Source organism: Bubalus bubalis, chromosome 9, assembly GCF_019923935.1.
Source record: "Bubalus bubalis isolate 160015118507 breed Murrah chromosome 9, NDDB_SH_1, whole genome shotgun sequence".
Taxonomy (NCBI): Eukaryota; Metazoa; Chordata; class Mammalia; order Artiodactyla; family Bovidae; genus Bubalus; species Bubalus bubalis.
Window position 1 is genome coordinate 84009685 of NC_059165.1, and position 63755 is coordinate 84073439.

The 63755-nt window shown below is 40.6% G+C and overlaps 1 protein-coding gene across 1 annotated transcript; it reads left to right on the forward strand.

Annotated features, from left to right (window-relative positions):
* The first annotated feature begins 7468 nt into the window (after positions 1–7468).
* LMNB1 (lamin B1) lies at positions 7469–60736 on the forward strand. Its single transcript, XM_006073358.4, has 11 exons — positions 7469–8189; positions 31451–31607; positions 32253–32378; positions 36926–37096; positions 38507–38632; positions 44062–44282; positions 45323–45548; positions 47283–47387; positions 51562–51681; positions 57144–57251; positions 59926–60736. The coding sequence occupies exons 1-11, from the start codon at positions 7831–7833 to the stop codon at positions 59965–59967; spliced, it is 1761 nt and encodes a 586-aa protein (XP_006073420.3). The 5' UTR covers positions 7469–7830; the 3' UTR covers positions 59968–60736.
* Positions 60737–63755: the final 3019 nt, after the last annotated feature.

Consider the following 63755-nt stretch of genomic DNA (forward strand, 5'->3'; position numbering starts at 1 on the left):
CTGTATTTATGCATGTACCTATGCTCCTGTCATTCCAGAAAGTTCCTTCATGTCCCTTTCTAATCACTTCTCACCACAGTACACAACCAGTGTTCTGACTCCTTTCACATAGATTACACTTAATTTGTTTTTGAATTTTATATAAATGAACCACATAAACTATTGCTTGTGAGATTCATCACCTTGTTACATGTATCTGTAGCTTATTCCTCTTTATTGCTCAACAGTAATTTACCATGATTTATTTGCCTATTCTGTTGACTGGCATTTGGATTGTCTCCAGTTTGGGCTAGTGTGGATAAAGCTACTATGAACTTATTGTGTAAGTCATTCCGTAGACATGTGCTTTCCTTTGTTTTGGAAATAGAATTGTTGGAATGCAGCATAGGAGCATTTTTAACTTTATAAGGAGCAAACAGTTTTCTGAAGTGGTGGTACTATTTACACTCCCATCAGCAATCTATGAACGTTTCACTTCCTACTTTTCACAATATACATGTAAATCAGAGAGGCTGCTATTTACTTTTGAATGTCACTTCCTTTCAGTGACTTTAATAGAATATTTTTGGTATTGTTAAAACTCAAGCATGTGGGGATCCAAATTCTGGATACTTCTTGCCCAGTTTCTAATATACATGCTAAACACAGACAAATACAAATGTTTCATACAATCAAAAATATAGAATCATCTCACTTTATGGAACAGATTTACTCCTGAAAAATTGTGTGTCAAGATAATTTTTTTATAAATCAAATCTCTTACTAAATAAGATTTTCTCTACTTCAATGTCTAGTTAAATCTTTTTTTCACACTGTCCTCTAATTCTCTAATTTCTTCATTCTCTATGTTTTAGTAGAGATTTAACACTTGTCAATGATGTCATTCTTTGAGGCCTTTGTCACTCACGATTTAGTTGCCTAACCTATTTATTTGCATGTATACATTTCATTTCCACAAACACAAGATGATACCTTTATGGAGGGAATGAACCATGTATCATACTTTAAAACATTTCTTTGAAAGCATGTGGTGCTGTGCTTTGCACAAAGGAGTTACTCAAAATTTCCCGCTTAGTTGATTATCTATTTTTGTTTTACATAACTGTTCTTTTACAACTCAGCTTAAGTAATGTAATTGTTTTAATTTTTCCGTAATTTCCTCAATTTCCCATTTTTCCTGACAATGTAAGCTATGCCTGAAGTTAAGATTGTTGACCAACATCTGCTTCCCTTACCATATGCAGTGTGGTTTGAAATAAAAAACACAACATAAGGAGGTTAGGATTCCATCTAGGGTTTCCCCCTAATTCTCCCTGGAGGTGTGGGTTGCCATTTACTGGTCTCTACTAAGTCCCCGATATACTTTGCAGTCCCTGGAGGCCGACATTCTTCCCAGCCCAGCTCAAAGATCATCTGGCTCCAAGTGTTTTCCTCCTCCCAACACAGAGGGCTGTTTGGTCCTTAATGAACCTACATTACCTTGTTCATGCCTCAGTTTTAGCACGGGGCACTGTGGGGTGGGATTTATTTGCACAAATGCTTGCCTGTCCACCACTGGACTGCTGCTGCTGCTGCTAAGTCGCTTCAGTTGTGTCCAACTCTGTGTGACCCGGTAGATGGCAGCCCATCAGGCTCCATCGTCCCTGGGATTCTCCAGGCAAGAACACTGGAGTGGGTTGCCATTTCTTTCTCCAATGCATGAAAGTGAAAAGTGAAAGTGAAGTTGCTCAGTCGTGTCCGATTCTTAGCGACCCCATGGACTGCATGCAGCCCACCAGGCTCCTCCGTCCATGGGATTTTCAAGGCAAGAGTACTGGAATGGGGTACCATTGCCTTCTCCCCACTGGACTGCAGAGCTCCAGCAGGGATCATGCTTGGACTTTAGTCATCCCTGCTCTGCACATAGTTAAAGTCCTCCACAAATGTCTGATAAATAAATGCATGGATTAATGAATGAGCAAATGAGCATAACTCTTTAGGTATCCTGAACCTTTGTTTCTACTTAAATATATATATATATTTATATATATATTATATATATATATTTAATGTGCAAATCTCTGGAGAATTTTAGGCTAGCTTCCCTGGCTGTTCTGCACTCGCTTTCTTGCTTCTCCCACCCCTTTGGCCATTTTTTTTTTTGAGGCTGCTCACTAGAGTGGTTTTAAGGAAGGCTGCTCTTGGCTTCTGTTCTGTTGCCTTGAGATAGAAGCAAACAGGAGACTTTGTTGTGAGGCACAAACCATCTCCATTCTTGGATATCCTCCACCTCTATCCTGAACTCAGCTCAGGGATGGGACAAGGGACCATGACTCTCACAGTGTATCTGGGTTCAAATTCTCCTTCCTTTCCTAGCCAGGAGGCATTTATTGGGGTTGAGATGGTAAGGATGAGAAATGGGGTGGAGGTCCAGCCATATTACACTTTTTTTCAAATCTTTTCTTATACCAATGTCAAAGCTACTGAATGTAGAAGCTAAGAATGGTGTAATTATCTTTAATTCTGGTTTATTGTGCCATTCTGGGAAGAACAGCACCCCAAAATTGTGGTAATGAGGAAGAAGAAAAGAACACCCTGATACCTGGTTGAAGCTTCATTCTTCTCTTTTCCCATTTCAGCTATGCAGATACAGTGTCTTCCTTTTTCCTCTGCTTTCCTGAACTCAGCTGTGGGGTCTGGAAACAGTGCCCCAACTTTTCTAGACTGACCTGAAAGACTAAGTTTTATGGGGAAATCTCAGGCAAAACGAAAGAGGCAGACTGGTGGGGAAAATCTAGGCAAGGAAAGTCTCAGCTCAATAGACTAAGAACTAAATGAGTAAATTAAAGTATAATTGGGAAGGATAAACCATACATCAAGATAAAGGGACTAAAGACTGATCATGAAAAACTGAGTGGGGTCAGTTCCAATCAGAGCAGAAACAGCTGAATTACTTGTAAATCCTACACTTGGACTCTAGTCTTTTGCTATTTTTACCATTTAAAGGCAAAGATGCAGAATATAGGGTGAAGGGGGATACTTTTGTAAGAGTTAAAAAAAAAAAAAAAAAGCTGTTAAAAGCCAGGTACTAGTTTAACAAATGCTTTAAAGATAACTTTTAAAAATAATCAAAAAAACAACAACGCTGTATCATGAACATATTTTGGCATAAAATAAAACTAAAATACAAAACTGCAAATTGGTTTTTCTTTTTGACTAAATCACAAGCTCTTGGATGGAAGCAGAGTTAAAATAATCCTGTCACTTCTACTTTGCCCTGTGTCCAGATCTTAACAAGCAATTTGGAAGACAATTTTCAGCAGTATATAAACTTCAAGGGGCTATGCTAAGAGAACAATTCTACTGAAGGTGAGAAATACCCTCTAAAACTCTTAGGCTGTGGAGATACAGGGTAACCATTGGTAAACCTGCTAGACTCTGCACTCCCACTGCAAGGGGCACAAGTTCAAATCCTGCTCTGGGAACTAAGATCCACAGGTGATGTGGCCAAAAAAAAAAACAAACAACACACAAAAAAGAAACAAAACAACAACTACAAAACTCTTAGGTGGTTTTAAAAACACAAATATTATTATCAGAGTTGGAAGGGATTCTGTAACATTCTGTAACAATCTTTTGAAACATGATTTATTATGTTTCTATGATAACTGGAAAAGTATTAACTTTGCAATTATATACATTTTTTGCAATTTCTTTTCTATATTAAATAGAAACAATCTAGTTTAATGTAAGATCATATATTAATTTTTTTCACCATTCAAATATTCAGAAAACATACATCAGTTAAAAAGAGAGACACCTCTTAGCAATACTTTCATTTTGTATTGAATCCCTAGCTACCCCATGTGTTTACACTGTATACTCAGCTATCTGCCAGCTGTCACCACCCTCTCCTGGGACAAAATTGGATTACTGCTAGCTTTCAGTCTCTCCTTTTCTTCTCCCTTCCTTCCCACCCTCATCCTAGTCTGGGTCCCTTCTGCCCAGCTATGATAGGTATCCTGTATTTATCTGTCCCAGATCCACATAACATACAAAAAAAGGAAGGCAAAGGTCTAATTCTCTGTATGTGGTGAGGTAGCTGTGTGCTGTGGGAGGGGTTTTACAGAGATAAAGGATGCCCTGAGAAGTTGAAGTTTGGTGGCAATGTATATGGCTAACCACTAAAGACGCTTACTCCTTGGAAGAAACGTTATGACCAACCTAGATAGCATATTGAAAAGCAGAGACATTACTTTGCCAACAAAAGTCTGTCTAGTCAAGGCTATGGTTTTTTCAGTGGGCATGTATGGATGTGAGAGTTGGACTGTGAAGAAGGCTAAGCGCCGAAGAATTGATGCTTTTGAACTGTGGTGTTGGAGAACACTCTTGAGAGTCCCTTGGACTGCAAGGAGATCCAACCAGTCCATTCTGAAGGAGATCAGCCTTGGGATTTCTTTGGAAGGAATGATGCTAAGGCTGCAACTCCAGTACTTTGGCCACCTCATGCGAAGAGTTGACTCATTGGAAAAGACTCTGATGCTGGGAGGGATTGAGGGCAGGAGGAGAAGGGGACGACAGAGGATGAGATGGCTGGATGGCATCACTGACTCGATGGACGTGAGTCTGAGTGAACTCCGGGAGTTGGTGATGGACAGGGAGGCCTGGCGTGCTGCGATTCATGGGGTCGCAAAGAGTCGGACACCACTGAGCGACTGATCTGAGTCAGAACATGTGCACTGACAAGTAAAGGTTCACAGAAAAAAAATCAGGCAGAATATTTGAAATCATGGCTGTTCTTGTCACCATATAGTATATACTTCTCATTTACTGGGAAAAACATTGGAGGTAATGGGATTGCAGGAAATGCTTAAAAGAAGAGGGCTAGACACACTTAGTATGAAAAATCAGGGAAGAAACAACTCTTACTCCAAGTATGGAGTAGGCATGGGAAAAGCCAAGAGAATAAGTAAGGAATGTGCACATTTGGTAAAGTGCCTGATCAAATGTTTGCACAATTAACTAATTCTAAAGCTAAAATTTCATTGTTTTCATTGCTTTTGATTGGAGACACAGGATAACTATTAGTAAGGATTATTATTTAGCCATCCCATATTATGTCTAAACACTACACATATTACTTAATGTTACTTTAATTATTGCAAACCCCTGCTAGGTAGGAATCATCTACATTTTCCTATGAGGAAACCAAGGAATAATTTCCATACAGTTAACACTGCTATCAACAGCAAAACCTTAACTGTCTGACTCCAGGGTATGTGCTATTTCAGCTAATAGGACATAATCTGTTTCCTAAACCAATGAGACTGAGGAATTCCCAAATTTTCAAGAGACATCTTAAAAACATTGAGAGCAGTAAAGACCATGACTTAAATCCCATTCAATCTTGAAACTTCAAAAATGGGAAGAAAATAATTTTTTAAAATTTCCATTTTTTTTAACGGCTGAGGTGTTAAAGGAAGGTATGGAGTGAAAGCCAAGTCATCAGTGGGAAAGGGCCCCAAGGAGAATGGATTTACATTGCAATCCAGATTCTGCCATCTTGGGCTCAGTATTCACCTCTGTAGGCCTCATTTCTTATAAATAACCTAGACTTTCAAGATCCTTTTATTAAAATTATTTTAATACTCATTTATAAACTCCTAACACCAACTTTAAACTAGAACCTTTTCAATTTTTTTAATTATCAAGGAGGTTAAGTAAGGAAGTATTTTAGATAACAGGGCAGGAAACAGAACCACTAATAAGGAGAGTGTCTCACTCAGAGTGCCAGGAAATTGACAGATGATACTCAGCCTGGTGCCCTTGACTAATTCTTATGTACATGACTTGATTAATACTTGAAGAACATTCTAGTCTTCATTCCTGCCATTATTAAGGTAACTAACCAGTAATTTGGGGGGCTTCCCAGGTGGCAGGCACAGTGGTAAAGAATCCACCTGCTAATGCAGGAGACAAGAGTTTGATCCCTGGGTGGGAAAGATCCCCTGGAGTAGAAAATGGGAAACTGCTCCAGTATTCTTGCCTGGAAAATTCCACGGACAGAGGAGCCTGGCGGGCTGCAGTCCATGGGGTCGCAAAGAGTCTGACACGATTGAGCGACTTCGCACAACCTGTAATTACTCTTCAGATACGTCTCTAAAGGGTTATGAGATGGCCTTCTAGGTTATAGCGGAACCGCCTGGGTTCAAATACTATCTGCCAGGAGATTGTAGGGAAATTGCAGTATTAAGTGGAGACGTTTTCAAGTGGAAAGAATCTAGTTTCTGTACCACACAATGTCTGGACCGATAATCCACGAGAAGCCCAGGGCAGGGGACATAGTAAATTTCAATAAACGTTAAACATGAAAGTTTAAAACTCTCAAAGGGATTAATGGACGTTCTGTTAGAACTGTGGTCAACAGTTTAGGGGCTCCCCTTTTAAGGCAAAAAGTCATTTCTACTTATATTTTCACAAGTTTAGATTTCGATGCATTGGATTTTACTGAAGCGTGAGCACGAACAGCTTGTGTTAAATACTTCAGATCAGATCAGATCAGATCAGTCGCTCAGTCGTGTCCGACACTTTGCGACCCCATGAATCGCAGGACGCCAGGCCTTCCTGTCCATCACCAACTCCCGGAGTTCACTCAGACTCACTCAGTTAAATACTTAGTAACGTGTTAATCATATCACATGTGAGGTTTTGATTTTATAAGGCCCTAAGTTAAGAAATAAAACGGAACAAGGACCGCCTGTCAGCACTGATTCTTCGGTTTTTATCTTGTCTTCAAGACGCACGTGTGTCAATTTAATGGGAAGGTGTTCTGATACGTTTTCCACTGAGAAAAGCACAGGTTTGCACTTGGAACCCGCACGCGAGTCATCAGCGCCCATGACGTAACTCCACCGCGGTCCGGCCTCAAGACCGTTTTCCGAACCTTCTTCGCGCGGCGGGATAAGGTTACAAAGCCCGCGGTCATCCCAGCCTCCGCGAGTTCTGTGTGTGGCTATTAGAAACGTTTACTTTTGAATTTCCCTGAACTGCCGGGTGTGGGTGGTGGCACGGACCCGCCCCGGAAACCTCTGGGCCCCTTCCCGCCATCCGCTGGCCCTGCCCCGCCAGGGGGTCCCCGCGGGGTGGTGGGAAGGCCCAGCCAACGCTGGGCCCAGGGCCGCGGCGTGAGCAGTCCCTGTTGCCCCTCCCTGCCGCCCTCGGCCCTTTCCCCAGCCACGCCCAGCCAGGCGCGCGGAGCCGACGGTTGCCTGAGGGCCCGATTTTGAATTTACAGGCCCGGCCCCCGAGCTGCGGGCTCCTCGTTGGCCAGCGACGGTCACGTGGCGATGCCGGAGCGCGCCGGCCATCTTGGGGAGGGAGCGCGGCGCCGCCGCCCGCGCCACCTCCGCCCCCCGCGGCTCGCAGCCAGCCCGCCCCTCCGCCCTCCTCCCCCCGCCCGCGGCTCTGCGCCGCCGGAGAGGAAACAAAGTGCTGCGGGCGGGAGACTCGGCGGTGGCGGCGGCGCGCGGACTCGGCTCGGCCCTTTCGGGCACCCTCGCCTCGTATTTCCCGACCGTTTGTGTGTGTGTGCGCGCGTGTGTGTCTGTGCCTGTTTTTTTTTTTTACAAAGGGCGTTTTATGTTTGATTGATTCGCGGTCTTCCCCCTTTGCCCTTTGTGTTGTAACCCGTCTCCCGCCACCCCCGAGTCCTCCGTCTTTCCTCCCCACGGCGGCCTCTCCGCGAGCGCGGGTCGCCGGTTCGTGCCTTCTTTCCCGCTTCGCCTTCTGCAGCCCCCTCCGTGTCCCGGCGCTGCCCGCGGCCTCCGCGCTCCGCTCTCCCCGCCGATCGCCATGGCGACAGCGACCCCCGTGCCGCCGCGGAGCGGCAGTCGCGCCGGCGGCCCCGCCACGCCGCTGAGCCCCACGCGGCTGTCGCGACTCCAAGAGAAGGAGGAGCTGCGCGAGCTCAACGATCGACTGGCCGTGTACATCGACAAGGTGCGCAGCCTGGAGACGGAGAACAGCGCGCTGCAGCTGCAGGTGACGGAGCGTGAGGAGGTGCGCGGCCGCGAGCTCACCGGCCTCAAGGCGCTCTACGAGACCGAGCTGGCCGACGCGCGACGCGCGCTCGACGACACGGCCCGCGAGCGCGCGAAGCTGCAGATCGAGCTGGGCAAGTTCAAGGCCGAGCACGACCAGCTGCTCCTCAAGTGAGTGCTTGCCTGGCGGCCGCTGTACCTCACACACGGACCGGGGGCTGCCGCTCGGGCGGGAGGCGAGGGACGGAGTGCCCACGCCCTTCGGAACGGGCAGGGTCTCGGTCTCCAAGAAGAAAGAATCTAGTGTTTTTCATTCTGGGCAAAAGCGCAGAGCCCTCAAGCAGTAGTGATAGTGGGACGGGGATGCACATTTCCCGATCTTGGATTCCTAGTAGGACCTGGCGAAGTGCGTGCGTGGGCCCGCCAACGACGAGCGCCCGGCTTAGGGATTCGGACCGTAAGATCCATAAGGCTTTTCCGCCCCGGGACTCGGCGGGCGCCAGGTGCGGAGAGGTGGCGTCAGGGCGCGCGCTTAAATGCGCGCCCCGGTTTCCGGCCAGGCCGGAGACAAAGCGTCTGGTGGGTTTGCGGTGCAGGAATGGCTGTCTGGGGAGATCCCGCTGCCCGCTTGGAGAATGAATGAGCTCTGCGCGGCCGAGAGAGAGGAAGGGGAGGGACCTGCCTCCGGCGTCCCGGTCTCCCGGGGGTGGGACCCGCTTTGGCGCGCTTAGTCTTGGCCCTGTGACATTTTGCGCTCGTTCTGCGCCTGCCTTGCGCACGGAGGGAGGGGAGGAGTCTGAACCGCGCGCCACTCTCTGCTCCTGGCAAGTTGGGTTTTTCAAGCTGGTTAGCTTTGGGGAAAGATGTCCTTTCTGTGGAGACAGAAGCGGGTCCTTGGATGCTTTGCACAGAACTTTGCAAGCTGGGTTTTTGTCTGTGTGGCTACTGCTCTCCGATCGCCGGACCACCTACCCGCCCCCCGGCAACAGTCCTCTCGCCTAACTTTTGCATCGCCAAGAACTAGTCACTTGATTTTTCGAATGTAAGATAGACCTAGCACAGTCCCCTCAACTGTCGTGTTGACAGGCCAGAGCAGGTGAAAGGGGTATTGTATAAATGTGGAGAGTTGTGGTGAAGGAGTTTGTAGTTGTTGCTGTTTAATCGCTAACTCGTGTCGGACTCTTCTGCGAGCCGGTGGACTGTAGCCCGTCGGGCTCCTCTGTCCATGGGATTTCCCAGGGGCAAGAATACTGGAGTGGGTTGCTGTTTCCTTCTCCAGGGGATCTTCTCAATCCAGGGATCGAACGAAGGAAAGCTTGTAATTAATTCTCGTAAGAGAGTGTGAATTATCAGTCCAGGGCACAGAGATAAACTTTGCCGATCCTACCTTGCCTTTGTGAGGCAAAAAATAATGGCATAATTATCACCAGTAGGCAGTTAGTGTTGATGTCACGCTTTAGAGTATTGCTGTTTGCCACCAGAATTCCGGTGGTGTCCATCCCCTCTTGCCAATTGAAATTTATGAAGATACCTGGTTCTGACTTTTACTTTGTGTTCCCCTGAGTGTCTTTCTGTCTCCATCCGTGTAAATATCCCTATCTGGGTCCCTGTGGTTTTGTATATGTGAATTTCAACCTCCCCTATGTTAGATATTTGAAAAACGGTTCAGAAAGAGTATGTACACTTGGTAAAACTAAAATCCTATATAGATTGGCTTATAGTGATAAATGATGTCTCCTGACTCTTTCCAGGAGACATATCACATTTAGCTCTTTTTGTTTTTATTTCTTTGAGTATTTAGTTCCACAAAATAAAATAATAAGCTGGGACTTCTGAGCAGTCCAGGGGTTAAGATCCTGCTGAATATGGCAGAATGCAGGGGGCACACATGGGTTCCATCCTTGGTGCGAGATGGTCTGGTAACTATTATCCCCGCTTGCCTCTTGGCCAAAAACAAACAAACAAACAAACAACTTGTATTTCTGTTTCCTGGATTTTTCAACCTTTGGAGTCAGCTTTTGAAATGGGTCAGTACTGTCACTGCTGTCCCTCTCTTCCTCTAAATTTGTTGTTACTGAATTTCTTATCTTGGATGCTATTGCTTATGTGATTCACCAGTATCATATGTACCACTAAGAAAAAAGAAATTTCAGGGCCAAATATGTAGGATATATCCTGTTGTACCCATCCTGGTTTCAGGGATGTTAACTGTGACACAGATCAAGTATCTGTTATGTGCCAGTCACTGTTTTATGTGGAGGATACAGGGATTAAAAAAAAAAAAGTTACTGCTCTTATGTTAATATAGGGGAGATACTCAGCAAGTAAGTAAGAATCGTGTTTCATATAATCTGAAACATTTTTGGTGCTTTTATTATCTTTCCAGAAGGCATCCACTTGGAAGGTTTTTTTACATAGTAACAAGACTGCCACCTGGCTGACTGTAGTGGTAGAAGGCTCTGCATGGATTGTAAAATGCATGCTGGTTTCAGCAAGATGAGAAAGTGAAGAATATGTGTATTATTATTAGAATCAATGAAATCAGTGTATGTGATATAATGCTAGGGTAACAGATACTCAGTTCAGTTCAGTTCAGTCGCTCAATCGTGTCCAACTCTTTGCGACCCCATGAATCGCAGCACGCCAGGCCTCCCTGTCCATCACCAACTCCCAGAGTTCACTCAAACTCACGTCCATCAAGTCGGTGATGCCATCCAGCCATCTCATCCTCTGTCATCCCCTTCTCCTCCTGCCCCCAATCCCTTCCAGCATCAGAGTCTTTTCCAATGAGTCAACTCTTCGCATGAGGTGGCCAAACAGATACTGCTGCTGCTGCTGCTAAGTCGCTTTAGTCGTGTCCGACTCTGTGCGACCCCATAGACAGCAGCCTGGGATTCTCCAGGCAAGAACACTGGAGTGGGTTGCCATTTCTTTCTCCAATGCAAGAAAGTGAAAAGTGAAAGTGAAGTCGCTCAGTCGTGTCCGACTCCTAGCGACCTCATGGACTGCAGCCCACCAGGCCCCTCTGTCCATGGGATTTTCCAAGCAAGAGTGCTGGAGTAGGGTGCCATTGCCTTCTCCGCTGAGGACTTGACAACTGAAAACAATATTTTAGATGTCTACTGGGATTTGGTAGAAAAATTGCTTGATATATATCTAATGTATATTTATATATGTAGAGCCTGTGCATATATTTCTGTTGTCAGAGTCAGATATATTTTCTTTTTTAGTAAGTATCAACTCCTCAAAACATGCCACATTTTACGTTGATATTTCAATCCTTTCTTTTGTTCTTAAATAGCCTTCCATCTTTCTTGCTGATTAAAGAGAAATTTTCGTTTAGCGTATCTTCAGATGTTTTGAAGATACCTAGTTATGATATCTGGAGAAGGCAATGGCACCCCACTCTAGTACTCTTGCCTGGAAAATCCCATGGATGGAGGAGCCTGGTAGGCTGCAGTCCATGGGGTTGCTAAGAGTCAGACACGACTGAGCGACTTGACTTTCACTTTTCACTTTCATGCATTGGAGAAGGAAATGGCAACCCACTCCAGTATTCTTGCCTGGAAAATCCCAGGGATGGGGGAGCCTGGTGTGCTGCCGTCTGTGGGGTCTCACAGAGTCGGACACAACTGAAGCGACTTAGCAGCAGCAGCAGCAGCAGTTATAATATCTATTATGCGAGGCTACTTTCTTTCCTTAAGTTCCCTGCTCCTAAGACATGGTGTGCAACTAACAGACTAATATACCTGATTTAGATCCAGTTTCCTCCTGTGTCACATATTTTTGGTTCCTTGGTTCCTTCGTTCATTTTGTTGGGAGAAGCTTTAAGTTACTTATTCAGAAAAGATGGCAAGAGTTAAACTTTCCAAGTCTTGTATGTCCGAAAATAACTAATTTTTGTCTCATGCGTGATTGATAGTTGGGCTAGCTATAAAATTGCACTTCAGAATTTTTCCTCACAGCTTGGAAGGTGTCGTATTGACCCACTGTCTTCTAGCACCCAGTTGTTACTGTCTATCTAATGCCAGTCACAGTATTATTATTATTATTTTTTTTTGGTAATTGCTTTTGATTTTCTTTTCCTCTCTGAAAGCTTTGGGATTTTCTTTTATTCTGGTTTTCTGGGATTGCATGGTGATAGGTCTTAGATATGGATATCCTCTTATGCATTGTAGTTGTTATGCATCTTTTCTATTTCAAGGCTTGATCTTTATTTAGCTCTGGGACCTTTATTGCATATTTTTTTTGAGTTCTATTTTCTTAGTTCTCTCTTGTTAAAATGTTGAAGTCTTGGGTATCTTGTTTTCTCATAATCATTTTTTTGTTCTGGAGATCACTTTGCTTTTCTCCAGCTCGGTAGTGACATTTTACAGGCAGAGTCATACTTTTAATTCCAAGAAATCTTTATACAGATATTTCTCTTTATTCAACTTGTATCTGTTTAAGGATGCATTATTTTCTTTAATCTGTCTGAGGGTAATATTTAGTTTTCTTTTTAAAATTCTCTTCTGCTCATTGGATTATATGTTTTTTTCCCTGGTTACTTGTTCTTTTGTTTCGGTTTGTTTTTTTTTTTCCCTACTAATTTTTGTCAATTACTGATCCTTGGTAGTCTACATTTTCAAGTGAAGGACTAGGTAATGCTTGAAAATAAATGTTGGATTGTTTAGGTAGCTCCTTCCTACTTTTCTGAGTGAAAGAGCAAACTAGGACTTCTTTATATATGAATGGAATGTACTCTTGGCCCACTTGTTGGAAAGCCCGCATTTATGTTAAGGGGTGCCCAAGAGGGTGAGGTGCAAAGCTGTTTCATGGGTTAATCCATCATTTTAATTCTGCTTCACTTTCTCTTGTAGCCTTTGTGTGCATGATCTGTGCTAGGTACATTTATCTACATTTCATCTACTAGAAATTTGTTGAAATGTTTGCTAATGAGCCCTTTTCTGTTCACTTTGATCCTGTGGGTTTATTTGTTGTTAACTGCTTTTTTGGTCAAGAGTATAGTGGGGAGATCAATGCATGGAAGTCTTGGAAATCATTTAATTTTGAGCAATGTAATTGAAGTATAATTTGTAGGATGACAAAGAAGTAATGTTTTACTATCTGGGTCCATTGAGCTCTTTTATTTATGAATAATTTTCTCTAACTTATTTGGAGTCAAAGTCTTTGTAATTAGTCTTATCATTTGGGTGTATTTAGGTTAGGAAAACAAGTCTTAAGAGAATTATACATTCAAAAATTACTTAGTTCCTTTTTGATTTTTAGCATTCTTTGTTTTAATCTCACCTCTCCATGTGTGGGTCCCCAACCAGGGATGAACCCATGTGCCCTGCAGTGGAAACATGGAGTCTTGACCACTGGACTGCCAAGGAAGTCCAAAGACAGAAGAATTCTTGGAGACGCTTGTCCTGTTAGAAAGAATTTGACAACAGTTTCTGTGCAGGTGGTCTCTTGCATGGAAACTGATCTCAGATCTAAGATACAGCTACTGTGATTCACTCCAAGAATCCCTTGGACTGCAAAGAGATCCAACCAGTCCATCTTAAAGGAAATCAGTCCTGAATATTCATTGGAAGGAGTGATTGGCCATCTGATGTGAAGAACTGATTCATTGGAAAAGACCCTGATGCTGGGAAAGATTGAAGGCGGGAGGAGAAGGGAACGACAAGAGGATAAGATGGTTGGATGGCATCACTGACACGATGGACATGAGTTTGATTAGGCTCCGGGAGTTGGTGATGGACAGGGGAGCCTGGCATGCTGCAGTCCATGGGGTTGCAAAGAGTCAGACACGACTGAGCTACCGAACTGAACTTAAAGCCTAATTATTTAGTATGTTTCATTGGAAGGTTTTTGGGGAACACTTGCAAAAAATGATGCATACCATCAATCAACACTTTAAACAAAAAGTAAAAAATGGATTTAATTGAGAATTTCAGTATTAGCTAATTATGCAGAAAAACTAAATATAAGAGATAATAATGTTGAATGATTGTTTAGTAACTAATTACATGGATACATACCTTTTTTTCCTTCAGTGGTATAAGTCCACAGTCTTTCATGTAAAACTCACATGGCCACATGTGTTTGGAATTAAAAGCAATTCCAAATGTAAGAAGGTAATAGGCATGTACTGTATATGACACCCCCAGTGGGGTCTGGGGTAGCACTCTATGAAATAGATATTTCTGCAAGGAAAGATATTAATAGTCACAGTAAGTGGAGAAAAATGTCTAAAAATAGCCTCATATCCATTCAGGTCAAATTTTGTCACCAAATGAATTAATGAAAACGTAAGTAAGCGTTAGAGCTCTGGACTTATGTATAGGAAAGGAATGATTTATGTTTTTTAATTGACTGCTTAGTAACTTCACTTGGCTTATCAGGTTCTAGAAGTTGTACTCTGTTCGTCAAACACAAATTTGATTGATTTATTCATAGTAGATATTCAAACTTGATGCAAAATTAACTCTATAGTGATCTTCTCTTTTTTGAGAATTATGAATAATTAGGAAAGTGGAAATGCGAGCTCAGTTCAGTCGCTCAGTCATATCCGAGTCTTTGCGACCCCATGAATCGCAGCACGCCAGGCCTCCCTGTCCATCACCAACTCCTGGAGTTTACCCAGACTCATGTCCATTGAGTCGGTGATGCCACCTAACCATCTCATCCTCTGTCATCCCCTTTTCCTGCCTTCAGTCTTTCCCAACATCAGGGTCTTTTCAAATGAGTCAGCTCGTCACATCATGTGGCCAAAATATTGGAGTTTCAGCTTCAACATCAGTCCTTCCAATGAACACCGAGGACTGATTTCCTTTAGGATGGACTGGTTGGATCTCCTTGCAGTCCAAGGGACTCTCAAGAGTTTTCCAACACCACAGTTCAAAAGCATCAATTCTTCTGCGCTCAGCTTTCTCACTAGAATGTAACTAATACAATGGATGCTGTAGGATTGTTTGAGATGCTGAGCAAGTCAACTTACATTTCTTCATTTAAAAAAAAAATTTTTAAAGGATATCCCAGGAAACTTAGTTTAGTATATTATAGATATTAGGCTTCAAAGCCAGCGTTTTTTCATATTAATCTTTGAGGTACTGGACAAATGTTTTGTTAAAGTGGAATTTCATATCTTTTCAAAAGTTGGTGCTAAGATTTTTAAATATAATTTTGTGAAAAGAATGTCTTTTCTCCAAACAGAATAAAGTTTAATGTTGGTTGTATTTTTTCATGCTGCATATGCATCTGAAGATATGTAGGCTTTCTACTTCCATCCCCAAGCAAATTTTGAGTGGGATAGGTTTCAGGTTGAGGGGATCAAGCCTACATAGTATATTCCTTCAGGAAAATGACATTCCTCTGACTTTTGCTTTGTCAGTACATTAGTAAGGAAACTTCTGTTGGAAATTTTGGATTTGTGTGTTTTCATTAAAAATTGTGTACAGGTGCTGATGTGCTACTAACAAGTATGTTTGGGACACTTGTCAATCATGTGTCTCATGGTAGCCTGAGATATAGTAGTACTTCTTACTTTTTGTGATTTGGGACAGGTAACTTCAGTTCTTTGAACCTTCATTTCCTCATCTGAATAATTGGGATAAGATGTAAGTAGTCGTTTTCTGAATCTCAGGAAGAATGAAGAAACTCAGACCTTTTTCTAGTATTTCACTTACTTGTCTTTTTTTTTTTTTTTAAGAGGCGCCGGGCAGGCGCGGACGAGGGGCGCGGAGGAACGCGGACTAGGCGAGCTTGAGGCCTGGCCGGCACGCGCCGGAGTCTTCGCAGCCGCTGCGCGCTCACTCTGACCACTTACTTGTCTTATATTAATGGGTGGGTTTTTAGCAGGATTGGCAATTTGAAGAAATTAGGAAGCATACTGAAATGCAATGTAAATCACATAAGCTGTTTATTTTTCTCTTACTTTCCTCAGGGGAAAAGGAACTTACTGTATATTGGACTTACTGTATATATTCATTCTGTTGACTTTATACATATTTTGGTCACAGAGAATAAAATTTAGGTGCATAGACTAACCAATCCTGCAGGTTGTTTTAATATTCATATTTTCTAGTTTTCAAATCTAAAATAATAAATGCTAATCTGCTCCAGGGACTTTTCTTTGTATGTAGTATAGCTAATTGAAAAAAAAACTCCAAAAACCTTGATCTCATGTATTACTTGGTCTTCTGTTTATGTCCTGATTCTGCCCTGGTAGAAACAAGTTGCCAGTAACTCCCTAGCCTTAATATGAGAGGTATATAACATCATGGTAAATATCACTTTAATTTTCAAGGGAAGAATGGGAAGGATTGCTGCCTAGAATTGGTATTAAAGTCTAGGCGACAGGTTCTAAGTAATGAACCCATCATGATGCTTCCTTCCCATGCTTTCAAAGGATGTTTGGTAAAGCAAGATAACTTTTGGAGTTGTTTATTTAAACTAGGAGGATGGACTAGGCATTCTTTTGGTGTACCCAGATTCAAGGAAGTAAACACACGGAATGAAAGATGAAGCTCTATAAAAACGTGCTCCGTGTTTTTCCCCTCCATACACTCCATATGCTTGTTCTTTTCATTTGTCCAGATGACGTCATCGCAGGTATTTTTGAATTAGGTATCATCACTGAAGATGTATTTCTTGCACGCACAGTGAGAATGAGCCCTAAGTATCAATTGTGTGACAGGACCCCCTTTAACTGAAGTTGCCAGTTATTTCTGGGGTCCAGTGTTTTCTAATCGGAGTTTTTAACTCTCTACCTCCCCCAGTATATCTTTCTGATAAAACGGTTTGTGCTTTGGCAGTTCTTGGGGAATTTATATATATATATATATATATAGCTACACAAAAATTATATGTACTCTATGGAAAATAAATTTTCCTGTTTATATCCATATAATTAACAAAAATGGGCTCATGATAAATATTGATGCGTAACCTTCTTTCATGCTACACTGCTTTGTGAACTTATTTACATGTCAGTACATGTGCTGTATCATCATTTTAAAGATACATCAACAGCCTTTAGGGTAGGATTAGTTTACTGTGACCAAAGATGTAGGTTTTGCAGTGGCTATATCTACCTAATTTCTGAGAGGTCATAGAGGGCCATGATTATCTTCTCACTTGCTGACAGTGTAAGATTTTTTTTCCTCCTGGTTAACTTAAAAATGGTTAAATGTTAACTAATTTATTGGTTAAATGTTAACCACTGCATAAAGTAATTACAACTTTGCCAATTTTTGATTCCGCTGACAGTATATGGGTGTACTTTTCGTGTTTCAGAGAATTTAGTTTCTGGGGGTTTCTTTTAGTTCTTGATCATTTTTATTGTTATGGTCATGTTCCAAGCATAAAGGAGTAAAGATTCACATTTGGGTCACAGTCTTAGGTTTTTGCTGATGTCTTTGCTGTAGACCTGAATGAAAGTGAGACTATCCCTAGCTAGTATGTTTACTTGGTCCTTTTAAAATAAAATTTTCCCTTTACTGCATTTGCATTTATTGCATTTATAGAATTACAGCATTTTTACTGCTAGGAGGAGACTTGGATCATCAGGTCTATCCAGCCCACTTGGTGGGTTCAGAAATTGAGACCTAGAGAGATTAGAATACATGTGTAAGATGCAGGACAAAAAGAACTAATGTTTATTTTGTGCTTCTTGTGTTTGCCAGATACTGTGCTAGATGCTTTACAGATACTGTCTTTTAAGCCTTATGATAACCTTGTTCAAAGGATGAGGAAACTGGTGAAGTAACTGAGGCAGCTGTTTGAAATTCTAAGGCGATATGCTAATACATATCCAGGCTTCCCTGGTGGCTCAGTTGTAAAGAATGTGCCTTCGAATGTAGGAGACACAGGTTGGATCCCTGGGTTGGGAAGATCCCCCGGAGGAGGAAATGGCAACCCACTCTAGTATTCTTGCCTGAGAAATCCCATGGACAGAGGAACTTGGTGGGCCACAGTCCATGGGGTCACAAAAGATTTGGACACGACTTAGCGACTGAGCACATAAGCACATGCTAATACGATGTAATCAGTGCTGTGATAGCAGTATCCTCCTCATGCTGTGGGGAATGGGGCTGCCAGGGCAGAGAAGGAGCTTGTAAAGCTGCTGCTGAGGAGAATTGGGGGAGGCAGGGAAATCTGAGCTGAATGTTGAGACGGAAGTAGAATTGACTTCTAAATGGAAAACTTTAGAAGGGCAAACTCGAGCTGTATCAAATCAGATCAGATCAGATCAGTTGCTCAGTCGTGTCCGACTCTTTGCGACCCCATGAATCACAGCACACCAGGCCTCCCTGTCCATCACCAACTCCCGGAGTTCACTCAGACTCACATCCATCGAGTCAGTGATGCCATCCAGCCATCTCATCCTCTGTCGTCCCCTTCTCCTCCTTGCCCCCAATCCCTCCCAGCATCAGAGTCTTTTCCAATGAGTCAACTCTTTCGCATGAGGTGGCCAAAGTACTGGAGTTTCAGCTTTAGCATCATTCCTTCCAAAGAAATCCCAGGGCTGATCTCCTTCAGAATGGACTGGTTGGATCTCCTTGCAGTCCAAGGGACTCTCAAGAGTCTTCTCCAACACCACAGTTCAAAAGCATCAATTCTTCGGCGCTCAGCCTTCTTCAGAGTCCAACTCTCACATCCATACATGTCCACAGTAAAAACCATAGCCTTGACTAGATGAACCTTTGTTGGCAAAGTAATGTCTCTGCTTTTGAACATGCTATCTAGGTTGGTCATACCTTTCCTTCCAAGGAGTAAGTGTCTTTTAATTTCATGGCTGCAGTCACCATCTGTAGTGATTTTGGAGCCCAGAAAAGTAAAAACGAGGTGAGGGAGGGTTTGATTTTAGGTAATGAAGAGCCTCAAGAATTTCAGGCAGAAGACTGACATCATCAGTCTGCCTTTTGTGTGGAGGAAAAAAAGAGTAGAGGTAGAAATACTAGTATGAGCATGTGGGGTTATGGCTCCTGAACTGAGGTAGGAAGTGGGAAAGGGCAGAGGTGGATTGAAGAGGTACTAAGTGTGCGAGGTTAGGGAAATTGGAATCTTGGGTGATGGCTTCCATGCATGGGAGCACCTGGGGAGATGGAGTTGCTCTTACCAGAGACTGGCAGGAAAGGACCAGATGTGAAGCATCCTACTCAGAATTAATGAGAAGTTAATGGTGTTAGTCAGTTAGTTGTTGCTAGATTGCTAGGTGGAGATGCCAGCAATTTGGAGGACTTCTCTGGAGCTCTGAGGTGAGACTTGATTGGAGATACAGTTTTTGGAGCCTGATATTGAGGGGTAAAGAGAGAGAAGGACAAAGTCAGAGATGGAAAACGTCTACATGTGAGGATGAGGTAGAGGATGGAAAACCTACAGCTAAGATAATAAGTAATAGCAAGAGAATTAGGCCCAGACTTGCTTGAGTCATGGAACAAGGAGATTTACAAAGGAATGTTAGTGCAGTGCTGGTTTGATAAGGCCTAAAAAGTATCCATTGACTTTCGTTCATGGGAGCATATTGTTGACTGTGAGGAACATCTAATGCTAGTCAAAGGCCACTGACCATTATTAAAGAAGAAATGGGAATAAACATGTAGGTCACAAAGGGTGCTTGATGTGAAAGGAAGAAGACGTTCTTAAAGGTCGATTTAAAGTAGATTTTTACTTGATGTTTATGTAGCGAAACATTAGATAGGGTACCAAAACACTTATCCCTCTAAGATTCTGCACTAAAAAATGTGATTGTTTCACTGCCTTTGTCTAAGACACTTTTAAGTAGCTTCCAGGACTGGCTTCTAGAGTAAAGATTAAACTCCTCAGTATCACCTAATAGATTGACATATAATTTAGCATCCAAACAGGGATACTTCTTTCTGTGTGTGAAAGAGAGAGCTATTGATAATTATGCTGGGACAACTGGTGCCCGTGGAAATTGCCCTAGACAGACTTGGACATAATGGTCATTCTACCTAAATGTTCTTCCCTTCATGAGCTGGCTCCTGAGTGACTGTCTGGCTTCAGCTTATACCGTACTTGGCTTTGCTCCCTCCCCTCCAAACATGAAGTTTTTTATTCAGTCCCATCTATGGAAGATGAAGAATTGAGTTTTCTTTCTGTTCTTCATAATACAAATTTTTCTTCCTCTTTTCCTCCTAATAGTCATGCATTATATTTTAGTTGAGATGAGCTTTAGGTCAGCTTTTGGTATATAAAGTATTAATGAATCACCATTCATTGCAGCATTGCTGCAAATGCTCCTGGAGCACCAATTTGCTCGTATGTGCCTGGTAAATAGAGAAATGGTATAATTATAATTGGAGGTTGTATTGATTTATATGTGGCTTTTCCTAGTAAAGGAGAGTCAGAATATCAAGAGTAGAGTTCAGAGGAAAAGAAAGCTCTGACTTCAATTCCATTTTAACAAAGTTAAGGATCCTGCACCCAGGATTCCCTCCCCTAGAGAGGCACTCTACTTTTGTTCTTATAGCCTTGGTTGTATTCAGTCTATTTCTGTCTCTAATGTCTCAGTTCCTGCAGATCAGCAAGGCCTCTCTGATGTTGTGCGTCTCTGAGATCTCTTGAGGCAGCTCTAGCCGCACTAAACTGACTGTTTGCATTGCCCAAGCCATCTATCTCCTGGTGTACTAAATATGTTACTGCTGGTGCATTGGTTACATGGCTGTGTAACTTTTGAATGATTGGTTCCAACCTTATTTTCCCCATTCTCTTATTTTTAATGTGCAAGAGTTTTCAGAAACACATACTGTGTTACAGCAGAGAGGCCTATATTCTGTGAACATAATCCTCAACAGAACTCAGTAGTGTTCTATAGTTTTCCTTTCCTGTACCGCTTTTCCTTTTGATTACCTATGAAAATAGTATTTTCCCCACTTACTTGTTGCTGTTCAGTCACTAAGTTATGTCAGACTCTTTGTGAACCCATGAACTGCAGCACGCCAGGCTTCTGTGTCCATCCATCACTATCTCCCTGAGTTTGCTCAAACTCATGTCCCTTGAGTCAGTGAAACCATTCAGCCATCTCATCCTCTGTTGCCCCTTCTCTTGCCCTTGATTTTTCATAGTATCAGGGTCTTTCCCAGTGAGTCAGCCTTTTCACGTCAGGTGGCCAAAGTATTGGAGCCTCAGCTTCAGCACCAGCCTTTCCAATGAATATTCAGGGTTGATTTCCTTTAGGATTGACTGGTTTGATCTCCTTGCTGTCCAAGGGTCTCTCAGGAGTCTTCTCCAGCACCACAGTTCAAAAGCATCTGTTCTTTGGCACTCAGCCTTCTTTATGGTTCATCTCTCACATCCATACATGACTACTGGGAAAACATAGCTTCGACTATATGGACCTTTGTGGGCAAAGTGATGTCTTTGCTTTTTGAAACACTGTCTAGGTTTGACATAGCTATTCTTTCAAGAAACAAACGCCTTTTAATTTCGTGGCTGCAGTCACCGTCTGCAGTGATTTTGGAGCTCAAGAAAATGAAATCTGACACTGTTTCTGCATTTTCCCAGTCTATTTGCTTTGAAGTGATAGGACCAGATGCCATGATCTTAGTTTTTTGAATGTTTGAGTTTTAAGCCAGCTTTTTCACTGTCCTCTTTCACCTTCATCAAGAGGCTCTTTAGTTTCTCTTCTCTTTCTGCCATATGGGTGGTGTCATCTGCATATCTGAGGTTGTTGCTATTTCTCCCAGCAATCTTGATTCCAGCTTGTGATTCCTCTAGCCTGGCATTTTGCATGATGTACTCTGTATATAAGTTAAATAAGCAGGGTGACAATATACAGCCTTGACGTACTCCTTTCCCAATTTGGAACCAGTCCATTGTTCCATGTCTGGTTCTAACTGTTGCTTCTTGTCCTGCATACCAGTTTCTTAGGAGGCAGGTAAGGTGGTTTGGTATTCTTATATCTTTAAGAATATTCCACAGATTGTTGTGATCCACACAATCAAAGACTTTAGCATAGTCAATGAAGCAGAAGTAGATTTTTTTTTTGGAATTCCCTTGCTTTCCGCCCCCCTGCCCCCAACTTACTTAGTTTTAATTATAAAGAAAGATGATATCAGTTGTTAAGACATCGAGTCAGTAGGAATCAGGAGGCTTTCTATTAGTTTTATCTTATTATAGAAATATAATTTGGCATCTGTGCTTTTTTCTTGTCTAGTTGCATTGCATAAGCATTGATACTTTGGGTGTAGAATTCTAAGTTGTAAAGAATATTGCCTCAGGATTTTGAAAGCATGCCCTACAGTTTTCTAGCTTTTGTTGTTACTAAGAAGTACTAATGACTGAAAAGTTAAAGAGTTTGTAGGACATATCCTTTTGTTTTGGAGTACTTGTGGAAGGTGATGACCATCACAGCCACTGTCTGCCTTGGGGAGCTGGACATCTTGAATCTGAGGCTGCTGGTCTTGAAGGGTCTCCTGTGGAGGTGGGGGCCTGCTGTGGTTCACTCTGGAGTCATAAAATCTGATGGTGAACATATCAGGAGTATCCATCTGCACAAACTCTCCTTGAGGTGGACATCTTGCCTGGGTCGCCATCACCAAGGCTTGGCCCCACTCAGCAGCCTGTAAGCTCTGACTCCTCAGGCCTAGCAAACAACCAGTGGGGCATACAGCCCCACCCATCAGCAGTCAGTTGCCCAAAGGCTTCCTAAGCCCACAGCTGTCTCTGGACATTTTAATATTGTTAAGCTGGCAATTCTCCCCAAACTGACCCACAGATTCAATGCAATCTCTCTCAGAATCACATTTGTCTCTTTTGTAGAAATTGTCATGCTAAGCCTAAAATGTAAATGGAAATCCATGGTATCCAGAATAGCCAAAACAGTCTCAAAATTGGAGGAACGTGTTCCTGATTTCAAAATCACTATAGTAATGTATGTGGTGTTGACCGTGCTTGTCAGCAGAGAAATTGCCACAAATACTAGGAAGGTAGCCCTGTGATACTTCCTTCTTTTATATTATGGATGTATGGCAACCCACTCCAGTGTTCTTGCCTGGAGAATCCCAGGGATGGGGGAGTCTGGTGGCCTCCCATCTATGGGGTCGCACAGAGTCAGACACGACTGAAGTGACTTAGCAGCAGCAGCAGCAGCAGCAGCGAGAGTATATACTTTGCATCCAGAATCCTAGCTGCAAGAGATTCTGGCAAATGTAGTTTACAACTAGGAGGGTGGAATGGACATTGGGTGAGTCAGTTTACAGTGAGATTTTTTCTCAAAGGTCTGATGACTGTTATATGTCCTTTATATTCAGAAGCAGGGCTCTAAAAGTGGGAAGCTGTATGCATGAATGGAGCTTCTTGACTAAGCATCATTGTGTAACAGTGGAATCATTTAGTTGGAAACACCAGTGTCAGTGTCTTCAAGTCTTCTGTCTTGGGTTTTGTCTGTACAGTGTACTTTAAGTTGAGGGAGATTGAGAGGCAGCATCAGCATCTGTAAAAAGTCCACTGGAATTCTGCCTTTTCCGTATGATAGTGCTGCCTTTGGCTGTTCAGGTGGCGCCAGGTCTGAGGTTCTGTTTTTCTCCTTAGAGAGTAAACTTTTCCTTTTTTATCCTGGTGAATGAGGAGCCATTGGCCCAGGAACATAGAGTATTGTCTGCTTAGCCTCTCAAATAGATTTTCATCTAGTCCTACTTCAGGTTACTGGGGTATCAACAGTATCTGCAGTATAAATTAGGTTATTTCTCACATAGCCCTGTGTCTGGCTTGAGATTGGGCCTCTAGGGTTGGCTAAGCTCATTTCCGCTCATCTGATTTTAGCTTCTAAAATGTTGTTCTTTCCTTGTCAGTTTGTTACTCAGTTGTGTTTCTGGATGGGGTAATAGTGGAGCCATGTTTAATGTGCCATTTTTACTTGGAAGTTACATTATGTACTCTATCAGCACTGTGTACTTTTTTCTGTTTCTTAGGGATGTTGCTGATAGGTTTGATTTGTTAAGACAATTTTATGTGATTCATTGGTTCTCCTACTGGACTGGAATCTCTTTGTGCACAGGGCTGGGGTCTGATTTTGCTTCTTCTTGTATCAGCACATTTCCTAGGACTCTCTAGGCTTCCCCATAATAATTATTGACTTAGTAATAACCATTTTCAGAGAAGGCAATGGCACCCCACTCTAGTACTCTTGCCTGGAAAATCCCATGGATGGAGGAGCCTGGTAGGCTGTAGTCCATGGGGTCGCTAAGAGTCAGACACGACTGAGCGACTTTACTTTCACTTTTCACTTGCATGCATTGGAGAAGGAAATGGCAACCCACTCCAGTGTTCTTGCCTGGAGAATCCCAGGGACGGGGGAGCCTGGTGGGCTGCTGTCTATGGGGTCACACAGAGTCGGACACGACTGAAGTGACTTAGCAGTAGCAGTATAACCTTTTTTGTAGGAGACTATTTTCTCTTTAAATTGGGTTGCACATAACCCATAGAGGACCAGTGAAATAGCTAATGATAGTAATTGTATAGCTGGATAAAATCTGGGTTTGAAAAGTGATTTTTCTGATGTTAAAAATGGCTGGTGACATAAAATCAGTCTCTTTCTGAGCACACTATATAAAATGATCATCCTCCCCTTTCTCTAACTCTTTATTCTGAATTATTTTTCTTTGAAATATTGATTATTCCTGCTGTATATGTATTTGTGTCTCTCCCCAGTATAATGTTGGAGAAGGCAATGGCACCCCACTCCAGAACTCTTGCCTGGAATATCCCATGGATGGAGGAGCCTGGAAGGCTGCAGTCCATGGGGTTGCTAAGAGTCGGACAGGACTGAGTGACTTCACTTTGACTTTTCACTTTCATGCATTGGAGAAGGAAATGGCAACCCACTCCAGTGTTCTTGCCTGGAGAATCCCAGGGACAGGGGAGCCTGGCGGGCTGCTGTCTATGGGGTCGCGCAGAGTCGGACATGACTGAAGCGACTTAGCACTTAGCACCAGTATAATGTGCCTTCTGTAAGATCAGGGACTCGATATGTTTTGTTCATTGCTAGTTTCCACACACCCAGATCAGTGACCTGGCATAACAAAGTTGTGATTTTGGTTGTTTTTTTCCCCTAGTAAGTCACTTTTTTGTTAGAACTTAAACTGTTTTTTTCCATTCCTCTCTCTTGTGTCTGTTTATGTCAGTGGATTTCTCTTGTTCAGAGAAATGGTTCTGTGGTCCAGTGTTGATCTTGCTTAATGTTTTTCCTAATTTTAATCTGATTAGAGTTTACCTGATTTTGATTGGGTTGTTGCTAATGTGTTGACTGCTCAGTTTATTTATTTATGTTTATTTTTTGGCCACGCCACTTGGCTTGTGGGATCTTAGGTCCTTGACCAGGGATGGAACCCATGCCCCCTACGGTAGACGCATGTAGTCCTAACCACTGGACCACCAGAGAATTCCCAGCTTCTCAGTTTATTGAATGAGAAGCAGAATTTTATTACCACCAGAAATTATCCATTTTGGGTTTGTGCAGAAGCATCTTAGTCTTTTTGCTTGTGTCTGAGGATACCCTTATTAATGGAAATTGTGATCACATGACTTTGGTGACATGGTATATTAAATTATACTTAATTTGTAATTAATTTTCCTTGGTAGAAATATTGTGGATCACATCCCTTCTCCCTTTGGAAGGGAAGATACTTTGAGGACAGTATTGAGGCTGATGAATGAATGTTGGGGCAGATGCATTTAATATGCAGTTTGAGTCTATTACTTTAGATAGATTACTCAGTTTCAGGACAGAAGGTTTTTGTTTGGGCATATTAATAACCTTTATCTTAAGCCCAAACACAGTTCTGTCTCAGTCTCTGTGGGCTTTCTGGGTCCTGGTGCGCAAAAGGTTTGAGCCCTCTGAGCGTTTCTGGTGGGTATGGGGTTTGATTCCAAATGATTTTGCCCCTCCTACCATCTTGCTGGGGCGTCTCCTTTGTTCTTGGACGTGGGGTCTCCCCTCAGAGCCACTCTCCAGCCGCACAGCCGCCACGGAGCCTCCGCTCCAGCGCCTGCCATCTTGCTGGGCCTTCTCTGCCCTTGGATGTGGGGTATCTCCTCACAGTTGCTCCCATGCCGACTCATTTGAAAAGACCCTGATGCTGGGAAAGATTGAAGGCAGGAGGAGAAGGGGACGACAGAGGATGACATGGTTGGGTGGCATCACCGACTCAATGGACATGAGTTTGAGTAAGCTCCGGGAGTTGGCGATGGACAGGGAGGCCTGGCGTGCTGCAGTCTATGGGGTTGCAAAGAGTCAGACACAACTGAGCAACTGAACTGAACTGAAGCCCCAAATAAAGTTTATTTTTGCACTAAAAGTCTGAACCATGGCTACATAATATAGGGCATGTTGATTCTGAACTCTGGGATGAAAAGCACCTTAGAAGCTGGATTATTTGAGTCATTGAATAGTTGCATTAGTGTTAAGCGGTGTTCAGCTGCCATCAGACAGCTGTTCAGAACCTTACTGTGTATTAACACCAGAGCTCAAAGAGCTGGGCCTGATCAGCCTGACTCTCCATGTAGAGTGGGTCTATTTTGAGGGATTTAAAAAGCCTTTGTGGATATGATTAAAAATAATTTTATAAAGAATGGTTCTTGTTATCTGATTGGAGGTAAAAAACTAAATGACTTTTCCCTTTCATTCCCTGTAATTTGTTTTTCTAAGTAAGAGTGGTCCTGAAGTAAATGCTAGTGGTGAGTGCTGAGTTAATAAAGGTAGCTGGACACCTGCTGAGAAATCATTGGCGTGTTTTGTTTTTGTTGGTCTTTCATCTTCCTTTGTAGTCTCATTTCCATCTAGATTAAAAATCAGGAACATTATTCAGTCTGAATTTGTTCAGTAGCTACTCTTAAATAAGATGAACCTGACAATCTGTAATAGCTTTTCAAAATTGCAAGTAAGTGATCTGAGTAACCAGAGTTGCCTAGTATTTTGCTATGGAAGATTATGAGTGGGGTTTAAAACATGCCTGAGAGTGGTTCCTTTCTGGTTTCCATAAGCTGTTGTCTGACATGTGAAGGCAGTAATTAAAAAGACCCAATACTTGTATTTCTGTTTTTATCTTTAGAAACATGAGTGTTTCTTGCCTGTTTTTTCCCCACCCCCTCCCCCCAAGATGTGTGGCTTTTTAAAATCCGTATTCTAAAGTCTATAATTATTACAGTTTGGATGTATTTTTTTTCGTAAGAATACACATCTTCAACAGATTTTTTTAATTTAGCAAACATTTGTGTGTGTGTGTGCGTTAGTTGCTCAGTCGTGTCCGATTGTTTGCGACCTCATGGACTATAGCCCTCCAAGGCTCCTCTGTCCATGGGATTTTCCAGGCAAGAATACTGGAGTGGGTAGCCATTCCCTTCTCCAGGGCATCTTCCCAACCCAGGGATTAAACCCAGTTCTCCGTCATTGCAAGCAGACTCTTTACCATCTGAGCCACTAGGGAATCCCCTAGTTTTCTTGCCCTTATCTATTCTTGTATATTTGCAGTATAATAACCTTTGGTAAATTTCATGGAAATGCCATTTAATATCCAGAAAGTAATTTTGTATACCTTCTTCTAGTTATGTAACTATTCTATCAACTAAGAGACCATCTTACCATTTAGGTCTTTTATTTTGAATTGCTTAATGTAACACTTTGTTACTTATATTTCCGTATATGAGAATCAATGAATAAGGACAAAAGTATTTGTGGAAAAATGGAAAATTAATGGCACTTGTGAAAGAAGGAAGCCAAACCCAAATATATAAATCCTGTCCTGAAAATGAACATGGATTCTTCATTCATGGGTATGTAGTAGGTGATTTAGAGAACCTGAATTCAGGGACTTTTGGGGTTGTGTTACTAGTCAAGCTAGAGAATTCATTCAGCTGAGCATTGTGCTATATGTGTAAACTGACCGGTGAAATGCTAACGGAACGGCAGTAGGTTGCCAAGTGAAGTGAAGTCGCTCAGTCGTGTCCAACTCTTTGCGACCCCATGGACTGTAGCCTACCAGGCTCCTCTGTCCATGGGATTTTCCAGGCAAGAATACTGGAGTGGGTTGCCATTTCCTTCTCCAGGAGATCTTCCCGACCCAGGGATTGAACCCGGGTCTCCCGCATTATAGGCAGGCGCTTTACTGTCTGAGCCACCAGGGAAGTTGCCAATACCTGACTAATTAAAGCTGTTCTGTAACAAGTTTCAGATCACGTTCTAGTATGTATTTGTCCCTCTAGTTCTGCTTAATTTCTGGTTCAGACTAATTCTTCATTCCCTATTTAAGTGGTCAACTTAATTTTTCAGGTTTTACAACTACAGTATGATTCATAATTGACTTTTAAGTCATTATTATATACTTACTAGGTCTTACTAGTGATTTTCTGTGTGTTGTGAGTATGTGATGTGACTTTAGTTAGAATGTGCTCTACAGTTACTGCCTGCCAATGATGGATATCCCCTAGGAGCTCAGTTAAGCATATGTTTTCCAGCAATTATATAATTGGTTGCATTTTCTAATCTCCCTTTATTTATTGGTGGGAGTAGTCTGGAATGGAGTACACTTAAACAAATGAAGGCTACTGAGGGAGTGGGATACTTGTCATTCGAGGAGAAAAGGTAGTGCAGAGTCCTCAGCAAACAGACACAGAGTTTGAGAGCCAGGCAGCTCAGTGCCGAAGCCAGGGTTGAAATGCTGGTCCTAAAACTAGCCAAGTTCAAAGAGTTGGCAGGTTGAAAAACCAAGATGATTAAAGCAGTGGTTTTCTTAGTAGTCAGAGGTGGTCAGGAGTAATTCAGAAAGTAGCAGGTAATGAATTGTATTTAGGTTATTTAGTCCTACAAGCCTCAGGAGATTATAAGAACAGGTCCCAGATTTAGGTACCAGGTTCTATTGGGAAGTCCATTATTGAAGTTATGTCTGTTTCTCTTGATCCACCGAGATGGAATAACAGTACTGTAAATGTAGCCTTTCCAGCTGATTATTTTTTTAATGGTCAGATATTTGATTAGACCTGGTTACTTGCTATGAATGAAATTCAAGCTTATTTAGTCCCTAAGTTGTGTCTGACTCTTGCAACTCCACGGACTGCATCCTGTCAGGCTCCTCTGTCCAAGGGATTTCCCAGGCAAGAATATTGGAGTGGGTTGCTATTTCCTTCTCTATGACTGAAATTCAAGCTTACTTGAAATGAAAGTAATTTTGTTTATTAAGGGAGGAGATTCTTAATTAGAGTGTTAGCTATGTTTTATAAACCTTTTTTTTTGTTGTTGCAATTTAAAGTTTTGGTTCTTAGGTAAACACCTCCAGTAAATGGGTGTTTTCTGACTTATACTCAGCATGTGCATGTATGAGAAAATCTCCTTTGAATAAGCAGGTCAGTAACTGAAGAAATTCAGTTAGGAAGTATAGTTGCAGAAAAATCCCACCGATGCCTTAAGTGATACTTCCTCATAACTTTGGATTCCTGTCTAAATTATTCTTTGTTCAGAGCATTGTCAGATGTTATTCTGTGCTTAGGTGATGCATACTCCCATGTGTATATTATATGATGTCAGTTTTGCAGGTTTCTGGACTTTGACCGTGTGCTGGTAATTAGACCAAGACTTCCTGCATGATCTTTAAAAATAATTTTATTTATTTATTTTCAGCTGTGCTGGGTCTTCATTGCTGTGTGGACTTTTCTCTAGTTGTGGCGAGGAGGGGTTCTCTGTAGTTGCCATGTGCAAGCTTCTCACTGCAGTGACTTCTCTTTGTTGCGGAGCAGGGGCTTTAGGGCGCAGGCTTCAGTTGAGGTTCCCGGCCTTTAGAGCCCTGGCTTAGTAGTTGTGGCGCAGGGGCTCAGTTGGCTCCATGGCATGTGGGATCTTCTCGGACCAGGGATCAAACCTATGTCTCCTGCATTGGCAGGTGAATTCTTTACTACTACTGAGCCACCAGGGAAGCCCCTCCTAATATTTACTAACTTAAATATTAGTCAGTGATGCAGAAGAATTTTGTAACCATTAAGTAATTTTGAGTCAGTAGCTTTTGTAAATATTGTGCAGTTCGCTATAAAATATGATTGTGTTTTAAAATCCAATGTATTGCGCTATTTCTCCCTTCCAGCTCTGGTCATTTATATTGTGGGGTAAAGTAATGGCTCTTCCACAAGTATTGATTCTTTTCTATGGTGTTCCTAGCTTTGGGACCCAGCACTTTTATGAATTAGGCATTTTTGTTACAAATTAATGACCGTATGGGAATTTTTTTTTTTCTCCTACAGTTGATTTCCCTCCCCCCCTCCGCCTTTCTAAACAAAGTCTTCAGGGAAAGACTGCCATCTTGTGGTTTTTAAAAATACAGAATTTAAGAAAAACAAATTCTTGTTATGTGACTACTGAGATTTTATATGTGTATGTAGTTGTTTTATAATACCAAAATGAGTAAAAACTGAGTACTATTAAATCTTCTCTTTATACTACCTTTGCTTATCCTTTGGATAGTTTTTTCTTAATTTTATTATGGTATTGATATAATAATATTTTAAGGATTTCTGTTAATTAAAGATTCCTTTGTTGAGCCCACTCTCAAACATCAGTAGTAGAAGTACTTCTCTATAATAGCAGTTTTAATTAAGAATATATATTGAGAGTTTTTATATTATTAAGGCTTTTCCAGTATGACCTATTGATGATAATGGAATTATTTGCATTAAAAAATACTGATCTTTACAATATAATTATTTGACAAACTATATCCTAAAGGAATCTTAATTTTATAATGTAGAACTCCATTTAATAAAAAGTGATAATTAGAAGTAAAATACACCTTCATTCTAGCTTCATTTTGGATAGTTATTAGTATAAACTGAAAAAATTATTTTCTTCAAAATACTAGGAAGGCCCTTATTTGTAGTTAAGGAAGTTTTAAAACCACCTCTTGTGTAAGAAATGGAAACTATTTGCAAGCTTGGGATCAGTTCTTAGGTAATGTCCAAGAAGTATCTATCAATATATATTAGCAAGTCATAACATTACTTTTTGAAGTAACTTTTCATTTATTTAATCTCATCATTTATCTTGATTTGATGTCTTGATTTTTAATATTCATTGTATTTAAAAAGAACAAGTTTTCATTTCTTCAGCAAAGTTTTAGTGAACCATATAGACACCTCTTTATAAAACAAGAAGGCTTGTGTTCTCCCTCAGAGACAACCAGATTCTGATACATTGGGCCTCTGGACATCTTACACCTAGAGTCATTGCTAATCAGAGAAGGGTGGTTGTTGAAGGAAGAAATTATTATCCACCAAAGATAGCACTCTAGATAGAGTGCTCCCCAATCACTCCTGTGATTTTAGTAGCTTATGGCAGCCTTTATTTAAATTGCCTCCTCTTTTGTTTCCCCCTTAAACAGGGAGGGAGAATGGTTCAGTTGGGCTATAATATGATGTCTTGCACTTTCTCAAATGTTTTGCAGTTATGCTAAAAAAGAATCTGACCTTAATGGAGCCCAGATCAAGCTTCGAGAATACGAAGCAGCGCTGAATTCGAAAGATGCAGCTTTGGCGACTGCACTTGGTGACAAGAAAAGTTTAGAGAGTGATTTGGAAGATCTGAAGGATCAGATGGCCCAGGTAAGTTAGACTCTGCTCTTGAGCTGTATTTCGCAGGTTAAATGCCCCATCTGTCTTGATTGTAAAACTTGTTTTATGCTTTTTATCTTAAAAAATGTATTGAGTTATTTTGGCTGGGGGCGGGGGAGTGGTGGTTACCCCTGCATAGACCAGAGCTAGTTGGCATGTGAAGCGCCCTCACCTCTCAGTCACTGTGTCTGGCCTGTGCAGATCTTGTTGCTGCTGTTCCTCCTCTCTGTTGTGCTTGTGCTCATTCTTTTCTCGATCTCACAGCTTATTTCATTATTGTACCAAAATGTAGGGTAAAAAGAGAGAAGATGTCTTAATGGTGCTCTCCACACAGGAAAAAAATCAAATTGGTAGCTAAAATCGTTCGTTTGAGTTTTGAAACGTAAGCCATAGGTATCTCTTCATCCCCCGTTGCCATTTACCAGATTTGAGGGGTGTTTTGATGTGACACTCTGTGGGTGGGACCAGCAGTTGAACCCACAGTTCTGTGATAAAAGATTATCATGAGGGACTCTCATAGATTGACAAATATATAGAAATTGTAATACTTGACTTGATTCAATCCATCGGTATCTATTAAATTCATTTCTAAATGATTGCTGTATAATTTTCATTAGTTCTTTTTCCTTCTATTAGTTGGAAGCCTCTTTAGCTGCTGCGAAGAAACAGTTAGCAGATGAAACTTTACTTAAAGTGGATTTGGAGAATCGCTGTCAGAGCCTTACTGAGGACTTGGAGTTTCGTAAAAACATGTATGAGGAGGTAATTATATATAATTTTTCTTCTTTAAGGAATGGAGGGATCCCAGAATGCTTTGTTATAAACCATACATGTGAAAAAATGGGAAGAATTCTGTAGGCAAATGATTTAAGGCACTGTTGCTAAAAAGGCTGCATGTAAGAATTCAAGGTGTTATGGTAAATGTATAAGCTTTTACTTCATTTAGGGTTTCCCTGATAGCTCAGTTGGTTAAGAATCCACCTGCGCAGGAGACCCTGGTTTGATTCCTGGGTTGGGAAGATCGGCTGGAGAAGGGATAGGCTACCCACTCCAGTATTCTTGGACTTCCCTGGTGGCTCAGCTGATAAACAATCCGCTTGCAATGGGGGAGACTTGGGTTTGATCCCTAGGTTGGGAAGATCCCTTGGATGAGGGAACAAGCTACCCACGCCAGTATTTTGGCCCAGAGAATACCATGGACTGTATGGAAACTGTATGGGGTCACAAAGAATTGGACATGACTGAGCGACTTTCACTTGTGCAATAATGTAACTGAACTTACTTCATCTAACTTAAAAAGGTCTGGCCACAGCTGTTAATTAACTATCAACCTCTTTAAGCATTTGTATTAGTGATATATTACTTCAAAATTTAGTATCTTAAAATCACAGACTTTTACTATCTTACAGTTTCTCAAGGTCAGGGATCTAAGAGCTGTTTAACTTGGATGGTTGTCTTCAGGGTCTCATGAGGTTACAGTCAGGCTTTCAGCCTGGTCTGGAGGAACACTTCAGAGTTCATTCACAACTGTTGTCTGGAGATACCAGTTCAGTATCTGCTTCCTTATGTGTATATATTAGTCGCTCAGTCTTTGCAACCTTATGGACTGTAGCCCACCAGGCTCTTTTGTCAGAGCTGCTCATGATGGGATCCCTGAAGAGTGGATGATGAGAGAGAGCGAGCAAGGCAAGCCATATTGTCTTGTAGAGACTAAATCCCTAAGTGATACACCGTCACTCCCCATCACACAGACGAACCACGATACAGTATGGAAGGGGGCTCACATAGGAGATGAACACAGCAGTCACTGGGGGCTGGTTACCCACAGCGTTTATAGTTATATGTGTATATTAAAAAATATCATCTATCGGCCATAACTTCTGTGGTTCTGCCTTGAGGGGTAAAAGTAACAACTGTTACCAGAAAAGACGTGTAGTGTAATACAGTTGAAGAAAGGCACATGTGTATTTTCTCAAAATTGAAGAGAGTTTGAGAATATGCAGGTTAAAGAATATGCAGTTAAATACTTAAATGACTGTACAAAAAAGAGCTTCATGACCCAGATAATCATGATGGTGTGATCACTGACCTAGAGCCAGACATCCTGGAATGCGAAGTCAAGTGGCCCTTAGAAAACACCACTGTGAACAAAGCTAGTGGAGGTGATGGAATTCCAGTTGAGCTATTTCAAATCCTGAAAGATAATGCTATGAAAGTGCTGCACTCAGTATGCCAGCAAATTTGGAAAACTCAGAAGTGGCCACAGGACTGGCCACTTCAATTTTCATTCCAATCCCAAAGAAAGGCAATGCCAAAGAATGCTCAAACTACCGCCCAATTGCACTCATCTCACACGCTAGTAAAGTAATGCTCAAAATTCTCCAACCCAGGCTTCAGCAATACATGAACCGTGAACTTCCAGATGTTCAAGCTGGTTTTAGAAAAGGCAGAGGAACCAGAGATCAAATTGCCAACATCCGCTGGATCATGGAAAAAGCAAGAGAGTTCCAGAAAAACATCTATTGCTGCTTTATTGACTATGCCAAAGCCTTTGACTGTGTGGATCACAATAAACTGTGGAAAATTCTGAAAGAGATGGGAATACCAGACCACCTGACCTGCCTCTTGAGAAACGTATATGCAGGTCAGGAAGCAACAGTTAGAATTGGACATGGGACAACAGACTGGTTCCAAATAGGAAAAGGAGTACGTCAAGGCTGTCACCCTGCTTATTTAACTTATATGCAAATTACATCATGAGAAACGCTGGGCTGAATAAAGCACAAGCTGGAATCAAGATTTCCGGGAGAAATATCAATAACCTCAGATATGCAGATGACACCACCCTTATGGCAGAAAGTGAAGAGAAACTAAAAAGCCTCTTGATGAAAGTGAAAGAGGAGAGTGAAAAAGTTGGCTTAAAGCTCAACATTCAGAAAACTAAGATCATGGCATCCAGTCCCATCACTTCATGGCAAATAGATGTGGAAACAGTGGCAGACTTTATTTTTTTGGGCTCCAAAATCACTACAGATGGTGACTGCAGCCATGAAATTAAAAAACGCTTACTCCTTGAAGAAAAGTTATGACCAACCTAGACAGCATATTGAAAAGCAGAGACATTACATTGCCAGCAAAGGTCTGTCTAGTCAAGGCTATGGTTTTTCCAGTGGTCATGTATGGATGTGAGAGTTGGACTGTGAAGAAAGCTGAGCACCGAAGAATTGATGCTTTTGAACTGTGGTGTTGGAGAAGACTCTTGAGAGTCCCTTGGACTGCAAGGAGATCCAACCAGTCCATTCTGGAGGAGATCAGCCCTGAGTGTTCATTGGAAGGACTGATGCTGAAACTGAAACCCAATACTTTGGCCACTTCACGCTACGAGTTGACTCATTGGAAAAGACCCTGATGCTGGGAGGGATTGGGGGCAGGAGGAGAAGGGGACGACAGAGGATGAGATGACTGGATGGCATCACCAACTCAATGGACATGAGTTTGAATGAACTCCGGGAGTTGGTGGTGGACAGGGAGGCCTGGAGTGCTGGGACTCATGGGGTCGCAAAGAGTCAGACACAACTGAGCGACTGAACTGAACTGAACTGAATGTAAAAATGGTGACTAACAATTTTAAAATAGGAATTTATTATAGAACTTAAATAATTTTAGTTTGAGAAAAGTAATTTAATAGAAATTGACCATTTTTACTGGGTATTGTGGGGACAAAGCGCACTCATTGGATAAGCAGCCAGACTTTGGACAGTTCTTGAGTCGGTTTCTTATTTAAAAATGAAATATCAGTGCTTGCTGTTTTTTTCCCAAGAAGTGGTGAGGATCAAAGTAAAATACTATGTGTGAAAGCTCCTTATAAATTACAGTGACTGCTATCATATAATTATTCACTACAGTTCATAAATTGAAGTATCTCTACCTTGACTTACATTTTTGTTTCATTTTGTTAAAATTGCCCATGATCTATTATTTCTTAGTTTTGAAGCTGTGTGGATTCCTGCATCTTTAAACCAGAGGTTGAGAATTTTTTTCTTTGCAAGTCATTTATTTCATGTAAAATACTAAGTGAAAAACAACATCAGTAAAAAGTAATTTAGTATTTTTAGAATGTTTGGGTAGCAACTTTGAATTTTGGGGTTTTGCCTTTTTGAGAAGGAATTAAAAAAATATTCCTCATTTCTTTTTTTTTCACATGGAGGGTCAAATTCTATTCAGTAAATATACCTAGATTTCTTATTATGAACAGTTAAGGGGTAAGAGGAAGGAGAAAAGCAGCAAGAGGAGGAAGGGAGGCAGATGAAGGGCAAAATGGCTAGTAGGTACCTGATACTGGTTGAACTAAACCTTTCATTTGCATATTTTTATGATTTAAGTAGCATTCACTTCATATAGATATGAGCCCTAGGAGACTAGTAGCGGAACTGGAATTTGATCCCTGGTTTTCTGATTCTGTCCAGCTCATCTTCCTGTGGTTAAGAGAAAGATGAGGACATGCACAGAAAAACCGCATGCTGGAAGAGGATGCAGGAACAAGAAGTTCTTATATCCCCCTCTTGTGGCCTCTTTAATTATTGCCATTAAGGACAGATCTATTGTATTTTCAGAGCTAGATGCTAGAATGGAAATGTTATTCTTGGACTTGTGTTCCTAGCCATTCTAGTTTGGATAATTCCTTAAAACCTAATGTGAAGGATTATGCCTATTATGTCTATTCTTTGATAGTGAGTTGTCATATGTATTTGAGATAGAAAAGTAATATGGTCAGTAAGATTCTGTATCAATTGATGTTGATACCTTAGCATCACCAGCTATTAGGATGAGTCATGTAAATTAGTTTGCTCTATCCATTGCCTCTTAGTATGTCTAAGACAAGTTTTATTTTATGCATTAATCTTCTAGTTGAAGTTTTGCTGATAAGTTTCTAACTTTTCGTGTGGAACTTTTTTTTCAGAGTTATTCTTAGTACTACTGTCAGTACAATTTAGAAAAATAATTACCTGCTGTTCAGTATACCTAGTTATCTATGATTGCATGGTAAAGCCTTCCAGCCATTCCTTGCCTTAAGAGAAATAAATAGCTGTGCTACTGAAAATAAACATAAAATTCCTAGGGTTTGAGATGCTACCATTTCTGTCATTAGTTCTGTCTCAAAAATCTTCTCATATAAAAATGAAGGCAAAAAAGTGTCTCTTCACACACTTGTCAGGACAGACATGAGGAGGTTGGTGTGTAAAACTTCAGATGGTCTTGATGTCTGCCATGGTAAGTAACTTGGTTTTATGTCATTGTTTTCTTCCTAGGAGATTAATGAGACCAGAAGGAAGCATGAAACTCGCTTGGTAGAGGTGGATTCTGGGCGTCAGATTGAGTATGAGTACAAGCTGGCTCAAGCCCTTCATGAGATGAGAGAGCAACACGATGCCCAAGTCAAGCTGTACAAAGAAGAGCTGGAGCAGACTTACCACGCCAAAGTGAGCAGGCTGCCCAGGACAGCGGGAAACACTGAACGCGTTTGTTTCAGAGCATCCCCGAGAACATAACATGATGTTTGGCTTGTTCTAGTTTTATTAAATGAATTCCTGTGGTCTCCATGAATAAAGAACATTGATTTTTTTCTTTAAGAAAGCAATTTTTTATAAAATAAACGTTAACTAGAAATTATTCAGAGAAAGTAGGATTATTCCATTTTTACCAAAGGTATGGTCTTTAACCTCTTAGTCCAAGTGATCATTCGTGTCAAGTTATATTAGCTAAACTCCAGCCATCTAAAAGTAACTTCTCATTCAATGACAAGTACTAACCTTGTTGGACTGCATCTGATTCTGAATGCATGTCGTCATTGTAGATGGATTGTGACCACCACACTTTGGGCTGTTTTGAACAAAGGCCAAATGGACAGTCTCTGATATTTCTTCCTCGGCCACTAATTATTCATTTAAAAAAGACTATAGAAACTTCTCTCTTATATCAGGAGACCATGCAAAAATTTATTAAATCACCGAGTACAGGCTTTCATAGTAAATGATTTTACCCCAATATGTTAAATGTTACATGATTTGATTAAAAAGTTAGTGGAAGACTTAGAAAATAAGTCATAGAGGTGTTGAAAATAATTTCCATTGCATGGCCTCAAATTGGTTGTATTGCTTTTAATCCACTTTATGAAGTAGTATTTGGCTGATGAGAGGGTGATCTTTTAATCCTTATGTTTAGTTGTTCAGCCCTTACTTGGTGCTGGCACCGTGCTGGGCACTGAAGAAGCTAAGCTAAAGATGGGTCGGTCACATAGACTCTGGCCTCAGAGGGAGTCAGGGAAGAGACACACAGAAGACATACCTGAAGACAGGCAGGACAGAATGCTATGGGCATTTGGAGGAATGGGCTATTGTTTCTACCAGAGGTGCTTTTTTTTTGCTTCTGAAAGGAAGTATTTCTATTTGGTTTGAGATAATCTCTTAATTAGTACTTTCTGTTTATTGCTTTATATTCTGTATCAGATTTGGTGGGTTAGGGATATGTGATGCTTGTTTTCCTACAAACACCACCATGGCTAAATTGCCCCTGTTCAGTCTGCTTACTAGCAGCATTATCTGAGACAGTAGACATACAATGGATGAAATATCGAAGCACTAAATTTTGGGTAAACCCACGTATATCAGCATTGTTAAGCTCCTGTATTGGAAACTGAGCTGAAAAAGCAGAAAAACTTCTAAGGTAATTCATACCACATCAGCGAACTTCATGATGCTTTTCCTGTTTCATCAGCTAGTTACTGACAGGGCTTAGGTTTGAAACAAAATATCTTGAGACGATTCATGCTTCCTCATTTGTTTGTTCTAATTCGCTAGATAAGACTGACTGTGGTTTGCTTCTTTTCTTAGCTTGAGAACGCCAGGCTGTCATCAGAGATGACTACTTCTACTGTCAATAGTGCCAGAGAAGAACTGATGGAAAGTCGTATGAGAATTGAGAGCCTCTCGTCTCAGCTTTCTAATCTACAGAAAGAGGTAACTAAGCTTCAGAGTTGTACTTGAAGGCTACCTCCACCACGGTAGTCGACCTGCTTGGCTCTTCCTGAAATCACTTTTCAGATAGGATAGTATTTTCTTGAATTTTGGTTTCACAGTGCTCCCCAGAGTTTTTTTCTGTTGCTCACTGCATAAGCATCCTCTGGGCAGAGACTGTTGTTCCTAACCTAATAGATTACCTGTGGAGCTAAGGGAATTGCTTTTGAGGGAACGACCTGCCCGCTTATTCTCTGGACTTACCCCAGGAGCCTGGTTTTCTGACCCAGCCAGCAGTCTGATCTCCACACAGTGCTCTTCCCAGCATACTCGTTTTCATCACCTTTAGAAACTGTTATGAAGGAAAGCCTGTGGACTTTCTTTGTGGGTGGTAAATGCTTTGTGTTTCTAGACAAACTCCCTTGGTGCTTAGAATACTCAGTAGTTAGTATCTTAGGAAGCAGCATCAGTTTGCATCTTGGCTAAGAATTTAGTGACCCATTCATTCTTTGGCACACCTTCTTATGACTGTTGCTGGTGTGTTGATGGGTGCCTGTCAGTACGTGATGGTGCACTCTAGGGGCTGCATAAGCAGCTGTGGACACTGCCTGAAATCTGGGTTTTGGTTCAAGGGTGATGCCGATACGCATGCAAAGTACATGTACAGCCATATAAGTGTGCAGGATATGTTGATAATCTACCGCTCATCTTAAAGACTTAGGCAGTAACTTCAGTTTCTGTTTTCCTTAAGGGAGGGAGTTTTGTTGTTTTAAATTTTTCATATAAGAGTAAACTTTTTTATTCTTCATTAAATAAGCTTTCTTTTTTTTTAATATTTTGTTTTTAGTCGTATCCTTTTCTTATTACAAAACTGAAGACATTTATTGTAGGAATTTAGAAGACACCTTATTGTGTAAAACGAGGTGATGTAAAAAGAACTTGATTAAAACAGAAATTTTTACTTTGCTGTTATCACACGTACTTCATTACTTACAACATAAAGTTAAAGAGCTGGAAGGACAAGAGCCTTTGAGTTCACTCAGTCTGACCACAGACCTGGGTGAATTTAATGACCAGCCCAGAGACTGTAAGCTGACAAATGGGTTTCTTCCACTGTTCGCAGTTTTTCTTTTTATACCTTACTCTCTTCAAAGATTTTCTTTTAAGAATTAACTATCTTTTTTCCATTGCCCCATTTAATAGGTACCTTTCCAAAGATAGTCCTGTCTGTTTTTACTCTGAGTTGATATTTACTACTTTTCTCCATTTAATACATGGTATTCTGGTTATTCCCTCTCCCTCAGTTTTACATTTCCCTATCTTTTAGGAGGTTGGGGCAGGGGCTGATGCTTAATGCATTTATGCTAGGTGTGGATGTTTTACAGGTGAGGTGAATGGCACTTGCCTGTGGTTAAATAGCAGTAGGCTCTGAAATTTGGTAGCTCTGTCTTCTGACTCAGGTCCAGGGCTCTTTCCCTGTTTGCATGTTAGTTATGTTCCTATCATTGCAAGTTTTTTGGTTAACTCAGGTTCAGTTCAGTTTAGTTCAGTCATGTCTGACTCTTTGTGACCCCGTGGACTGCAGGACACCAGGCTTCCCTGTCCATCACCTACTCCCAGATCTTGCTCAAACTCATGTCCATTGAGTCAGTGATGCCATCCAACCATCTTATCCTCGGTGATGCCATCCAACCATCTTATCCTCTGTCACCCCCTTCCTTCTCCTCCTGCCTTCAATCTTCCCCAACATCAGGGTCTTTTCCAGTGAGTCATTTCTTTGCATCAGGTTAGCAGCTCTTAAACAGTGTTAGGCAGGGCCCTCAGTGTTTTGAAGAGCTCCTTCCTTAGGAAATAGGAGAGGAGTGCATGCTTCAGCCAGATAGTTTTAAATTTCTCTGTGAGTGGGGTGGAGAGTGATCCTTTCTGGTATCAAATTTATGATAAATAATGTATCTTGAGGGATATCTTCTTTGGTTGATGAATTTTAGCCTTAGATCATTAAAAAGAAAAAGACATCTCTAAATTTTTGTTTTAGAGTATTTGTTGTGGAGTCATTGATTTCATCATGCTGCATGTTAGGCCATAGAATTTCCTCTTTGGTTATGTGACTCATGTTAATGAAGTAGTTCTTAGTTTTACTTACAATTGATATAGTCTTTAAAATGGTGACTTAGAAAATATTTTTACGTAATATAGCAGCAGTATTATGTTTTGTAATTAGGCATTTCATATATTGCTTACAGCTTTTCTTTCATTTCTATTTAGATTTTTGACTTTGGCCAAATTATTGAATTGGTCAGGGTCTGTTTGAGTTGCAGAAGAATTTAGTGGCACTTTGAAAGCACCTTTATTTTTTGTTTTTCTAACACCCATATTCTGGAAATTTCTGCCAGAGCTAGATTATAACAAACTGGTAAAATTATTTATTTTAAAACAAAGAGAACCCGACACCATTAGAATTGAGTAGTACAGATTTAGAGTTTTGAGGCAGAATCTTACAGATAGTCTAGTTGGACCTCTTCGTTTTCCTAACGGTACCAGTTTAGTGAGGTGTGTTACTTAGTGGCAGAATCAGGAAGAAGGATCTAGGTCTGTCTCTCCTGTTGTATTCTTTGTATTTCACTACGAAGCAGGTGTAGTGCAGCTATTTAAATTACATTTAAATATTTCTGTTTAAAAATACAAAATGATTCAGAGTAACTTTAAAGCTTATTTATACCTAGATTTTGATTTTTCCCTCTTACAGAACCCTGTAACATCTAAGATGGACAAATAGAGTACATTTTGGCCTTTACAGATGGAGGCTGAACGTTTTCTCTGAATCTTGGGTGATTTATGTCTCTTCAGATTAGACATTGTTGCCCATCTGTCTTTCCCACCTGATACATAAAAATAAAGAGATTGATTGAAGAGGAGACATTTTACCTAGCTTATTTTTAGGCTGCGCTGCATGAGAAAGCTTTGTTCCCTGACCCAGGATCAAACCTGTGCCGCCTGCAGTGGAAGCACAGAGTCCTAATCACTGGGGTGCCAGGAAATTCCCAAAGAACATACATTTTACACTTAACTGTTTTTTATTTTGGAGGAAAGAAAATATAAGAACCCTGAGAAAGGGAAAAAATGGATTTCTCAATGTATAGCCTTTTTTTTTTTTTTTTTTTTGCAAATACAGTTCTCTGAGGCAGGATTTTGTTTAGCATCTCTCTTGAGATGAATGCTTGCTTCTGATATAGAATGTCTCTGGATTTTAATTAATTCATTGGTTATTTTTTAAATAACATTTTTATTTTGGCATAATTGTAAATTTGTAGGGAAGTTGGAAAGCTGGTGCACACAGCTCCCTTAGCTCCCTCCCCCAGTCTTCCTTCTTTGTTAGCATCTTAGATGGCTGTGGTTCATTTGTCAAAACTGAGACATTGCCATTGGTACATTATTGTCATCTAGACTCTAGACTATTTGGATTTTACCAGATTTTCTGTTACTGTTCTTTTTCTGTTTTAGGATACCACAGATCTCCCTGGTCTCCTCTGGTCAGTGACAGTTCTTTTTAGACTTTCTTTGTTTTTCATGACCTTGACAGTCTTAAGAAGAGCTGGCCAGGTATCCTGTAGGCTGTCCCCCAATCTTAAGTTTATCTGATGCTTTTCTTATGATTAGCCTGGAGATACGGATTTTAAATGCCCTTCTTGTTACATCATATCAGGGATTACGTGACATACACACATCATTGATGGTGATAACCTTCATCATTGGCTAAGACGTTTGCCAGGTTTCCCAACTGTAAGTTACTATTTTTGTGTTTCCCTACTCTGTTTTTAGGAAGTAAGTCACCGAGTCCAGCCTGCTTTCAAGGATAAAGAGCAGGAATTATGCGTCACATTCTGAAGAGAGTATTTACCTTTGTTAAATGGAATGCTTTTGTCAAGATTCATCTCTTCTTCCCCTATTTGTGTATTTATTTATTCATTCATTGGGTTCTGTCAGTATGGACTCAGGGAAATCTTTTTATAATTTGGATTATATGTGGATACTAGATTATTGGCTCAGATTGTTCCAGCTTTGGCTTTGAGGAGTTTTGTCAGATTGGTTACCATGTTCCCCGCTTTTTGGAGCACTTCTTTTTTTTATGGTTCTGTAATATGCTCCAGGCTCATCGTGTATTTTCCCTATCTCAGCACTGGTATCAGCTGTTTCTTTAGGGAGCTCTGGTTCTTTTTACTGGAGAGTGGTATCTAGAAAGCAAGTTCTGGGCCCTGGGTATGCTCATTGGTATTGGGGTGTCATTGTTGCTAGGCCTGCTGTGGGCAGAGCTAGGTAAATGCGTATATGCTAACCCGTGTTTACATGCTTATCTGTAATTGTCTCTTTGTCCACTTGTATTTATATTAAGGTAACCACGCGTTTACACAGATGTCTGGGACTCTAACCCTGTACCACTGGGTTCACTTTAGGCTTCCTTCCTTGCTTACCTATAACTTCTTTCTCTGAGAGTAAGAAGCCTGGTTTTTACCATCCCGTTTGCTTATTTGTCCAGCTTCAGTATACATGTAAAGCAGTTTCAAATTATTTAACCTATATCCCTGTGTGAAATAAATTCACTAGCGAGAGTGTAATGTTTCTGCAAGGAATACAGATCCTTTTTATCTTTAGCCTTCCAGATTTCACTTTTGCACAGTATGTGCCCTTTCCCTCCTGCTTTGATGCATACTACTTGTGATTTAAGGGCCTAAGCTCTATATAAGTCTTTTGGAGTTGATTACCATGGTCGTTTTCTGAGGTTAGGGAGATGAATTCTGTTTTGGAGACGTGCAGATGAGTGATTACCTGGTGAACGACAAGGTTTCTAAGATGAACCTTCTTGTGTAGGAGGTGTAATTTTTCGTTTTTTTTTTTAATACCAAATATGAGGTTTCCATGTTTACAATAATATTTACAGACTATACTATATCATATGGTATTTGCATGCTGATAGAGTGTGGGAAAGCACACCATTTCTGAAGTGGTAACTAGAATCTCTTAAGTTTCTGAATTAAGATACTCAGTTTCTTTTGTCAATGAGTTTTCTTTTAATTCTTTGTTTTTGTTACTTTATACTTTTGAGCTGAATGGTTTGTAGGGGAGCCAGACTGTTTTACTAAAACTACAGCTTAAAATTTTGTTTCATTTGGTCAAACAAAAATTATATGTATATTTATGACACATTAGATGAATGTCTTTTCCTAGCCTTTTTATAAGACAAAACTTTCCTAAGAGTTGTATTTTGTATTGGAGGAATTTTGTTTTTTAATTTCTTAAAATAAAAATGTTCTTGAATTCTGATGTTAAGAGATTGGATTTGTTCCAGGTCAGGAAATGTTTTAAAATAGCTGTGCTAGTGTTGTGCTAATGTTGGAATGTTCCTAGAAAGTAAATGTGTTCCCTTGAATCTTCAGTCTAGAGCATGTTTGGAGAGGATTCAGGAGTTGGAGGACTTGCTTGCTAAAGAAAGAGACAACTCTCGCCGCATGCTGTCTGACAAAGAGAGAGAGATGGCGGAAATACGTGATCAGATGCAGCAACAGTTGAACGATTATGAACAACTTCTCGACGTCAAGTTAGCCCTGGACATGGAAATTAGTGCTTATAGGAAACTCCTAGAAGGTGAAGAAGAGAGGTATGTAACTTGCTTGTCACTCTACCTCATAGTCTACTTTTTGCCCCCACCCTTTCTATTTGAAGAAAAGTAAATAGGATTTTTTAAAAAAAAAAACAAGTAGGACAACTCTAAATATTTTCTCTCTCTCTTTTTTTTTAATATCTAGGTGTAGAGGTAGGTAGTAATAGATCTTACTTCTTCATCAACAACAGAAGATGTACAAGCAGTCTTAGTATTATTATTTTAAATGATGAACTGTGAAAGGATACCATTTCTCCTTTGGGATTTTAAATGTTTTGATAATTTAATATGCTGCAAAATGACTTCCAGGTGGCTCAGTGGTGAAGAATCCCACTGCCAGTGCAGGAGCTGCAGAAGACATGGGTTCAACCCCTTGGTTGGGAGGATCCCCTGGAGTAGGAAATGGCACCCCACTCCAGTATTCTTGCCTGGGAAATCCCATGGACAGAGGATCTTGGCGGGCTGCAGTCCATGGGGTTGCAGAGAGTCAGACATGACTGAGCACACACGCAGGGATGCTGCAAAATACCAGATTTGCTGAAAGAGACTGTGTACTTTTCAAATCTGCTTAGTGTATAAATCCTTTTAAACCTTTTCTGAGAAAAAGTTCCAAAGGGAAAGTATCTCACTTAGAACAAAAAGACATTTAATTTCAATATTGCATACATTGTGATTGTAATTTTGTAAACAGAAAATGCAGGTTTGAAAAAATTACGGAAAGTATACTAAGTGTAACAGTGGTTGTGGTGGGGTGATGGTAAATGAGTTGTTCCCCCCAACCTCTCACCACCCCCTCTCCCAGTTTTCCAAACTTTGTGCATTATGATTGTGGTCTTTTCTTAGCTAAAACATTCAGATAATAATTTTTAAAAAGAATGTTGATAGTGGACTTTGTAGCACAAATAAGTTTCTTTTTGTTAAGATGTACGTTGGCTTTTGCAGATCGTCATTAATGTTGTGCTTTAGTAATGCATGTGCATTAAGATAGGAAGAGCATATGTGTTTCATAATTGGAACGTTTTATTTCTCGCATGTAGATTGAAGCTCTCTCCAAGCCCTTCTTCCCGTGTAACAGTGTCACGCGCGTCCTCGAGTCGCAGCGTGCGTACCACCAGAGGAAAGCGGAAGAGAGTGGACGTGGAAGAATCTGAGGCCAGCAGCAGTGTCAGCATCTCCCATTCTGCCTCAGCCACTGGGAATGTCTGCATTGAAGAGATAGATGTTGATGGAAAATTTATCCGCTTGAAGAACACTTCGGAACAGGTGAAAACACAGACCCCCTTTTTGTCCAGAGAAGCTTTGCTAATTGGGGGTATGACTTGCAATTGTAATAACTCCTCAGCCTTTATTTGGATTCAGTCATCTTCATGAAATAAGAGTTTCCCTCTCCTTTTTAACCCAAATTCATGAAGTGTAGCATAAACTTGAATAGGAAAAGGAAGAGGGATGGTGCACTTAGTGGTTTAAAACTTTTATTCATTAGCTCCTCTTTAGAGAGCCAGGGGTTTTTTTCTTACCCGGTCATTTTGCCACCGTGCCTTCCTAAGGATGAATTACTAATATTCCCTGTCCTAGCCAGAACTGTGAAGAAGATAGATTGCGTTGGTATTCTTTCACAGCTGTTAGCTTTATGAAAGGAAGGAAATATGAGCCCAGGCTCTGACACATGTTAGGAGTGTTTTTCTCTGTAAATAAATGAATGAACACTGTTGATTTAATATGCACTAGGAATAGTATGAAGCCCAATCTTGAAATTATTTAAAAGTAAACATAAAATATTCATAGCAGGGAATCCTGAACTTTTGAGCTGGGGTTGTGAAGGGTTGTCAGATGATACCAGAGGCAGGTACAGTGGAATGGATTGCACTTTCAGAAGCACATTCAGGATTTGTAAAATGTCTGTAAAATCACTTCTTTTCTCCTCAAAGCTATTAAAACTGTCTTGCATGTGGATGAATAAATCCTTTGGATGGGCAAAGGAGCTTTAGTGGTTCTGATACAGAGCAGCACAGGCTCTAGGCCCTCTCAGTCACGACTTGAGAAACTGAAGGACAGGGGAGCCTCTGCTGCTCCGTTGTAGTAGTTTGGCTGTGTTACAAGAGTCATCGCCGCCCTTTTTGGAGCTGTTCTGGAGCTGGCTCTCAGCCTCGTTTATTCCTGTCTTTGAGTAAGAGATGGATATAAATAAATTAGTGCAGCTAATTGCTTTAATACCCTGAACTGCTCCTTAGGAGTCAGGCAGCTCGGGGCAGCCTACGGGCTAACATTGAAAGCCAGTGCTTGGGACTGGCTCATTATGTTATTAACCCTTTTTGAGCCTCTTATGCTTTAAAATAAGTGTTAAATATGGGCACAAGTGGTACAGATGTGGAAGAAAAAGGGTGTGTTTTCTTCCTTCTCTTTCTAGGCTTTATGTGTCTATATTTTAAAAGCTTATGGCAGGGACTTCCCTGGTGGTCCAGTGGCTAAGACTCTGTGTTCCCAATGCAGGGGACCCAGGTTCAATCCCCCATCAAGGAACTAGATCCCATATGCTACATCTAATAGCTCACATGCCACAACTAAAGATCCTGCATGCAACTAACATCCAGCACAGCCAAATAAATAAGTGATTTTTAAAAATAATAAATAAAAGCTTATGGCGGTCAAAAATTCGATGTGTGAAATGGTAGTTATTCAGCGAGATGATGTTGTAAATTTAAATTAAGCACCTAATCTAGCATTGAATATGAGCATTTAGTTTGGTTTACATCTCTTTTCTTCCAGTTTTGCCCTCTTTAAGTCACACACCTTAATAATTAAGATTGCAGCATTGTCAAAGTTTCTGTTTTACTGAAAGACAAAACCATGTTTTCTTTTTATAGTAGGGAAAATAGGAACCATGGGAAGACAGTCATAAAGTTGTCTTAGTTTAACTGCCTATGGATTGATTTATTTGATTATTCCCTAACTTTTTGTATATTTGAAGTGACCTTGATTTTTTTTTTTTTTCAATAGGACCAACCAATGGGAGGCTGGGAGATGATCAGAAAAATTGGAGACACATCAGTGAGTTACAAATATACCTCAAGATATGTGCTGAAGGCAGGCCAGACTGTTACAGTAAGTTAATTTAGTCATCATTTAATTTCATTATCTTAACCAATAATTAAAGTAATTCAAACCATTTTGGCTTAAAGAAACATTTTAGATATGGGCATTAAAACGTTCTTGATATTATTCGGGAATTACAAGTGCTACCAAAGATTTAAAAAATTCTGTGTTTTTGAGATGGTAATTGACTGTTAAAAGTGAAAGAATTGGCCTCTGAAATAGTTTTATCTACTCCAGTAGATATTAACAGCCGATTTCCCCCACCCCTCCCTGCTTGTCTCCCCACGAAAGAAAAACAAAACAAAAAAAACCAGTTGCCTCTTGAGTGTTCCCTGGTAGCCCAGTGTAATGCAGGAGATACTACTTGGCATAAAGAACTGTTAGGAGGTGATCTATTAATGCTGAGCTATGCCTTAAAACAGCAGTCTTTAGCCTTAGGTGGGGATCAGCATCATCTGGATAGTGTTTTGGTGTCTAGACTGGTGGTGTCTACCTCACTCTTAGTTACCATCTCTGAGGTTGGGGTAGGGACTTGTTTTAACAAAAGTTACTAGGGCTCCAAGATCAGTGCGGATGGTGACTGCAGCCATGAAATTAAAAGATGCTTGCTCCTTGGAAGAAGAGCTATGTCAAACCTAGACAGTGTACTAAAAAGCAGAGACTTCACTTTGCCCACAAAGGTCTGTTTAGTCAAAGCTATGGTTTTTCCATTGTCATGTATGGATGTGAGAGTTGGATCATAAAGGAGGCTGAACGCTGAGGAATTGATGCTATCAAACTGTGGTGTTGGAGAAGATTCTTGAGAGTCACTTGGAGACTCCAAGGAGATCAAACCAGTCAATCCCAAAGGAAATCAACCCTGAATATTCATTGGAAGGTCTGGTGCTGAAGCTGAAGCTCCAATACTTTGGCACTTTAGCACCAAAGAAGAGTGGACTCATTGGAAAAGACTCTGATGTTGGGAAAGATTGAGGGCAAGAGGAGAAGGGGGCAACAGAGGATGAGATGGTTGGATGACATCACTGACTCAGTGGATATGAGTTTGAGCAAACTCCAGGAGATAGTGAAGGACAGGAAGCTTGGCATGCTGCAGTTCACAGGGTCACAAAGAGTTGGACACCACTTAGCGACTGAACACAGCTAGGTGATAGGTAATGTTGTAAAGTATCATTCTCTAGACATAATATTTTAGCAAGATCAGTGTGGTCTTTCAGATATCTAAGCTGTCAAGATTTAGAGGGCGACGGGCTTCGTGCCCTTCTGACTCTGCTTTGAATTCTAAATGGTGCTTTGTGGTTGTGTTCTGCAGTTGCACATATGTAATCATTACTAAGTATTACCGACTCACTTTTTAGAGAAATATTTTCCCTTGAGCAAACACACAATTCCTTTGTTTTTACTCAGTAAGGAGGCTTAGCAAACAAAATATGTTAAGTTTGATACAGATTTTAAAGAAGTCACTGTTTTCATCTGTAAAGAATGTTGAAGTGGCTGTCCTTTTATCAGTTCTTTTTAAAAAATATTAAATGTTTGATATTTTATGATTGATGCAAACCTTACTTAGTGTTGAATGTCAAAGCCTCAAATAGGTTAGAACTTCTCTTTAAAAAAATGTATTCATAGAACTTGCCACCACATTATGAAAATATCAGATGCTAATTTTGTAATAATTGGTGAAAATGGGAACATACTCTCACCACACTGTCTTTTCTTCTCTTCTGTGATTATTATAGTGAGACAAAATTGCTCAGTCCTATTGTGTGTCATGTGGAAGCTGCATAATGTGTTGGAAAGAATCTGACATTTTAATTCAGAATTTTCAGATTTGAGTATGCTGTTTATCTCTTTAAAGTAGTATAAAACTGTTAGGCCAGTCATCTGCTTTTTCCACTGAATGTAGTTCCTCAGTGACTAAATAGATATATATATATATTCTGTGGATCTAGGGGATAAATCAGTTTTCACATAAAAAAGTAATACTTTTTTTTTTCATTTGTTAACTGGCATTAAATGTGTTAAGAAGCTCTGTGGAACATGGTAGTGATAAGTAATCTTCCTGTAAAATTGTACAAGACAAGGCAATAGCAAAGATCAGTTTAAAACTCTAGACCCGAAGTAAGGGAACTACATATGTAATTTGAAATTTCCATGTAGCCACATTTAAAACAAGTGAAAAAGAAAGGTGAAATTAATTTTAGAACTATCTTTTATTTAACTCAGTGTATCTAAAATATTATCATTTCACCAATTCATTATTATATCATGATCAATAGAAAAAATTACTAGATATTTTACTTTTTTTTTTTAACTAAATCTTTATACTTACTAGCCATGTTTCAAGTGCTCACAAGCTTCATATGACTACCATGTTGAACAGTACAGCTCTAGGACATATTAGTTTTAGGTTAAATTACCCAGTAAGGTTACTGATGTGTTATTATTAACACTAAATCAAGTGTATGATTCCATATGGAATAGTGAAAAGTATAGCTTGAGGTTAGATTAATATTCCGCAAAACCCGAAGGTCAGCCTGGATCCAGTTCTTTTTTTTCAGTTTTATCCTAGTATATTTGCTCTCTGCCCTTTTCCATTTATAAAGCTGTTGGAAGATTTGGAAGCTTCAAAGGAGCTTAAGAGGAAAGGGGTTTCTCCTAATTAGTAATTGATAAAGTTTTCTCCCCATTTAAAAAGATACCAGCTTATATCATCTCCAGTCTTCATTTTGCCATTGTATGGCCCTTTATGCTCCTAAACAATGTATGGAGTACAAAACTTTGCTATCTGTCTTCATATGGTCTTTTGGAAAGATCAGGACTGGTCATAGTGTCCCTACAGGAGAGGACATAGAGGTTTGTAGAGGTGTAGTGTTATGCTCACTGGTAAAGAATCTGCCTGCAGTGCAGGAGACATAGGAGACCTGGGTTTGATCCCTGGGTCGAAAGATCCCCTGGAGAAGGCAATGGCTACCTACTCCAGTATTCTTGCCTGGAGAATTCCATGGACAGAGGAGCCTGGCAGGCTACAATCCATGGGGTCGCAAAGAGTCAGACATGATTGAGGGACTATCACATCACATATCACACACATATGTCCATAATTCAAACCCAGGTTTTCTAACTTTCAGGTTTTCTCTATTCTACCAGTACTCTTCTGCCAGTAAATACATTAAAATATTGCGGAATTTCCTTGTTTAGGAAAAGGGAAATATTTCTTTTGTTTGTTTTGTCTGTTTCAATAGCAGTCATGTTTTCCATTGAATAATGAGTGATTTTCTGTTTCCTGACTTCTTTTTGGAATTCAGTCTCAGACATTCTGGGATATTATGACGCTGTCCCTAGTTGGGTATATACCACTTTCCATTACAGTATTCTAGATAGGCTGTCTGCTGCAGAGATTTCTAGAGAAGTTAGTCATCTCCTCAGTTCCTGCTGTAGGCAGCTAGGGGATCCCACTGGAGCAGGGCAGAAGGCTCTACATGGAAGGATGGCTCATAAGACCCGTAGAATAATAGAGTGCTGGCAGTGAGAGCTTAAATTCATTGAGTCAGCCATCTCCTCTTTATCAGTTCAGTTGCTCAGTCATGTGTGATTCTTTGTGACCCCATGAACCGCAGCAGACCAGGCCTCCCTGTCCATCACCAACTCCCAGAGTCTACCCAAACCCATGTCCATTGAGTTGGTGATGCCATCCAACCATCTCATCATCCGTCGTCCCCTTCTCCTCCTGCCCTCAATCTTTCCCAGCATCAGGGTCTTTTCAAATGAGTCAGCTCTTCGCATCAGGTGGCCAAAGTATTGGGGTTTCAGCTTTAGCTCCTCTTTGTGGGTCATCATTTTCCTTCACAGTAGTCCCATGTATTAACAGTACCATTTCTGTCCCATTGGAGGGTAAAAGTAAGGTAGCTTGATCAAGGTGAGCTGACATGTTAGGAGAGCTAGGATATGAATCTAGTCCTTGTAGCAGCATTTTTACTTATTAGATGGGGAAGCTGAGGTCTGGATGATCTCTGTGGCTCTTGGAAACATAGCTGGTTAATATAGCAAGGCTGAAGCTAGGTCATAGTCCTGGAAATTCTAGAATCACTCCTCTTACAAGATGTTAAAAAGTCTCATCGTTATGTTATCGGCACGTGGGCGAGCAGGGCTGTGTGTAGACTGACTTGATTTCCTTTCTCTTTCCCAGATCTGGGCTGCGAATGCCGGTGTCACAGCCAGCCCTCCCACCGACCTCATCTGGAAGAACCAGAACTCTTGGGGCACTGGCGAAGATGTGAAGGTCATATTGAAAAACTCTCAGGGAGAAGTACGTATCGGTTTCACCAGTGTCATTTTTTTTTTTTTAATTGAAGTATAGTTGATTTATAGTGTTGTGTTAATTATTGCTGTACAACAAAGTCATTCAGTTATACACATATGTATATTTGTAAAAAATATTCTTTTCTGTTATAGTTTATCATAGGATATTGAATGTATTGTTTCTCTGTGCTATTATAAAGTAGGGCCTTATTTATCCATTCAATATGTAAAAGCGTACTTCTGCTAACCCCAACCTCCCATTCCATCCCTCCCCCAAACCCCTCCCCCTTGGCAACCAAAAGTCTGTTATCTGTGTCCCCACCACGGTGTCAGTTTCATTTGAGAGTTCATCATGCAAGTGTGATTTCTTTTCAAGGATGAAATCAAATGTGAAGTAACTGATTGCTTAAATCAGACCAAGGCTGCTGAGTCAGTCAAAGTAAAGCTAACTGCAGGTTTTAGATTTTAGGAATGAAATATGAGTTTGTCGTAGTTTTGATTGTTAGCACAGATTCCAGAATTCAGTCTATTTTCAGTTTCTGTCTCCACTGCCCAGTGACCTTGTGACTTTAGGTGAGTTCCTTCAGCTCTCTTAGTTTTATCATTTTAAAGTGAAGATGGTAATAACAAAGTGATTACGATAAATGAGATGATAATATAATAAGAGTAATATAAATGAAACAGTCCTTGGGAAGTGCTCAGAATAGTATCTGGCCTCTGGTAAATGCTTATATTATTAACCTTGTTACTAGCTTTCCGCATGCTTGTGAAACTGAGTTTAAAGATTGAGGAGTGTACCTTTGCTTGATGTGTATGTTTAACATATCAGTCATAGAATTCTTGTCAAAGAACCTAAGCTACCCCTATTGTCACATAAGACGCCTCCAAGTTCCCCCAGCCACACACACATACTAAGAGATCACAGTGTCTGCAAAGGCAGGCATGGTTACAGGTCAGGAGTTCTTCCTGCTCCCATTGTGCCAGGTGACAGACCTTGCCTTGCTTGTCAGGTTGTCTTGTCTCACTAGAGTAATAAGCACACAGGGACAAGGAGCTGTTCTGAGTTTTCCTGGCACATATTCAGTAAGAATTTACTAGATAAAATTTTAGAAAAATCAAGCATAGACCTTCACTTAAGTACAGAGAAATAAAGTTATTAACTGCATTCACGATGGGTTCTGAGGTGTTTGCATATGAGGCGCCTTATTCCCAGCCATCTTCCCACCCATCCTTCACTGTAAGCATCTGCTGGTGTTTAGACCTCTCTTCATATGGAACTGAACTCACTCTCTGCTGAAAGAAGAATGCCCTTGATCTCAGACTGAGGCTGAAAATGAAAGGGCATCTGATTTTTTTTCACTGTAGACCTCAGTACAGTTCACCTCCAAATACCTCCTAGGTTCTCAGGGTTGCTGCTACTGCTGCTAAGTCGATTCAGTCGTGTCCGACTCTGTGCGACCCCATAGACGGCAGCCCACCAGGCTCCCCCGTCCCTAGGATTCTCCAGGCAAGAACACTGGAGTGGGTTGCCATTTCCTTCTCCAATGCATGAAAGTGAAAAGTGAAGTCGCTCTGTTGTGTCTGACTCTTCGCGATCCCATGGACTGCAGCCTCCCAGGCTCCTCCGTCCATGGGATTTTCCAGGCAAGAGTACTGAAGTGGGGTGCCATTGCCTTCTCCGTCTCAGGGTTGGAGGGTGTTTAAAAATGCCTTCAGTAATTGACAAACTTCAAGGAACCGAATCTTCCTCCTCTTCTCAGCATGGAGCCCTGCTTACTTCTTGCCTTTAGCACTTTGGAACTCTTCCCAGCTGTAGCTGGTGCTGCCCGAGTGCTGAAATTACTGCAGCTTCTAAATTGGTAGTTTCTCCAAGGTCTGAAACTGGAGGAGCGCATGTGTTTTTCAAAATGTTATGAGTGACGATTCACACAGATTGAAAAGTGCTGTTAATAAGGGGCCATGGTAGATAAAATAGGTTTTTTATGAGCCATGGAATCTAGTCCCATCTTTTTTGTGTGTGAAAACATGTTCCAACTTAGAAACGATCTTATAGGAAGATAATTCGGGATGCAGGAGGTTTAAAAGCCCACAAAATAGGTTCAAGGACAAGTGAACAAAGTAGATTCCATGACATGGGATATGTCTAGAGGTAGTGTTACTGATGATGTATCAATATAGCTGACTGAAGCTTAGGTTTCCCTTCATAATCCAAACCACTGAATATTAGATTGTTGAGTTTGTTTGCCTGTTCTTTTAACAAACTTCTGTCTTCTGCTTGCTAGACTCTGTAAAGTGACTTCTGTCAGAAATGAGCAAAGTATTATGAATATGGTTCTTATTTCTGTGATTGTCAGACAAGTACTTTTGGCATTTATATATTTCATTCTGTAAGGCCATGTTCATTAGTAGGTTCCAGACTGTATTTATCATAATTCATAATTACCACCTGTAAAGACCATTTTTCTATAACACTGTAGGTAACTGACTTATTGAGTCAACTTAATTTTTCAATGCATGTTTTCTTGCTGAGGCATTGGAGGTATCAGGAAACCCAATTAAACTGGCTTTAAAGTAATGGGGATATGTGAGCTCACAATACAACAATCCAGGGAGAGTGGACTTGATCCACTGGCTCACCCAGCGTCCCCAGGGATCTTTCTGCAGTCTGTTTCCTGGGATCTTTCTGCGGTCTGTTTCCTGGGATCTTTCTGAGGTCTGTTTCCTGGGATCTTTCTGCAGTCTCTTTCCTGAGTGTCTCCCTCATGGATGCAAGACAGCTGCTGGCTGGAGGTGCCATCATTCCAGATTGACTTCTTGTGGGCAGGAGCATGGTCCCAGTCAGGTCCTCGCCTGGGCTTCGCTCTTGTTTTACCAGCCTGGGTCATATGCCCATCTCTTAGCTAGTTCCTGGAGTTGGGAGGACAGAATTTGAGCTTGAGCCATCCTCCACCTCCACGGCTAGATCACACTCGGCTCCTTGTGACACACACGTCACATCTCCATGTGAGAGAGGGTGCCCAGGTAAAACTGTGCATTCTTAATGAGAAATGAGTGGGGTGGAATGCTGGGGGGTTAAAAGCAGTAAGTGTCACCACAGAAAACATGGATGATTATTATTTTTTTTTTAATGAGGAAAATAATAAAGCGGTCTCTCTGTACCTCTAAAATACAGGCGTCCCTGAAACTTTTGTACATGTAGATACTACTTGTGTGTCCTGAGACCCCATAGTTTAACAGCCAGCTCCTTCATCAATAAAAACCACCTTGATTTGTGGTAATTGCTGGTTTCTGTGGTGTGAATACTCACACTGGTGATTCCAGGCTACCCACATGGCATGACTGAGTGCGGAGTTGGAGAGACAGCATGGGAGCTAGCCCTGCTGCACTGCTGGGTAGATGGTGTACCTGTATGTACCCAGGCTTTATCTGGACAGCCCCATGACATGTTGATAGAGAAGCAAACCATCTGTGTGTGCCTTTCAGATCACTGATACGGTTCGGTGTCCTTCTAAGAGAAATTTTTTTGGTAAAGACATTTATCTTTAGTACCTTTTTGGGCCTAAACCTCCCAACAAGTTTTGATTCTGAATTTTATTATTTTTTTATTGAAATCTGTAGACATTTAGCTCGCTTATATTCCATACAGGCTTTCTGCATTAGATTAATTGGTTTTTAAATGTTGTCAAATGAAAAGTGCTTAACAGCAGGCTTAAATTAAAGGCAGTTATGCTGAAGTAATTCATAATTAATGAAGTTGGGCAAATTGCTATTTTCTAAGCTTCTCATTTGAGGCTCATAGTCTGGTGTTTTATCACAAGCTCTAAGAGCCAGTGTTTCCATATGGGATGTGTACATTGTCATGAGCTGCTAGAAGCTGAAATGTGAGAATTCTGTAACACTTTTTTTTTTAAACCATCTTTTTTTTAAAAGCCTTCCTTCTTGGCTTCCAGCTGTGCGAGTCTTCATGCTGCGCGTGGGTTTTCTCTGGTTGCGGCTGCAGGGGCTTCTCTAGCTGTGGTGCATGGGCTTCTCATGGCAGTGGCTCCTTTTGTTGCAGAGCACGGGTTCTAGGGCACAGACTCAGGGGCTGTGGTGCACGGGCCTAGTTGCCCCAAGGCCTGTGGAGTCTTCCCAGACAAGGGATTGAACTTGTGTCCCCTGCACTGGCAGGCAGATTCTCAACTGATGGACAACCAGGAAGTCTGAGAATTCTGTAACCGATTTTGTTTGACTTGTCTTATTTTAAGATGACTTGAGGGAAGCTAGATACTCGGAAAACTTTTAGTCCTTTTTCTGTTTTGTGTGCCACCATACCTCAGTGTATATCTTAGTTCAAAGAGCTGTAACTGATCTAAGGATTCACATGCTTTTTTATTAGTACTCATTTGGTTTAAGCAATCTGACACAGACTGATCTCACAGAATAGAAGTTTCTGGCTAATTGAGACTCAAAATGGTCCATCTTCCTTGGCCATGCAGCAAAAATCTAAAGTCTATACAAAACATTACTGTGCTACCTCAGCTTCATTTATAAACTATATCCATGGATATACTTTAAATTGAAGTCTCATGTTTCTGACACTGTTCTCTGATTTTCTTCCTTTCCCAGTTTAAACTAGTTGGTCCATGTTTTAAGTTTCAGATAAGCTTTTACTCACATGATTTTCGCATCTTCATCTGGACTTACCTTTCTTGAGTGACCTTAAGACACAATACAGAGTAAAATTAGAAGCTCTGTAGCACTCTAGGACACATTTACTTGCTGCTAGATCATCAGGTTAGCCTTGTGCTTAAACAAAAACGCTGCTGCATTTGTGCAAGTCAGCATTCTCTACAGCAAAGTCGTCTGTATTTGCTCCTACTTTCTGTTACACCAGTGAATGACAAATCAGTTTTTTTGTGCAGAGTTCATTGGGACTTCACTAGCATGTTATGAATAAATACTGTTCCTGTGTCTTGATTCCATTTCTTTTAAGAGGAACTAGTTGCTGAAGGGATGAAAGCGTGTCCTTTTCAGTCTCAGGAGGTCTTCTTGCTACCAGGATCCCTGAGAGCACAGCAGTTGGCCTCTGACTTTATTTTATTCAGCATTTATTTAGTACCCTCTCTTTTCTAGGAGCCACGATCTTTAAGCGGGATTCATGTTGAGTATTATAAAGAATTTAGTGTGCCAAATCATTTACAGAATTCTTAGTAACAGAATGGGATAAAAAGCAGTGGAAACTTCTCAGTGGGTATTTCAAATTGGATCCCAGTAGCTTCCCTGCAAGGAATATTGAAGATCTAAGAACTGCTACTAATTATGCAAAAATTCTTGTTTAGTAGTTGAAGTACTACTGATGAACCACTTTAAAAAAAGTCCCTGATGTAGGAATACAGTTTCTTAAATTTATGCAAAGAAAGGATGTCCTCCCACAGACTTTGTGGTTTTAAGTATAGTGTTTTAACTTAAAATCAAACTCTTGTTTAGGAGGTTGCTCAGAGAAGTACAGTCTTCAAAACAACCATACCCGAAGAGGAAGAGGAGGAGGAAGAAGCAGCCGAAGTGGCTGTTGAGGAGGAACTTTTCCACCAGCAGGTATTACTTCAATATAGTTCTTTTTAAATTTTATTAACATAGTTACATGAAGACCAAAAACCAATAGTAGGGCTCGATTTTTTTTTTTTTTTTCCTTTTCCCCTATTACTTGATGAACCAAATCAGTGATCTACCAAGTGGGGTTTGTTTTTCCTCAGGGGATATTCAAGATACAGTATGTTTGAGTACTGGAAGAAAATGTTAGCCCTTCTTTTTAAAAAATTGTTTCTCATATTGAATTTCAGTTTTGTCTTTTGTTTTATAATGTATGTCATATGTTATAGCAGGACATGTGTACCACATAAGTATATATGGATTGGAATGCATGCTCAGAATTATTTATTGAAGGGTTCTTTGAGTTTAGATGACTAAGTTAGAGTAGGTATCTACATATAAACTTTAAAAAAAGAGTAATATTCAATTTCGATGTGAAGCAAAATTCTTGCTGTCTTAAGTTTTTAATCATTTAATTGCAAGCTAGATTTTAGCTGATGCTTGGACTTTTGAGAGCCCTTGAAATAAAGGAACTCCAAATTTGATTTTAATTAATTAAATTGGAATTATTAATAAGTAATAAGCCTTCAGTTTATATTCTCAAGCTGTTCAAGTCTGATCATTAATCAAAATTCATACTCTTATCCTTATAAGACTTCACCATGTCTCTAGATTTCTAAATCTGTTCATTTGCCTTAATTAGCCCCAGTCCTGCTCCAAATAAACATCTTCTTATGTATTCAGCCTCCAGAGTCAGGAGTTAGGAGCTTGCTCTCTAGAGTGAGAACCACTTGAGGTAGGCTACGGTAGGATGGATTTTTGGCCTGGATACTTCCTTATACATTTTGGAGGAATATTTAGCACATTATTGCCCTGGGGGTCTGGAGGTTGTAGAAACTAAGGTGTATAGTATTAATACATCTCTGGTGAGTAATGTGTTAAGAACAGGTATTTTATCCTCGGCTTTAACAAGAAACAGACACGAGATCCATTTCCTGCCCTTATGGGAAGCATTATAATGACTGGTAGTAGAATAATATAAGAGACTAGGGGTTCAGAGCTTGAGTTACAGCAGGTCAAATGCTGGAGAAGGCTCTTTAAGCCACCAGAACAATTGAGAAGATCTCTGGAAAATAGGTTCTGTCCAGTATTTTGAAGGATAGGCAGTTATTTGAGTATGAAAAGTCAGACAGTGGTGTTCTGGGCTTCCCTGGTGGCTCAGACAGTAAAGACTCTACCCCGAAATGTAGGAGACCTGGGTTCGATCCCTGGCTCGGGAAGCTCTTCTGGAGAAGGGAATGGCAGCCCATTCCAGTATTCTTGCCTGGAGAATTCCATGGATGGAGGAACCTGACGAGTTACAGTCAATGGGGTCAGAAAGAGTCAGACACAGCTGAGTGACTAACACACACACACAGTGCTGTTCTATGGGGGTTTAGATTATCTGTTGTTGCTACATTAAGAAACCACCTTAAAACTCAGTGGGTTAAAACAGTGATTTCTTAATTCCTATGACTGGGCTTAACTGGGCATTTTTTTGATTCACACAATGGAGAGTGAAGTGAGTCATGCAGTTGCATTCAGCTGGAAGCTTGGCTGGGGCAGGAATGCTCTTCATGTCTCTTTCCAGGCAGTTTCTCATCATTTGGTGGTTTAACCCAGCCTTCTTTACAACATGGCAGCTGGTTTCCAAGAAAGTAAAAACAGAGAGCACTAGATTTCTTAAAAGCCCATATTCTCTCAGTCAGAGAAAGTCATAGGCCAGCTCCAGTTCCAGGGCAGGGGCGGGGGAGCGGTAAACCCTGGGTATCTCAAATGGGAGGAATGGCAGTGAATTTATGAGGATTTTTAATTCATCACAGGGGATATGTCATTAAGGCATAGTGACTAACTTGAGGGCAAGAAGGAAAAAGAAAGATGTGCAAGGTTTTTTAGCTTCTGTGATCAGAAGAAATAATGATATCGAGGTTCAAAAGAAGGAAGATGGAAGGACGGATCAGCTATTTTCACTTCACGTTAGAGAAAGAGTCCAGTGGCCTTTTGGGTTGATTTGAAGTCTTTTTGTTTGACCTTCAAGAAACCAGTTTCTGTTCAGTCAAGTGGTGAGTCAGTCATGTTGTGAGATTTTAAGGAATTAGTGAGTGAGAAAGAAATGGGTAGATGGAGCCATTTTGACTTCTCATTTGAAGATCAACCCAGTGCAGATGCTTCAGGATCTGAAAGCTGAGGGTCCAGCCAGCCGTATTCTTTGTGTTCAGAAATCCTGTCTACTGATTTCTTGTTTACCAAATTACAAAAGGATGTTATTGAACAGTGGTTTTCAGCTTCAGCTGAATATTAGAACTACTTAGGGAATTTTAACATGACTTATAAATAGATACTATTCCCCAGGTAAGTGAGAAATTCTCAATTAATCTAGAGGCCTAGATCAGCTTTTTTTTTTTTTTAAAGCTCCTCAGGATTTGTACATGCAGCTAGAGTTGAGAATCAGTGTTTTGGAGTTTGTTTCAGTATCCTAGGGGGCAGTCCATAAGAGAAGGTTAGAAAGGGTGAGAAGTAATAAATAATAAAGATCCATTTGGAGGTAAGTGATAATGAATTTGTAGTATCTCTTCCTTATTTTAAAATACTGTGATCCATTGTCTTAGCGCTAAGAGTTTTCTTTCTGTTTCCTCACCAGGGAGCCCCAAGAGGTTCCAACAGAAGCTGTGCAATTATGTAAACTCAAGTCAACTGTCTTCCTCAGAATAAAGAAGTATGGTAATCCTTACCTACATGCAGTGCAGAGCCTTCTCAGAAGCACAGAATATTTTTATATTCCTTTATGTGAATTTTTAAGCTGCGAATCTGATGGCCTTAATTTCCTTTTTTGACACTGAAAGTTTTGTAAAAGAAATCATATCCATACACTTTGTTGCAAGATGTGAATTATTGACACTGAATTAACTGTACTGTTTGGAAAGGTTCCCTCAAATTTTTTGACATTTTTTTGTATGTGTGTTTTTTTTTTTTTTTTTTTTTAAAGTTCTTAGGAGGTGGAGGGGGAGGGTAAATAAACCACTGTGTGTCTGGGTTTAATTTGAAGATTGCTCCATCTAGATTAGCAATCTGCTCTTGATTATCCTCTGCTATATATAACGGTGCTGTGAGGGAGGGGAAAGGCATTTTTCAATATATTGAACTTTTGTACTGAATTTTTTTGTAATAAACAATCAAGGCTACAAAAATTTTTTTTAACTAGAAAAGAGAAATTTTGTAAGAAGGCAATATAACCTAATCATCATGTAAGCACTCTGGATGAAGGATTCCACAAAACTTTGTTTTATGGTTACTTCTTCTCTTAGATTCTTAATTCGCAAGGGGAATGGGGGGAGGGGGAGGAGAGGGAAGGGAAGGGTTTCTCCTAAAACGCATTAGTTGTGTTTTTTAAGATAGTGTAACTTGCTTAAATTTCTTACGTGACATTAACAATAAAAGGCTTTTAATATTAATCTGCTGTCTGTTTTAACTTTAAAGACATTTTGAGGGGATAAAAATAATTTGGCCTCTTGTTTGAACTAGGTTTTTCTTTAAGGCTCTGATAATGGGAAGATAAACACACAGACTCTTTTGGGGTCTCCCCTGTTTTCAGTACCCTGCTGTCATTAATAATAGCACTTATAATAAAAGCAATAATAATAGCTAATTTTTTTGGAGCCCAGTTATCATTTATATTTTTTAGCTTATTAACAGTAAGACCTTTTAAAATCTCTTTAAGAAAGCCATGTGGGAACATAGGGACTATGGGAGAAATTGGGGAAGATATTCCTTTTAAAGGAAAAAGATGGAGATAATATTTCCAGAATCTAGTTTTACTGTCTTAAAATATGGAATAAATACTCAGCAGTGGCCACAGGACTGGAAAATGTCAGTTTTCATTCCAATCCCAAAGAAGGGCAATGCCAAAGAATGTTCAAATATCACACAATTGCACTCATTTCACATGCTAGCAAGGTAATACTCAAAATCCTCCAAGCTAGGCTTCAACAGTACATGAACCAAGAACTTCCAGATGTATAAGCTGGATTTAGAAAAAACAGGAATCAGAGATCAAATTGCCAACATCCATTGGATCATAGAAAAAGCTAGAGAAGTCTAGAAAAAGATCTGCTTCGTTGACTATGCTAAAGCCTTTGACTGTGTGGATCACAACAAACTGGAAAATTCTGAAAGAGATGGAAATACCAGACCACCTTACCTGCCTCCTGAGAAACCCGTATGCAAGTCAAGAAGCAACAGTTAGAACTGAATGTGGAACAACAGACTGGTTCAAAATTGAGAAAGGAGTACATCAAGGCCGTATATTGTCACCCTATTTATTAAACATATATGCAGAGTACATCATACAAAATGCCAGGCTGGAGGAATCACAAGCTGGAATCAAGATAGCTGGGAAAAATATCAATAACCTCAGATACACAGATGACACACCACCCTTGTTGCAGAAAGCAAACAGGAACTAAAGAACCTCTTGATGAAAGTCAAAGAGGAGAGTGAAAAGGGTGGCTTAAAATTCAACATTCAGAAAATGAAGATCATGGCATCCGGTCCCATCAGTTCATGACAAATAGATGGGGAAACAATGGAAACAGTGAAAAACGTTATTTTCTTGCGCTCCAAAATCACTGTGGATGGTGACTCGGCTGTGAAATTAAAAGATGCTTTCTCCTTAGAAGAAGAGCTATGACAAACCTAGACAGCATATTAAAAAGCAGAGACAGTACTTTGCTGACAAAGGTCCATCTAGGCAAAGCTATGATTTTTCCAGTAGTCATTTATGTATATGAGAGTTGGACCATAAAGAAGGCTGGGTGCCAAAGAATTGATGCTTTTGAACTGTGGTGTTGGGGATGACTCTTGAGAGTCCCTTGGACTGCATGGAGATCAAATCAGTCAATCCTTAAGGAAATCAACCCTGAATATTCGTTGGAAGGACTGATGCTGAACTGAAGCTCCAATACTTTGGCCACCTGATGTGAAGAGCTGACTCATTGGGAAAGACCCTGATGCTAAGAAAGATTTAAGGCAGGAGGAGAAGTGGTCGACAGAGAATGAGACGGTTGGATGGCATCACCAACTCAATGGATGTGAGTTGAGCAAGCTCCGGGAGATGGTGAAGGACATGGCAGCCTGGAGTGCTACAAAGACGTTGAAAAGAGTTGGGCATGCCTGAGTGACTGAACAACACTGATTAAAATACGGTATGAATGATAGAATATGCAGGGAGGTGTGTGCTGTGTGAGGTAGTTCTATATGGTGATAACTAGGGTGTCATTTGTTATGCATTTGGGGGATTTTTATCTTGTGATTGCTTTAGCTCAGTGAGTTCATCTCGTAGAAAGTAGAATATCCAAATTCTCCCTAGACTGAGCTGATGATAACAATTCAGAAGCTAATCCAGAGTCAGTGTTTGCCTTTCTCTTAAAATATTCCTGCAGTAAGCTGTGCAAAGATTAGCAGCTTACACTTGAAAATAACTCACGAAGTCTCAGAATTTCTGTGCTCTGCAGATTTACTGTGCACTCTGGTGCTGTCGCAGACACAAGATAAATGCTGGGTTAGAAATCCTGTCTGGTGAAGCAGATAAAATGGTAACTTTTCCGCACAGATTTGTCTTCAGAACGAGAATGGCAGTGCTGTGTGTGGCCCAACTTGGTTGTGAAAAGTGTTGCCACAAGATGGGGTTCTCGTCATCAGGATCCAATCTAGGTACTTTACTGCTGGATAAATTAGGTTATAGAAATCACTTTAATAGTTAGGCATTAAGAAGGGCAGTTTTAATACAGAGGAGTATTATATATGCTCGTGAAATTTAGACTGAAAATCCAGGACTCAGTTCATACATAGTTGGGTGCCACTGAATGTGTGGCAGGAGACTTTGGAGTCTATTTAAGCTGACAGACTTTATACCAAAGAGGAGTTTCCTGAATGTGAGCTGCACCTACGGCTGTTCGCATAGTGCGTCATGGGGACAGAGACTCAGAGGCTGCCTCTCTGTGCAGTAGATGCGACTTGGCATCAGTGGAGGTTAGGGCTGCATTATTGAACTGTTTCATAACGAGTGTGGAATTTCCCCCTTTTATCTTGTCTTCAGTGGTCTGGTTTCACTACTATTTTTAGATACAGATTTATTTTCCTCTCACCTCAGGGTTTTTGACCAAGAAAATTCTGGATGTTCATATTTTGTTGAGTATTAGTTCATCCCCTTTTGCTGTTCTTCCCTTTTGGGATTTCTTTCAGGCTTACACTGAACCTATCCTTTTCCAGGTTTTAGGTTTCTTTGTGCTGTAGTCTCAGTAACTTAGTTATTTGCCTCACTAATTATGTCCACAGCCTTGTCTAATCTGTTTATCCCACTTGTAGTTTCTAGTTTGCTTAACTGTACTTTTCATTTCTGAAATTGTGTTTGATATTTTTTGATATTTGCCTGTTCCTTATTCAAGTTTTAAAAAAACTATAGTTTTCTTCCTT

Bases quoted from the DNA above. Each gene is read 5' to 3' on its own strand.
- LMNB1 (XM_006073358.4), top strand. From the start codon at position 7,831: ATGGCGACAGCGACCCCCGTGCCGCCGCGGAGCGGCAGTCGCGCCGGC. The intron at 38,633-44,061 runs GTAACTAAGCTT...TTGAATCTTCAG, and splicing joins TTTCTAATCTACAGAAAGAG to TCTAGAGCATGTTTGGAGAG. The intron at 51,682-57,143 runs GTACGTATCGGT...ACTCTTGTTTAG, and splicing joins TGAAAAACTCTCAGGGAGAA to GAGGTTGCTCAGAGAAGTAC.